We start from the raw sequence: 70,617 nt of genomic DNA on the forward strand, positions 1-70,617 counted from the left end.
TTCTGTAAGCAGATGGAGTCTTATTAACTTAAACAAATCAACTGCAGTCAGATACAAACAGGCTTCCCCCAGCCTTGTTCTGGCATTGTCTCCTGTGGACCACCTCCAAGGTGGAGCCCCATGCTACCCACGGCCATCTGTTGGCTGTGGCATGGATTCAGCAGTGTCAGGATTCTAATGCTGTGCATCTGGCTCTGGAACGCTTGGTGCTCTTTCCTACTGATCTTTCTCCTGCATTTTGCTGCATCCACATTGTAGATGATCCATCTTGACTGCAGCTAAGTGGCTGCTGCTTTCTCTTATGTTCCAGTTGTTTTACCCCTTTGATAGATACAGGTTCACATTTCCACAAAATATTGTCCATTGAGTAATGCACTCAAAAGGTGGAAGTAAGCTGGTGTGTCACACTGGTAAACTAGAGGCTGATGCTTGGGGTGTCCTGCTACAAGAGGAGGTATACAATCTCTGCTGGGCTGTCCGTCTGGTAGCTATAAGCATGTGCTGTGAAAGGGGCCAGCTGGGAGTGCTGCAGGGAGAGACATGCACTCCCAGCTGAAGTCTGGGTGGGGCTCCCAGTCTACCCTGCTGGCTGGACGCAGAACAGGCAAGTGGCCCTGCTGGGGACGGGGTCAGGATCGAGAAGGAGTCTTTATGCACTGTAGCCATTGCCTGCAGGCAGTGCCGCCATAGCTCCCTTTGGGAACAGGAGCAGCGTAGGGCAGGATCAGGTAACCGCCTCCAACTAGGACCGCCCCAGCCTGAGCCCCCCTACGCTTACCTCCACAATCCCCTGTCCTGACTCCACATTGCCACTCTCATTAGCCATACAGTAGTACATGGAAAAAAGACTAATATTCATGTGGGCATAAGCTTGTGTGGGCAAGAACTTTGAAACTTGTCACCTAAACACCGTAATTCTGACATGCAGGACCTCCCCTCAGAATAGGTACCATTGCTAGGGCAGCCCTGGCTAGCCAGCTGTTTAGCCCTTTAAATAGAGCTTTTAGGCCTGAATGTTAAGGTCATATTCTAGGGTGCAATCTAAAAAGTGAGGGATTGTTTCCCTACCTGCCTTTTAAACTTAAGTGCCTCAAGGCTTTGTTGCTCTTGTCAGGATGCTTCCCGCCAGCCTGCTTTGGACATCTGTGGATTAAGAGCTCGAATTCAGCATTTCTGATTCCAGCAACCTGCTTGTTACATGGTCCCTTCTCTAGTTATGCCTGGCAAGATGATCTCAACATGCTGCCAGTCCTGAACTTCTGCAGCATTGGCTGCCCTAACTGCAGAGGTAGAAAAAATACCCCAAAGGTTACTTGAGTAAAAGTGCAGCTGCTTGGAAGCAGGGGGACTGAAGTACAAGTTACTGGTGTCCCTCTGGAAAACTGCTTGAGAAAGTTTGCATAGTACATTAAATTGTACTCAAGTATCCAGAAATGAAAGCAACTGCACTTTTACTCAAGTAACGTTGTAGGTATTTTTTCCACCTCTGACCTTAAGAGTCCCAGCCCCCCGTAGAAAAATCAGAACACCAGTAAAATTTGTTTCTTTTAAAAAGAGAGAAACACATTACAGTTTATTAACTTAGCTGGGATAAATGTTCCCTTCCTTTTAAGCAAATCAGATCTGAGTTGGTGTTTTGTAAAAATAAAACAAAATATCCAGTGACAGCTTGTGACACCAGTTAGAAGGAAGCAAGTCAGAAGGGGTTACAAACAACAGTAAAAATATGCTAACACCTATCTTCACAAGCTGCAGTCTATGTTCAAGGTCCACCTGTGTCTTCCAGTCCCAGAGCCTATGACCCCATTGGGTCATTCAGGGTTTTTTTTCTTTTAAAAAATCACGGGGGATGTAGCTATACTTGCATTCCTCTTATGAAAGAGGTATGCAAATGAGGCAAATAAAATGCAAATGTGATAAATTTGCATATCTGGCACCTCACTTGCACATTGTAATTTCAAAAGAGCTTCTTTCGAAAGAAGAAAGCCCATGTAGACGCAGCGCTTTCAAAAGTAAAGCCATCTTTGAAAGAATTCTTCTTCCTTTTATTTAATGCAGGTGTGTCCAACCCACGGCCCTGGACAGCTAGTAATGCAGCCCATAAGATCGTAAACTTTTAACACTATTATGTGATTTATATACATTAACTATATTATATATTTTATATGTGGCCCAAGACAATTCCTCTTCACTCAATGCGGCCCAGGCAAGCCAAAAGGTTGGACACCCATGATTTAATGGGAAGAAGGTTTCTTCTGAAGATGGGGTTTGCCTTTGAAAGAGCAGCGTCTACACTGGCTTTCTTCTTTTGAAATTAGAATATGCAAACGAGGTGCCAAACATGCAAATTTATACCTCATTTGTATTTTTGATTTGCCTCATTTGCATACCTCGTTTGAAAGAGGAATGCAAGTGTAGATGCACCCTGGGAGAGCTCTCCCCTGGCAATAAAGTGGGATCCGTGCTGTAACTTGGGCAGTGTACACATACTCAAGTATGTGGTAAAAAGGCATCCTTTCAAAATTGGAGGTAAAAGTCCTATCAAGGAAACTAGTAAGAAACAAGCTCTGGCAAGTCAACGTTAAAATATAAACAAGCAGAACACACACATTTGAAGAACAACAAGTAAGACATAAAGACAGCATTTTTTAAAAAGTAAAACAGGAAGCAAAAATATCAGTGAGGCCACTGGACAATCAGGCCGTGTCTACACGTGCCCCAAACTTTGAAATGGCCACGCAAATGGCCATTTCGAAGTTTACTAATGAAGTGCTGAAATGCATATTCAGCGCTTCATTAGCATGCGGGCGGCAGTGGCGCTTCGAAATTGACATGGATTGCCGCCGCGCGGCGCATCCAGACGGGGCTACTTTTCGAAAGGACCCCGCCTACTTCGAAGTCCCCTTATTCCCATCAGCTCATGGGAATAAGGGGACTTCGAAGTAGGCAGGGTCCTTTCGAAAAGGAGCCCCGTCTGGACGAGACGCGCGGCGGCAAGGAGCGTCAATTTTGAAGTGCCGCTGCTGCCCGCATGCTAATGAAGCGCTCAATATGCATTTCAGCGCTTCATTAGTAAACTTCGAAATGGCCATTTGCGTGGCCATTTCGAAGTTTGGGGCACGTGTAGACACGGCCTCAAAGTGCCAAAGGAGCACTCAAGGAAGACAATGCTGCTGCACATCAGCTAAATTAATTCTTTTTATCTGTTTTCACTGCAGATGATGTGATGCAGATTCCCACACTTGAGCATTCTTTTTAGGTAACAAATATGAGGAAGTGTCCCCAGAGTGCTAGAACAATTTGTATAGTAGGGGTGCTGACAGCCATTGAACCAAACTATAAACCATGGATATAATGGAATCCACTTCAACCTAGGGGATGCAGGAGCACCCATAATTACAGCACCTATGAACTGTCCAGACTGAAGTGCTATTAAAGATGGCTTTGGAGCAAATTGATAAAATTTAAGAAACAGTAATACATGGTCAGGACCAGATGGGATTAACCCAACAGTTCTGAAGGTGCTCAAATATGAAACTGCAAAACTACTAATTGGCTGTGTCTACACGTGCCCCAAACTTCGAAATGGCCATGCAAATGGCCATTTCGAAGTTTACTAATGAAGCGCTGAAATGCATATTCAGCGCTTCATTAGCATGCGGGTGGCAGCCGCGCTTTGAAATTGACGCTCCTTGCCGCCGTGCGGTGTGTCCAGACGGGGCTCCTTTTCGAAAGGACGCCGCCTACTTCGAAGTCCCCTTATTCCCATGAGCTCATGGGAATAAGGGGACTTCGAAGTAGGCAGCATCCTTTCGAAAAGGAGCCCCGTCTGGGCGCGCCACGTGGCTGCAAGGAGCGTCAATTTTGAAGTGCCGCTGCTGCCCGCATGCTAATGAAGCGCTGAATATGCATTTCAGCGCTTCATTAGTAAACTTCGAAATGGCCATTTGCATGGCCATTTTGAAGTTTGGGGCACATGTAGACACAGCCATTATGGTATGTAACCCATTGGTTTAAATCAGACTCTGTACCAGGTGTCTGCAACATTGTAGCACTGATTTTTCTAAAAAGTCTCCAGGTGATCCTGGCACTTACGATCCATTAACTGCAGAACTAGGTAAAGAGGTTGAAATTATAGTAAAGACCAGAGATATCAGACACATAGGCTATGTCTACACTTGCCCCCTTCCTTGAAAGGGGCATGGTAATCAGCCTGAGTGGAGAATACTAATGAAGTGCTGCAATGAATATGCAGCACCTCATTAGGCTAATTCCTCCATGGCAACTGCAAACTTTGGAGAGTAAGGGCACTTCAAAGTTGCATGGGTACTTGGAAGTGCCCACAGCTACACGGCATGCTGGCACTTCGAAGTCTGCAACTTCAAAGTTGCCATGGGGAGAATTAATTAGCCTAATGAGGTGCTGCATAGACACAGCTATAGAGGAATATGGCTTTGTAAAAGAAAAACATGCCTCACCACTCTATTAGAATTCTTTGATGACATCAATGAGCATGTGGACAAGAGTGATCTAGTTGACACTGTAGATTGGAACTTTCATAAAACCTTTGACAAGATCACACCAAAATCTCTGAAGTGAAGTAAGCAGTCATGGGATAAGCTGGAAGGTCCTCTCAGTAACTGATTATAAGATAAGGAAATGGACCACTTGGTAATTGTCCTGGGCATTTGCTCTGAAGGGTCTGGGATTGTCACTGTTGGAATACAGAATATTTGGCTATCTGGACTAACAGGCTGACCCAACAGCCCTTCCTCTGTTCAAAAGCAAACCTGTTCAGTCCTTTTCAGGTACTGTCTGAGTCGTAGTCTTTAGAATAATGGATCAGCTGTATTTAAATATGTAATCCCAACTGATGAGAAGAGAATGACTCAAAGGAACAAAATAAATGTGAAAAGCTGACATACACAAAGCAATGCCACCCAAGAAGAAATCCTGTGTTTATTCAACATTTACAGCACTACTTTATTACCATCTTTTCTTACAAACTCATTTTTACAAAAGGAGTCTCAAAAGTGACTTCTATATTTTAGGACTAATTAATTGATAAATTGGATATTTAGTCAACGTAACATAGCCAACAGAAAGCAGGATCTCTCTGTTAGTGTTCCCTCTAATATTTTCCATCCATGTGTAGATTTTTTTTGCATTCACATGAAGAATAAATTTTTCTATGTGCACTGAGGCATGTGTGAGTGTGCACCACTCATGGGGAAATAACCTGGCCGTGGGTGCTCTGCTAATTAGCTGGGTAGCCTCTGAATCTCTCCTGCGTGACTGCACAAGCACACAGCTTACAGGGAACAATGGCCTCTCTAATTCATGAGGGGTGTGGATGCTCTCTTATTTCAGAACTATCAGCAGCTTTTGGTTCTTAAATCTTCAGTTCTTGAAATGCCAAAAATCACAAAGTAAGGTTTCTGAAAAATATGAATAAACATCTGCACCCACCAAGGTTCTGATCCCGTAATTAGTTCTGCATGGCTGGGCTCCCCCTAGTCTCGGCAACACTCCAGTGAAATCAGTGGGTCTATATTGGCTCAAGAATCTTTGGAGGGGAGTCATCACGTGAGTGGGGCCTAAGGTACAAAGCCTCATTTTCATTCTTACTTTGCTCTAGGGCTATGTCTAGATCACAGCGATTTGTCGAGAGAAGTGTTTGTTGGAAGATATCTTCTGACACAACTTCTGTTGACAGATTGTGGCCAAACTGTCAAGTGTCTCGCAAGAGCAAACTGCTTTGTTGACAGAGAGCGGACAGACTGCCTGGCTGCTCTCTCAACAGAACAGCCAAACAGAAGCACAGCAGACAGGGCTGCCCGGTGTGCTGGAAGACCAGAAAGTAGACAGAGAGCCCCCCAGGATGTCCAGATCCGCTTTCTGTTGATAGATCTCTATCTTGAGAGGCATTATGCCTCAGGGGGAGTGGGATAAGACTGTCAACAAAAGTGCCATTGTCTGTTGATTTCCTGTCGACAGAATGCCTTGGGAATCTGGAGGCTTCCTGGGTTTTGTTAATAAAACATCAGTGTTGTAGAAAAAAACTCACTATTGTAGACATAGGTATGAGAGAGAGGCAGCTTTGTACTAAGGCAGAGGAACCTGTATGAGAGCCCACTCCTTAGCAACTTCTTATCTTAGGGGGCATTTACAGGTTATCATATTTCTACTCTTTCCGAGGCTACTTCTGTTAAAGCAATCAATTTGTCTTAGCGGTCTGAGTGACTGCTTAATACAGATTTAATTATAACTCCTAGCACTTGCTGTTTTTTCACCTTCAAAGGGACTCTGTCAACATAAAGGTCACATGTTGTAAACCGATGAGAGATTAGCAAAAGTTGAAATGTTTAGAATACAGTCTACTTGTCACTACTTATGATCTTTATTGTTTGCATTTCACTTGGCTCTCACAATGCAAGACTTGTTTTGGTTCAGACTCAATTTCACACACACAGTATCCATTTGTAAGGGTTAGGTTTCCAACACTGCAAGAGCTTTATGGGTTGTCTACATGAACTTTTAACTGGATTTTTTTCTATAACGATGGGAACATTTCTATTAGTCTCAAGTTTTATAAAAGCTTGCTGCAAAACAGAAAAAAAAAACAAAACAAAACAGGCCCAATTTAAGTTGGCCCCTTAAACCCACCTTGCACCCCTGTTGGCTAGGTAGGTAATAGACTCAATTTACAAATGGGGACAATGAGGCAGAGATATGGAAGTAATTTGCCCAAGGTCAAAGAGGGACAGTATCAGAGACTAGGTTAAAACTCAGGACTTTGAGTCAGTTCTCTGCTCAGATCACACCCTCTAGTTTGCCTCAATTGCATTACTGTTCTTTTCCTTCTCTGTGTATTCTTCAAAGCGCAGGAGCCATTTGTTCCAATACTGAGAACACAGATCCAAGTCCATGAAATGTGCATGTGCAGGTGAGCCATCTTTATAAGCAACCACAATGAGTCCACAATTAACCTACAATAAAAAGAATGGCATCAGTAGCTCAATATCAATATGCTGTGTCACTGACTATTCCAAAGATTAAACTGAATTTTCACCATGCAGATCAACGTAAAGCTAAAATAAAAATCACTAGGTTTGCTTATTAAAAAAGTTATTTACAACTGCCAGATTCACCAGGCAGTGCTTGAGCACTAACTCAGTTTTTTTTTTTTGCAGGGGGAGAGGAGAAGGAGGGAATAAAAGGAAAATATATGTTTTACTGAAATGATTGCTTTTTTAAAAGTTATTTTATCTAGTTAATTGTACTTTTTTTTTTTTTTTAAAATGGGAATTCCATCAAATGGACTTTTTTCTTCATCTCTCTAACTCTTATTCCCTAGGTTTGAACAAAAGAGGGCTATCGTCAATTTGGTTTCCAGTAAAGTTAACTTCTAGTTTTCAAATCTTAAGTAATGACTTAGCTGTGCCAAAACAGAGCACTACAGCAGACCCCAGACTTATGTGGAGGTTGCGTTCTTGAGCAACACTGTGTAAATTAAATTTTGCGTAACTGGAGGGAGCCAAGAAACGGACCAGTGCCAGCTCCCCACCACTCAGAGGGGAGGGGAAACTTACCACTGCTGCTGCATTGGTCAGTTTCTCGGCTCCTGTGAGAGGCAGGCAGCTTAGAGTCAGGCTGTCACCCCTGACAGGAGTGGGGAAACTGCTACTGTCAGGGTTGGCAGCCTGACTCTGGCTCTTGGCTGCTGCCACTGATAGGAGCCAGGAAACTGACCAGCGCTGCTGCATTGGTTAGCTTCCCCGCTCCTTTGAGTGGAGGGGAGCTGGTGCCTGGCTCTGGGGTGCCCACCACCTGCAGGAGCCAGGAAACTGACCAGCGCTCCTGCTCCAGCAATCCATTAGTGGTGGGCAGCCTGGAGCCAGCTCCCCACCACTCAGAGTCAATTAACTCGAGATACACACAAACTGGAGTGCGAGTGCGAGTATCTCAGGGTTCTACTGTACTCCAAGTTTCTCCATTTTATCTCTTTTCAAAAGGATCCCACCTACTTCAAAGTCCCCTTATTCCCATCAGCTGATGAGAATAAAATGGAGAGGTAACTAGTGATATCCCACAGGGGTTTGTACAGGGACTGGTCCTCTTCAGCATCTGGAGAAAGGGGTAGTCTGTAAAGTGGAAAAATTTGCAGATGATACAAAATTGCTCAAGATGGGTTCAAGGTCCCATCAGCTGATGGGAATAAGGGGACTTCGAAGTAGGTGGGGTCCTTTCGAAAAGGAGCCCCGTGGGGACGAGCCGCGCGGCGGCAAGGCGCGTCAATTTCGAAGTGCCACAGCTGCCCGCGTGCTAATGAAGCGCTGAATATGCATTTCAGCGCTTCATTAGTAAACTTCGAAATGGCCGTTTGTGTGGCCATTTCGAAGTTTGGGGCTAGTGTAGACACGGCCAATGAAATGATCCTGCCATAGTACTATATATGTCATCAGCTTAATTATTCTGTTTCTTTTCTTTTTCCTATAAAGTGAACAACAGGGCCTTGGGTATGCTTTCATTTTCTTCCCACTCCAAATCAGGAATTGCCACCCACCCCTCTAGACTCTATAAAACACACATGCCTTCCTCAGCTGTTGAGTAGGGCACCACTTCCCTTCACCATCAGAGACTGGAGCAATGTTCCCATGCAGTGTAAGGAAGGCTTTTAGCTGCATCCATTCACTTGTCAGGGTGGTAACGCACTGTGCTAGGAGGCAATCAGGGTGCTGGTTGCTAGCTCATTTCCTTATGTGCCTGCTCTCGTCTTGAGCACTCATGCTCATGCAAAGCAACATGGAGCTGGATGGCTATTCTCCCCTGGTGTGCATTACCCAGAAACTGACTTGCTGAAGGACACTGTGCCTGCAGCTCCCTCGGAATTAAGCTGGAGATTTGGGAGTTTGGCATTTGCTGATATCAGCCCCTTAGAAAATGCTGCTGCTGAGTGGACAGAGAGTCAGTAGAGAACATGAGTGGGGAAAATGCATTTGAGGTGAACACTCCCACTTGTCTCAACAGGTAGTAGGCCTACTGACCTGGAAGTCATAATTAGAATCATAGTTTATGGCTCCGGTATATGCTGCAACCTGTAATGGGTTGTCAAATGTGTTCCGGATATATGGCTTTGATTTTTCTGAAGTCTTCCAGTCAATCACGCACAAGTGGCCTCTGTAAAACCAAAAGAGAGGGGAGTATTTTAATTACATTTAGTGCTATTTAAAAAAATAAAGTTAGTCTCTGAAGCATCAGTCTCTGGTTAAGTATAGACAAGCCCTGAGTTATGGACTCCTCCACAGGCCAGATTACTAGATTAGATCCAGGAACTATTAAGTACAAACACCAGTTTCTAGACAACACTGCTTTGGTTCACTTAGCCCTTTCTTGCTAATATACCACTCCAGAGGTGTGCAGAGACTGCTCACTAACAGAATAGCAGCACTGCATTAGTTGGGCAATCTTTCATGTTATCTGTTCCTCTCTCCACATCCCATCTTGAACCTGCCTGACGTACCCTGTTCCATCCAGTGTATTGATTTGGTGCCTCTTCAGCTCCATAGTCTTTCTGGTTTCCTCACCAGTCCACTCAGCCTCTCAATTGCTACTCCACCTTGTGAGCCATCTAACAATAGACTAGATCTAACACATGAACCAGCTATTTGGTCACCAAAGTCATATAAAACACAATGGGACATAATAGGAGAACCAGCATCTCACCGATACTCAGCCACACAATCAACAAAGCCTGAATAGTGAAGAGTCTCGTGATGAACTGCACTTTCAAGAGCTTTTACTCCGCTGATGTTTCTCAGGACATGCTGTACGCTTGCTAAGTAGCCAGATACAGCGGAATCTTTTTCCTGCTCCTTCAACGGGACCTCTTCAGCCAAAAAGACAGATTCCAAAGCTGCATGGAAGAGTTTTCCTTGAAGAAGGAGGTCTATGAAAGATTACAGAAAAAGTCTTTAAAATCCCTTTCTTAATAAGCCATGCTCATATATGGGATATATATTTTAAAAACTACTATATAGTTGTGACTTTAAAATGAGCCCCATTTTGGTACTGAACCAGCTTCAAGCATATAGGAAATGGAAGAAAACAAAAAAAATGTGTGGCCAAACAACTGAATTAATCTATAAAGGAATTAAGGTATTAATCTAAATTAACCTCTGTGTTCATGAATTGTTCAGGAGAAACTCATGGATGTGCTTAGATGGATTCTTTAGTCAAACATCCGCCATACAATTTCTATGAATCAGTCTTGGCCTGAAGAATTCATCAGAGCAGTTCTTTGTATTGGTATCAATGCTATGATGGTTAGTTATATGTGGATGCATCTGTTACCTGACTGAACACAACACTTAAGATTTGAGTTGAACCTGATAGCTGCTCAAAATGTGCTGTTTCAGTATAACATTCTTGCTAGTGTGTTTGTTCACAAAAATATTCAAGAACACAAATGGGCTGTGACTACAGCAAATTCAGCTTTTCAGTTGAGGAAACAATTATATAGTAAGTGCTAACATATTAACCAAGCTCCAAGTATAACACAAGCTATCCAGCATCTCCAGGATTAGGCGTTTCTGCAGGATGACAGTGCCTGAGTGCCACTGATCACGGGGCAATCAGTGGACACTCTTTATTAATAAGACACCTGAAGTGCACTAGGACTTCACAGAAAACTTTGTATGTGAATTCCACGACCGTTAAAGGACTTCAGTATATCAAGCAAGCCATGATGCAGCTCTCCAAATGCTAGCTGGTTTGGAGCACACAGCAAGACAAGAACCACTTAGCTAACCAGCCTCACAACTGTTGAGGCAGCCAGTGGTCTATAATCAGGTAACTGGCCAGCAAGCTTTGAAGTCTGCACTATGTCTGGGTACCTGAATGCAAATATCTCACTCTGAGGAGGACAGTTCTGGAGTTATCCAAAAGATTTTGGCTGTACCATACCCTTCGCATAATCAACGTTACACTATGGTGTGAGGTTCACCACTTTATTCCCAAACATGAAAGAATATATTCTGGCTGTAGCAGTACTAACAAAACTCCATAAATCAGGTGGGAAATATGAACCTGTCACAAAGTCTACCAAATGCTACCAAAATAAAGAGAGTTAGAACAAGAAACTCTGAGGTTCTAATCCCCCTTTACCACTAACTACTATTAGGTTATTGGTCCACCTTTGAGGTTCCTGTAGTCAAGAGGAGTATCCCAGAATAAGCAATCAGGGAAGGTCTCAAAATGTGATCCATTAATACCAGGTATTCTTGCAATGTGTTTTGAGATTCTGAAAAAGATGCTGCTATGTGAAGTATAAGGCTTTTAGGGCCAGATTCTGCTGCTTACAGTATGGCCCATTATTTTTAGAAGCACTTCAGACAGACTTACTTTTAGTATATTCTGCAAAACCATCTTTTCCAAGTTCCAGTATCATCCGCTGCTTCCACCTCTCCAGATAAAAAGCTTGTTCGAAAGGCATGGTCTGCTGGAGGACACTGGTCACACTGGGTACCTTGTGCCTTTGTGAACTGATTTTCAGCAGGTGCTTTGGGTCACTGTTCGGAGGGGAAGTTCTCTTACTTGAATTTATTAGAGACACCCAATTTTTTGGAATTTTTGCTTCAACATCTTTAACTTGAGGCTTAAATTTACTCACTGGTCCATATATCAGATTATCTTCTTCAAACAACGTTTCTGGCGTCTGAGGGCTGGCTTTGGAAGATGTGACAGAACGGACCAAGTCCATGTATCTTTCTTGGTCAACTTGTTCATAACCATTCTCTTTCTTCTTCTTGCTACAAAGGTGGGAGGAGAGACACAGGCACAAACATGGGACTTGATTTTTACAAAAATGTTCTGTCAACAGCATTTTTAGTCTCCCAGATTTTCTGGTTAAGAGCTCAAGGGGCTTCATTCCCAGAAGCAGCATTTACAGATGATGAAACAGATTCCCTCTTTCTTCTGTTAAGAACATTCATAACCTTCCATAATTTCCTATTGTAGAAAAAGAATTTTGATGATTTGAAGAGTTGTCAATGTAGTGTCATCAAGCTATCATCTCACTTTACAAATTAAAGCCACACAGTATTCATTAGTGCCTTTCTTATCAACTGAACTCTAATCAATTTGAGTTAAACATAGTACTAATGAGAAATAATCACAGATGGAAAGATAAAATGAGACAGACAAGAGGGGACAAGTGTTTTCAGATTTGAATTGATGCAGAGAGATAAAAGAAGGCTGCTTCAAGAGGAAGAAGCTGCAGTACAGGTCGCAGTAGCAAAACTGTAGGAAGGTACAAAGAAGATGGCATTAAATATGACGGTGAAAGAGACAAACTACATAGGTTAGCCAGAAGCCAGTACCTGGAGTTGAATTATAACGGACTAGCGAGGGCAGATGAGCTCTGGGGATGGTTTCTGTTCTCTGTATATGCGAGAAGGCAGACAGATATATTATTTATATCCTGGAAAGTGGAGAGATGAGACTTGGAGAAGCCTAAGAGAAGGGAGATAACCTAAAAGTATTTGCAATCTTCAGATACCCACTTAAGCCTTTTTTAGAATATGTATTTTAAAATGAAAATTTTGGCCCTTTTCCCAAACTGAGAATAAATGTTATTTTTAAGCTAAGATATTTCAGGATGTTTCTTTAATAAAAGTGGCAGACCAGGATAGTCTAATTTATAGCCTGGCTCTGAAAAGTATATCGTAATTGCAATGTCTGCCTCTTACCATGATCAGCTGCATTGAAATACAAGTGTTTCCCAGTGTTTTTAAAATTAAACATGGAAAAGAGTCCTTGCAGTATTAGGGCCTAATTTTCCTTCTGCTGACAACTATCCACTTAGCAACCAAAGTTACATCATTCCAAGTTTTGAAAATAAAACATGCAGGCAATACGTATTGCCGGCTAACATGACTACTTTGTTCTTGAGCCACTTCTTGGTATTTCTCTTTTCTTTCACTGCATTTCTCAAACACTCCACACGCTGCACAAAGAGTAGGAATACAAAAAAAAAAAAAAACATGCAAAGATCTTGATCATACAAGTTATTCTGGAGAGGGAGATCCCTGTACTCTCTTAGAACCGTGAGGAAGTCAATAGGGCTCACAGAACAACCTGTAAGATCTATGGCCAAAAGCACTTACAGCTGAGTAGACGGAGCAATCCCAGCGACCTTATGCAGTCCCTGTTATGGTGCATCCCTGTAACATTAATTCATCATCAAGGGAATTTCTAGTAATTTTAGGATTACAAGTGGACAGATAAAATAAAAGTGCTAGGGACAAAAAGAGCAAGAGGAAAAAAAAAAAAACCCAGTACAAGTGTTTTCATCCCAGAATTGTTTACATCTGTTTGCATAATGTAAGTTAATGCTTTTGGAAAATTAAGGTATATAGTGGAAATGAAAATTAAATCCCAGCTTCCTAGTCAATATAGTTTCTGTAAGTTTGTTTTAGAATAAAAATAAGGTACTTTAAAAAAAGAAACCGCTCAATAAGAATTCCAAAGTACACAGTTTCCTTATTACTGCATTTGTAGATCAGAGAAAACAATATACAAGCTTAAATGGATATGCCAAAATCTTGATTTAAAAATAAATTAGGATTGTGTTGTCCTGTGACAATTGCCATGTCCACTAATATCTGTTTGCTCTTTTCCAGTGCGCAGCAATGGAAAATTGACATGAATCTTGCTCTGAGCAACCTGACATTCAGACTCTTGTCAAGTTTCGTTTCCACCATGCAAACAAGACTAGAGCAGTCAGGTGTAGCAAGGAAGGGCAAACCAATCCATTTAAATCATTTTCTTTACTAAGACAAGGTGTGCAACTATGGCCAAAATTAAATCACAAGCAGTAACAATGTAAATTGACAATGTGGTTAAATTCTTGCCAGTCAATCTCACTGAAACTAATTGCACAAATTTGGAGTAAAACCTGAAGAATATCTATTTTTATATTACTTCTCACTTTTCCTTTGAGGAAGGTGGTTTTTCTGCACTTTCTCTTCTTTAAGTAACTGCTGTCTCCCTTCTTTTTAATAAGCAGTATATTCTTTCTTGTAAGGAAGTACTTTGCACTAAGTACACATCAATTTCAGTTCTTCTCAGACACAATCACAAAGCCAACCCACTTTGGATTTCCTATGAGCCTTATGTTTTCTGTTTGCTATAAATTACTGAACAGAAGTTTAAGAGAATTGATTAGAACAATTATTCTTGCCAATATACCCCCTTTTTTAGTCTGCTTTATGTTTTGACCACTCTTCATTTTAATGGAATTTTTTCCAGTCTCTGATTTAGGTCAGGTACCACCTGTCATAATTTGCTACTTGCTAAACAAAGAATGTTTGCAAATTATGAGAGAGGCATAAATTCTGAAGACTGTCCAAATGTATTACCTTGTGTATGAAATGATGTGAAGCTGTGAGGGTAACAAATTGATATGTAAAGGTCAGACTTTGTTACCAGAAGCAAGTTGTTTCAGAGGAGCATTGTTTCATTACAACAAGCTGGGTAGGGAAATAAGTTGTTCTCTTTCACTCATACTACCAACCTTAGGGACCAGGGGAAATTTGTAACCTACCTGCTAGCATGGAAGTGATCGCTGCTTTGTAGTGCCTGACACACAGAACAAAGTCTTACGACTACTAAAAGACGTTCTTTGAGTTGTTATGGAGTACTAGTCTCTATGCCTGGAATCACGACATTTGTGTGTAAATAATCCATAGAATCACAGAACACAAGAACTAGAACGGACCTCCAGAGGTCATCGACTCCAGTTTCCTACCCTCCTGGCAGGACCAAACACCATCTGTAGCTCATGGTTTCTCACAACCCGTGTGTGTGTGCGTGCGTGCGTGCATGCGCGCGTGCGTGCGCGCTCCCAAACCCTGGGTGGGGGTGGTGAAGAAATTCCCAGGGGCAGCGGGGGCATGAGGTGACCCAGTCCCATCATTCCCCTAACCCAACAAATGGCTGGCCTTTGCTTCTGGCTCTCAGCCCCTGCCATTTCACGTGGGTGACCCAGTGCAACTGCTATAAAAAAAAACAGGCAGCCGGCACAGTTCCAGTTGGAACTAGCTACCTCCTGCAAAGGTGCGTGTGGGTTGGGGAGGGAGGGGAGGAGGAGGATGGAGTTAGATGGGAGACTGGGGGTGCCTGGCTTGTTGGATGGGGTAAGAGCAGGGGGCTTGGGGTGCCTGGCTTTGGGGAAGGGGCGGGGCTCAAGTGGGTAACTCAACTCATGGGGCTTGGGCAGCCGGCCCCAGCAGCACAGGGCCCAGGTGGTTCAGGCTCCTATTGAAGGCCAGGGAGTGGGCGGGCATAGCCTGCCCACAACTAAAAGGCCCCTCTTAAAGGGAGAGGGAGCCCATTAAAAGACATGGCCCCAACAAAGTGCAGGAGACAACTAAGGAGAAAACACGGATGGGAGTGGGGGGTCAAAGGTTTAAAACTAAGGAACCAGAAGGGGACACCGAGCAGAGAACCCCGGACAGCACCCACTGCCCCTCGAAGGTGTCGAGAGAGCCAGTGGATGCCACCCAAAGGAACTCTGCCCGGATTCGTGAGCAGAGAGCGGAGCGGAAATAGGCCCCACAGTCGCAGGCCTCCCCCCCACAGCCAGCCTCCTCTCCTGGGTATTGTAAATGGCCACCTTGGCCGCAGCCAGGAGGAGGCTGACGAGGAGGTCCCACAACTTAGTGGGGCCACGGATGGGGTGTGTCAGGATAAAAAGGTGCGGGGAAAAGTGCAGCCAGAATTTCAACAGCAGATTCTGGAGGAGCCGGAAGAGGGGCTGCAACCTGGCGCACTCAATGTAAATATGCACCAGGGTCTCCCTCGTGCCGCAAAAGAAGTGGGTGTCGGGGAGGGGGGTGAACCGTGCCAGGTACACACTCATGCTCGCTGCCCTGTGGAGAATTCTCCAGCCAATGTCCCCGGAGGGCTGCAGAACCAAGGTAGAATAAAGGCTGGCCCACCGGGGCTCCCCACCCTCCGAAGGTGGTAGAAGGTCCCGCCACTTGTGGTCTGGGTGGGACGTGAGGGTGGGGAAATGGAGCGTGTGAAGCATGAGTGTGTACAGATGACGCCTGGACGCGGTTCAAAAGGGGACTGGCTGCAAGGCGTGCAGCCAGCTGGGATGATGCAGGGGAGGCGGGTGGGGAGGCTTGCAGAGCCGGGGGCCCACAGAGAGGTCCGGAGGGCCAGGAGTGAGAGGGGGGCGGGGTGCACCCTCTCGCACGACCAGGTGTAGGGGGACGTGAGCAGCGGGTGGCAAGGCAGCTTTCACCTCCTTGAGTATGCGCCGGGGAGAGCGTAGGATGGAGAGCCCCATGCGCTGGGTGAGTGCTGGGGCCTCCATCCAGTCTCCCCGGTCGTAGTCCAGGAGGTCTCCGACCCTGATGATTCCACCGAGGACCAGCCTCTGGAGTACCGCGGGGGACTCCGCTGCCTGCACACCGAGGTAAGGGTTGTGTACCAGGCGCTCCACGAGGAGGTCTTCCCCCACGGCGGCCCCTAAAGACCTGGAGACTGCGAGCAGATGCCAGGTGCGGAGGAGGTCCTGGTGGAAGGCCGGCAGCTCCAACGGGTCTTGCGGATGGACTCTCAACAGGTGGCTCAGGCTGGTGGGCAGGCAGCTGGCCCTGGCAGTACCCCTTGGGCAGCTAGCCCCAGCAGAGCAGGGCTCACGTGGCTGGCTGGCAGGCAAGTGACTGGCTGGCCCCAGGGGCATGGGGCTTGGTTGGCTCAGGCGGGTGGCTCTGGCAGCGCAGGGCTGGGATGGGTGGGTGGTATGGGCTGCACTGGTGGCTGCCATGGGGCTCGGGCAGCTGGACAGCTGGGGCTGCACCAGGCATCCACAAGGGCCCAAGAAGAACTACTTTGCATTTATCCTTATTAAAAAGGAAAATGAAATGTTGCCTATACGCTTGGCACACTGAGACAATGAAAAGATATTTAGCCCTACTCCTTCAAATTCATACATGCTAAAAAGACTGTCTATTGGCTGGCAAAAACAAGCCACTAATTTTACCTCAGCCGTCAATGCAATGAGCAGTACTTATAACAACGGTATCTAGCTCTTATTCACCCATAGCACTCAAAGCCTTTTTAAAGAATGGCAGTAACTTCATTCCCTTTTTACAGATAGGAACCTGAGGCACAAAACAAAGTGATCTGAGCACTCCAGTAGTCTTCTGAGTCCCAGGCCAGTGCTCTAACCACTAGGCAACGCATGTTGCCAGCTGTCACTGCGCTGGGGGGCGAGTTTCCAAACAGCGCTGCACGCTGCTTTTACCAGATCAAATTACAATTTCTCTCCGACATGAGGTGATCACGAGGCTGGCGATCCCAGGGACTAGAGCAGTAAACGGGCATTCTGGAGAGCTGGCTGCTGGACCCAGTTCGGCCGTGGCCACATCACCCCGTGCCTCGGTCTCCCCAGCTGTAAAACGGGTTGATGGCGCTGGCCTCCTTCGCAGAACGCTTCAAGCTCCGGGACTGAGGCGCAGCGGAGGCTGACAGCACCAGTGCCTCCACGCCGCTCCCTCAGGCGGCGGGGGCAGGAGGCTATTCTCCCGCCAAAAGGGGACATGGCCGCCAAAAGGGGACATGGCTCGGTTCAGCCCAACCCGGCCAAGCTCGTCTCTCTCGCCAGGATCGAGACCGTTGCCTCGCTTCGACCGTTAATACGTTACCCGTACTCACTTCGCAGCATCCACGCTACCTTCTCCCCCCGCGTTGTGCTTCCTCTCGGGATTTGTAGTTCTCCCTCCCCTCGCCTCAGCCTATAGCCGCATAGCGCCTGGAACTACAACATCCATAATGCATTGCGATCATCATTTCCCCCCCCGCCCGCGCGAAGTTTGGCGGTTGCGATTGACGTCAACGGGAGGGGGCAGTTGTGATAGGAAGGGCGTTGTGAACACGTGAGAGGCGCGCGCGGTTCCGTCCCCCTTCCCCAGCTGCCCTGTGAACTAAGGGCGGTGTCACCAGGCGTGCCTGCCCAGCAGCGGTCTTCCGCCCTCACTCAAAATGGCCTCCCAACGCCAAGCGAGCGCTCCCCCTTGTGGGAAAGGCTTTCTGGGCTCTATGGTGGGCCGCGCGCGGGCTTTTGGGAAAGTGGAGGAGGCGCTGAGGGGGCGGGGCCTGTCCCCAGTCCCGTGGGTCAGGTGGCCTGTGAGCCTATATGAGCCGCCGCGGGCGCGGAGGGCGCTGCTTGCTGTGGAGTGGTGGGCGCGATGGCTTCGGTTTCAGAGGAGAAGGTATGACGGGGTCTCAAGATGCTGTGTAGTGCCTGGGGGCTGGGACCCCCTGCTCTCCACCACCGTGCGGCTGTGCCCCTTTCCTGCTGGGGCTCGGACACCCTGTTTACCTCCCTGCCCCGCCCCCGCTTGGAGCATCTCATGGTCGTCTTTCCCCTGGGGGGCAGTTTCCTCCCCTTCCTGCTGGTGCTGGAACCCATCCCATGCTGTGTTCCCCTCCCGCCTTTGCCGTGTGCCTCCCTTCCTTCTCGTGCTGGGGGCCCCCAAGCTCCCCTGCTGAACCCGGTTCTTCCCCCCGCCCCACGTTCTCTCCTCTTGTAAGGTTCAGCTACTCCTGCATGGAGTGTGCTGGCCCCTGCTTTTCTCTGCTGCCTCTGAGGGCTCCACTATGACTGGCAGCTCTTCCCCCCCCCCCAACCCCCCGAGGGTCTTCTGTGAGACTTCTCCGAGCTGCCAGAGTTCTAGCAGGACCTCCTCTGGAGCTGGAAGCTTGTCTCAGCCCCCAGGTCCTTTGTGGCCACTGACAGGGCAGACCTCCTCACAGAGCCACTGCAACACAAGCCATGCTTATAGGTGCAGTTGGATCCTCTCTGTGTGCTGAGGGTCGGTCCTGGCAGCAACCACTTGGGTTGGAGACCTCCTGTGTCAGGGGAAGCTGAGTGGATCCTTGGGCACTTGGTCACCGCATGGTGCTTTCCACCCTTTGAACCCCTCCCTGCCTTGCGTATACTCCAGGAGGTGAAGGTGGCATTGCTATGCCCCTGCCTTCATGCAGTGAACCCTGCAAGACCATATGCTCCCCCTTCCCCCACCCTATGCCAACTGCAAACCCTTGTTCTCAGGCCTCTGTTGTGTGATCCTCCTGCTTCTTGTGATGCCAGCCAGTTGTGTGGTCTGCAGCTAGTCTGTTTCTCAACCATGACCAGAGACCTCCTGTACATGCTGGTGCTCCACCTCCTCACCCTTGAGTCCTGCCCTTGATACCAGGCATTAGCACTACCTGCTGCCTCAGAAGGGAGAAGAGCCCTGATGGGTCAGCCTGTATTCCACCCTGATCCTGCGGTCCATCAGGGATATCAGTTGTTGGGGTACTAGCTCTTCTACCCTGTGAGGCTGTGACTGCTTCCTCCCTCCCCCACAGTCAACATGAGTTTTTCTTGCCAAGGGGCTGCTGGCTGAGCCTCTGGGGTGTGTGTTGGGGGGGGGCCTGGGGGGCTGATTTCCACCTGTTGGTGGAGCTTGCTGCCTGTCCCAGAGCCCCTTGCTGCTAGCAGGGATCTGCCCAAGTGGCATGTGTCTGCTTGTCTCCTTGTGTTGTGCTCTTTGACCCTGCTCCTGTCTTTCCTCCCTGCTTGACTGCCTTTCTCCTGGGCTGCTGACTGGCCTTGCTTTAAATTCCGTTGGAGTGGGTGTGTTCTGGCTGTTCCAGTCTCTGCACCTTTGTGCCTGGTGCTGTAACTAACCCTGGGGATGCTGGGTACAACTACTGACTCTGGAGGCACTTGAGCACCCTGAGATAATACAGAACAACTGTCCTGGAGCCACAGAGTGAGTTCAGTTTCTTTGAAAGCTGAAAACCAATGCCTTAAACAAAACACTGCTAATGATTAGAATTTGATTTTTGGTACATCAGGGAGGAAAGGGCAACTTTAACTTAATGCACACAGTTTCAGTGAAGTACCAAGGGAGTGCTTAAAAGTGCAAAAATAGTATTTCATGTAAGCCAAGTACCTGACACGTGGACAGGATGTGACCTCTTTATCTATCTATTTATGTGGCAGACTTGGGCCTATTTAGCCTTCATGGTCACAAAGACCTTTCTAAGAGCAATCGGAGCATAACCGATGTGCTGTTGTCTTCCTGAGCCTGCAGGCAGCTGAAGTAATGATGGGGAGGGTGAATTTCTCCAGTTCCTGCTAAACTCTTTAGGTTTGAACTCTAAAGTTCAGTGACACGTCAGCGCTACAGCAGACCCCTGACTTACATGGACGTTGGGTTCCTGTGCCACCCGGTGTAAGTCAAATTTCACGTTACTCGGGGAGCCAGGAAACTGACCAGCACAGCAGCGCTGGACAGTTTCCAGTCTCCTGTGAGCAGTGCAGAGCTGGGAGCCTGACTGCTGCGCTGGTCTGTTTCCCGGCTCCCCTGAGTGGTGGGCAACCTCGAGCCAGGTGCCAGTTCCCTACCACTCAGTCATGTTAACTTGAGGTTCGTGTGGTTTGAGTGCACATGTTTTGGGGGTCTGCTGTACTTTTTAATAAATTCTGAGGCTTGGGGAAAACGTTGCAGCAGGGAATAAAAATAGAGGGAAGATGCAGAGAAAGGAGAATGGGGAAGGAAGAGAAACAAAGCAGACAGAGCAATGGTCTCTGAAGGGAGCAAAATGGCCCAATAAACTCTGCAGAATGTTTCATGACTGTACTGAATGAATAAATACAGAGCACACATAGGTCATGTCTAGCATTCTGCTTCTGAGGCCACAGCTACACTTTGGGGAAGATCTATGCTGTCGTGGTCTATTTTTCCAGAGTTTGCTTTGGTGTGCCTGGTAGGGAAATGCTGAATCGAACTTCCATGGTGCCTGCATTGCTGCCGGTACCCCTGCCCCTTGTGAGGTGTAAGGGAATTCAACAGAAGCAAATGCTCCCATCGACCTCTCTTATGGAGATGGCATGGAAGTCCAAATTAAAATGTCAACTGCAGCTGTGTAATTAGTGTAGCTGGAATTATGTGCTTTAATTTGACTTTCCGCAGTCGTGCAGACCTGCCCTGAGGTACAGTAGAAGAGTACAGGAACTACAGCTTATTGTTCAAGAGTAACGAATGATGTCTGAGCTGCAAGTTGAAGTCCCTTCTGAGGAAGCTGCTGCTGTCCCCTTATCTAAGGTCATGTCCGCTAGGACCTTAGGAAGGGGCACTAACTCAACTACCAGAGCAGTATTTTAGCTGCTGGTACCCAAACAAGGCTTTCCTATTCCTGTTAGCATTGCCTCACTCTTTTCTGGAGTCAGTTTCAGAGAGCTCAGCTGACCTTCCTCCATGATCCGGTCTCCATGGGTCATGCTCTTACCTGTGAGAAAGCTGGGACTTCTGGACAAAACTCAGGCTTCATATCTTTAATCAGAGTTCAAGTTGTCAGTTTTTCTGCAATGGTTGTACCTTGCTACCCTGGAGCAGTGAGCCCTAATGGATTTGGTGTGTAAAAGCTCTTGGGGGAAAGACCAGTTCTTAGCTCACCAGCAAGACTCCAGGTTGTGGCTGACCCTAACCTAGTGTTGTCTGCTGGGACATATGGGCTTCTAACTGTTGTGCTGGTTCAAATTAATTTTAAAACCAAAACTTACTGAGTTGTATTTATTTGGCATGCCCCTCCATAACTTAGTTGACATTTTGTTTAGCCAGCGCTAGTCAGCCGCCTTTCCATGATACTGGACTATGCTAAACCATGTGACTATCCACTTATAGTAGTAATCTGCCCAGCAGTCGATAAGCCTCTTGGCTGTCCTTACAAAATGCAAACTTGTCTGTCTGCTTTTAATGAGCATAGCTTATGAAAACTGCCATGTTAGTTCAGTGTGCACTGGAAGTATAGCAATGGAACACTCTTGCCCACAGACCACTACCACTAGGGGGGAATTTGGGGAAGACCATTATGAATCTCTGAGACAGTATTTCCTGTTGGTGTCATACAAGTTTTCCTCTTGAAGAGTGGCTTTAAGGGGCTTCATCAGTTTAAATGCTGGGGTAAAAATGAGGAAAATTAGAACCTGCTTGTATTTTGGTAATACACTTTACAGCAACCATAAAGCCTCACTTGGTGTCCCTTGTGTATTTCAGTTCTGAAATGACACATTCTGCCTGGATTGCAGAGAAAACAGAGGTTAACATTTCAGAAACTCTTGCAGCACACTGAGGTTATTGGCTTATTGGTGCTTTCTTCAGCTGTTTGCTCAATGGAATTTGTCTTAGTGACTAAAGCCCACTGTGTCCATATAGACAAGGCCCTTTTCATCTGTGTCATGGAGACAGATTTCTTTTTATGGTCTGTGGGCCAGATATATGCTTAATGACAGTCCCTTCCTGCTTTCAATCTGGAAGGATGGAGTTTCCCTGAAGTCTTTGAGTATTATATGAAGATCAAGGTAGAGCATAGTTTCACTGATTTGCTCAATTTCCTGCTCCCTCTATTTCTTTCCATCTGAGTTTCATTTCTGGACCACCCCACCCCCAAACCCTCAAATTTAAATGGTTAAGGTTGACAGTGAAGTGTCTGCTTGGGCATTAACATCCCTATGCAGTTAATGGGGAACAGCATTTCAATCACTGTTGCAAGCTGTTTGTCAACTCAGGGAGGCAAGGCTGTGCTTATTATGAATGAGTCACAATTGGAAGGTTATGCAAGGGTTCCGTAAGTAATTAAACAAAAGCTTAGGTTCTGCTTGTTTTTCAGTGGTGTTGGGCAATAGATATTAAGCAGGGGGAGTGTCTGACCTCTTAAATAAGGTAAGCTTCTTGGTGGGAATTGGGACCACATACTCTTAAAATGCAAGGGAAGTGGTGGGCTCTCCATCCCTAGATGTTTAAGTCAGTTTGACAAAGCCTGGCCTGGGTTGACTTAGCTGGGATTGGCCCTGCTTTGAGCATGGCCTCTAGAGGTCTCTTCCAACCCTGATTCTAAGTGTGTGTGAGTCGATTAGGTTGCAGGTAGGCAGGTGTCGTGTGCTGGAGCAGCTTGGGGAAAGCAAAGGAAAAGAGTAGAGATGACCATTTAGAGGAGTTAAGTAAGCTGGTAAGAACACTCAAATGGCAAGCTGCTTACAGTTGTTAAAACCAGAAGATGTCTAGGGATGGCCAAGAGGGACACAACTGGAGTAGGTGGCCTGTCAGCAATTCACAAACCTGGCGGGGAAGTCAAAGCTGCCTCTTCCTTGACACTCCTGGTTTCAAGAAGACAGGATGGTGTGATCACTGGTCCAGAGGCACTCAGGCCAGACTTGCACTAAAAGCTTAGATCAACACAGCTAAGTTGCAAAATGGTATGACAAATCCACACCCCAAGTGACAGTTAAGGTAGCCTAAACTTGGGCGTAGACAGATGTTAGTGACAGATGAATTCTTCCAGCAGCTTAGCTGCCTACTCTCAGGAAGTTGGATTAACTGCAGTGAAGGGTGGACCCCTCCGACTGGTGTAGAGTGATATTGGAGTGCTACAGGAGCACAGCTGCAATGGTTTGTGTGTGTATGCGTAATGTGGCTTAAGGTGCTTTCTGGAAAGCCCCCATCAACCTGTGCAGAATCTGAGCTTTCTTTGAGTTGAGCACTTATGGTTGTAAATACTTCCCAGATAAACCTGTGCTGTGCATCCATTAGTTAGCTGCCGCAGGCCATAAACTGGTCCGTCCTGCCAGTTTTTGCTGCTACCCAGCTGTGGAAACTAATGGTTCGTTCAGTCTTGGTCAGCTGCTTGAAAAAGTTTGCTGCGACAGGCTAGATAGGTAGTGGACTTCTTCGCTGCGGAAGAAGATCCCAAGCAGATGCTGGGTGAGGAGTAAAACTGGACACTCCCTGCATCAGCTAGAAGAGGGTGAGTGGTAGGTAGTGGGCAGCATTATCAACCTTCCTAGCAGCCAGGAAGATCTGTATGGCAATGGGAGAAAAGTGTGCCTCTTTTATCCAGGGGCTGGGATAGCTTCAAACATATGGTTCCTGCTGACTAGAGACTGAAAGAATTGAAAGACTAGTCCCCAGGCAGGGTCGTCTTGGGCAAGGATGAGCAACCCTTCTTGGGCTGGGGGGCACTGAGCCATAGATATGTAGAGATCACACTAGCGAGACCTCTTCCCACCCCCTCCCCCAAAAAACAAATCTCATTGACATGGTCCCCTACTGAAAAAAAGAAAAAAGACCTTCCTCTTGCACACCAGCCCCAGAGCTTAGCGTGGCCAGGACTCGTGGGCCACCAGGCTCTGGGGGGTGGGGGGTTGTCTAAAAATGAGGGGTTCAGGGTGGGAGGGAGCTGCCAGGAAATGGGCCGGGGGTGAGGGGAATTTGGGCAGTATCAGACTGCCAGGCAGCAGCTTGGTGCACCTCTCTGGGGGCACACAGGGCTCCTTGTCTGCTCTGCTTCTCTGATTGGCTGCAATTCCAGCTAATCAGAGCAGTGGGTGGGAAGAGCCTCTCCAGGCAGCACTTTTCAGTGATGCTTTTCCCTCGGTGGGGGAGGGGAAGCAGTAGCAGTGGCAGAGCCTGTGGGCGGGGTCTGGCTCCAGCTTGCCAGACTCTAGCTCCGGGGGCTTGAGGCTCCACAGCTCCCACCACACAGCAGGCCAGATGCTGGGGAGGGAAGTCCTGAGCCTTGGGGGCCAGACCAGGCAAGCTGTGGGCCCCCTCTAGATTGTGGGCTGAAAGTTCCGACCTGTCATCTAGGTGCAATATGTTGGTAGGAATTCTAAGACTTTCCCGTGTCTGGGAAAAGTCAACTGTCCCCCAAACTGTGGGCTCCTTTCCCAACTCTACATTGGTTTTTGAGGTGAATAGGTTTAGTCCCCTTGGGTATCAAGTGGTTAACGATTTCCAAGAGCCACATGAGGATGGATCTGTGTGGTGTGGGTGCACAGTTTGAAAAGTGTGCTGTGAGTGGGTGAAGCAGAATACAGGGTATGAGGCGTGGGGTGGGGGGGAGAAGAGTAAAGAGAACAGGAAATGGAATGGAAAGGACAATATGAGCTGTTAGAGGAAGGAAAAGTGGTGTGGAGCCAGGAAAGGAAAAGACTTAACAGTATTGTCACTATTCAGCCAGCTCACTCACTTGATAAACTTTACCAGCACTTCTTGATCAGTACTGTCTTAACGGAGCTCAAACAGCTCTATAGCAGCTCAACTATTAGAACAAGAGTATATGTAGCAAGTACTGTCCTATGAAATTGACTATATCCTGCTATCCCACCTGTCCTAATAATTGGCACTGAAAAATGTTGTCTGATTGGAAAGCAACGCATGTTGCACAACTAAACAGTCACTGTAAGGCTTAAATAACAGGGTAGTACTTCAGGAGCAGTGTGGTGGTGAAGGTATGATGCTCAGCTATTGGTAGCCTTAATCCTTGGGCAAGTAGATTTTGAGTGCACCTCAGTAGTGTAGCAGCATCTGAAGAAGTGTTAACTCACGAAAGCTCATGCTCTAAACTTCTCTGTTAGTCTATAAGGTGCCACAGGACCCTTGGTTGCTGCTACAGATCCAGACTAACACGGCTACCCCTCTGATACTCAGTAGTGTAGGTGCTCTTAGATGAGAAGTTAGGGTTTCTAGGACAAGAAAAGTGGTCCCAGTGCCTTGGGTTGATATTGATTGGTAGAGGACATGAGTTGAGACCGTCAGTGGGAGAATGAGCGGATGCTCTGATACTACAGTGATGACTCCTGCTAGAACTAACAAACCAAGAATAGTGCTGCTCCTGGTGACTAAAGAGGTGGCTTCATTTCCTGGTGGCTGCTGCTGCTGCTAGGGCTTTTCAGGGAGAAAGTACTGCTGGTCGATGCAGCTACTGGGTCGTGTGTTGCTGAGAGGACTGACAGGCAGCCAAGTCCTACTCAGCAACTTTCTCTGGCTTGATACTGGCAGTGTCTTAATATGGACCAAACCCTAGGACCTGAGTCTGACTAGTGAGGCTTGAGTTGGCTCTGTCTAAAGAGGTTGGTTGCATTATGAGGTTTTCACAAAACAGCACCCCTGAAAAACACATGGTACAAATGATGACAATGCAGCATCCCTGCAAACAGCTGAAGGGCTCAGGGGTTGTTGCACCTGTCACAAATCCCAGCACAGCTGGAGTAGATAGATACATTACATCTGTGGTGTTTCTCTTTGAACCACCTGAATGTTTATTGTAGTTGGATTCTTTTTTGCCTAATGGTTCTGTCCTGCATGTGTATCTTCCATGCACCGTAAGGCAGGCATTAAAATGCTGCGAGTCTTCCGAAATAGCTATGCTGATGGCATGGTGGAGAGTCTCAAACCTTCACCTGATCAGCTATGAAATGAGGCTGGCTCCTGTTTCTTTGCTGTTACATCACTTCTACCCATTGAAGGGCTGTGGTTTGTACTTAATCTCACTGGCTGCGAGCACTGGTACAGATTGGCCTCCAGCAGCCTGCCACCATGTCCACCGACGTGAAATGCTGGTGACCACTTAATAATACTGCTTCCACCGATGCTAGCACTAGTGGAGTTACAACCCTGAACTTCCCCAGTAAAAATCTGCGATGGGGAAATGCAGATATTAAGGTATTGTTAGCAACATTAACATGCATTACCTATATGTAATGTATGGTCCTGTTTTTCTGGCAAACTGCTTATAAAACATATGACAACTTCAGCACTGACATAGCTAGCTGATGCTGCTTTGGAATTAACTTTTGCATGTCCTGATTGTATTCTGGTTGTACAACAGCTTACAATATTACTTAATCATCTGTCTTTGTACTGTAGTGCTAATGTAGTAAATAGTAAAACAAAAAAATCAGAAATTGGGTTCGTAATACTTGCTGCATAATCCTTCTTTTTAATTTTTATCATAGCTGCCCTTAATGGTGACGATTACAGGTGGTCATGTCCTTCTACAGGCTGAACCTCTCTGGTCTGGCAATGTCCATAATTAATTTAGTTAGGTGTACAATCACTTATCATGGGTGTGGCCAAGTTTCCCACAGTCCCATTAAGTTTTACAGCCAGCAGTCCTGGCTTTGTGTTCTTGTGCTATTATTTAGCTGTAACTTACCCCTAATGTCTAAAAAGCCCAGTAAGCAGTGGAAGAGTTGGTAATGCTGCAAGACAAGTGACCTCCTGTAGTCTGGCAAACTTTCTCGTTTGGCGCTGTTCAGGTCCTGAGGACGTCAGACTAGAGTTGTTCAAGCAGTTTTCCTCATTAGATGCAAACGAATGAATAAAAAATAAAAACATGGGGAACAGAAATTAAATGGCACTATTTTTCATATACAAAGAACACAACTGTATATTGTGTCAATACAACTAACTGCGAGCTTGCTCGGAACACTTCTTCCATCCTTCTTTAAATCTGTAGGCAGGAACCAGCTAGCAGTTGGTTTGTTTCATTGAAATTAGGTGCTCTTGCTTTGCATGGAGAGAGGGTGTCTTTAAAGGTAACTGGATAAAAGCAAAGCCTTTAATAGCAATTGTCTCTTCATCCAGTATCCCAGCTAATAACTGATTTCCTAATCAGGCTTTCTTGCACTTGCTCACTGTTGTTGAGAAATGTATGGACAGTGTATTCACTGCTGGTGTCCATCTACTGCATTTAAGGTCTGAAAAGTAAACTTCCTGATGTGTTTGTGAAATATCAACATGCCAAGCCATTATTTTGAAAGATGAGATTATCTTTGTTGCAATAATTTTAACATCATCTTGTTTGGTATCCTTAATATTAAATATACGCAGTGTTAAAGTGTGTAGAGCATCATCTGGGGACTTGCATGATAGCTGTACTTCCTGGGTTGCTGGAACTTGCCTGTTGACCACCCTCTGTGTAGATGGTTATGTAAGTAGATTGCAGATAAGTCAGTTCTAGCTATGCAATTGTTGTAGCTAAAATTAAATATCTGCAATTGAGTTGCCTTCCTAGTGTAGACCAAGCCTTAGTCACTGACTCCTCCATTAACACTAACTTCAAGTTGAAGACTCTCTATTCTGCATTATTAGCTGGGACTTCAAGGGCAAAGGTTAATTGGACTCCAGCTCATATCACATTTGTTTAAATCCTTTTTACTTGGGAAAGAAAAACCTGTTCTGGCAACAGGTATGGTAGCTTTTCTTCAGCCATAAACTGCGTAAAGGGATATGACTTGCAAATTACACAACTGGTTGCTTTACATGAGGGAACTCTGCAGGATTTGATTATGGTATGGAGTAGGAGTATGTGACCTCATGCTGATTTGGAAAAGTGCGTGGGAGTCTTCACACTCCAGTCTGCTGGGGGTTGGGAGGGAAGGAGGGACCCACAAATTTCTGCCCTAGACTTACTTTAAGCAGCCAGTAGCACTCTTAGCAGTCTGGTTCAGAGATCAAGACGTCTGGGTCAATTGCTCAAGACTGCATGCACTTGGCGTGTGTCCCTGCTTAGTGGAATGAGCTGCACGCAGATAACATCTGCTAGACTTCTTTCTCTAAAGCGTACTTCATAGTTTAAGTCCATGGTGTTCAACCAGTTCTGAAGCAGTAAACGCTGTAGTGCCAAGGTGTCCAATACATTCACCATGGTGTGGCGATTATGGCTCTGGAGCTGCATGTGGCTCTTGGCACTTTTAAATGTGGCTCCTCCTAGAGCCACACAGGAGTGCTGCCTTCCCACGCCTGTGCCCCAGCCCTGGTGGGAGAAGTGTGTGGCAGCCCCTCATTCTCCAGCCTCATCTCCCCCCCGCACCCCATGGCAGCACTGGTGACTCACCAGCATTAATTTAGAAGAAGGGGTTGAGGTAGCCTGGCTGTGGGGGAGGGCATTTTTTGGGCAGGGGCTGTGGCAAATATAGAAAGACAATAGCCACAAGTGTGGTGATCTTTCAGTTTCCATTGGACACCACTGCTATAGTGGCTGCTGTTATAGCAAGCTAGCCACCTTGTTTGAAAAGTTACGTTTTCAGAGTAACAAAACTGAGATTGGGCAACAAAATGGCGAGTGAAATTTAATGTCGATAAATGTAAAGTAACATGCATTTGGAAAATAACTCCAACTATGCATACAGTGTGATGGGGTTAAGTTAGCTAAAACAATCAGAAAAGATCTTGGAGTCCTCCTGGATAGTCCTCCGAAAACATCCACGCAGTGTGCAGCAGCAGTCAAAAGAGCAAACAGGAGGTTAGGAATCATTAAAAAAGGGATAGTCTCAGTCCTATTTTCTACCTCATTGTCCTTCTGTAAAACTGTGGTATGCCTGCATCTTGAATACGGCGTACAGATGTGGTTGCCTCATCTCAGAGATATATTGGCATTAGAGAGGGTTCAGAAACGGGCAACTAAAATGATTAGGGGCTTGGAATTGATCCCTACAAGAGAGATTAAAGAGATCAGGACTCTTCATCTTAGGAAAGAGGAGACTTAAGGGGATGGGGGGGGTGGCTGTGATACAGGTCTATGAAATTTGGATGGTGTGGAGAAAGTGAACAAGGGAAAAAGTGCCCAGGGGGGCAGGGGCAGACAGCGTTCCCAGGCTCAGGGCTGGTGTAGCGCTGGATGGAGCATCACACCCCCCAGCCATGCATTTCGCTTGCCTGGTGATCTTTCTTTTCTATATGCCTTTGAGAAGCAATCCCAGTCCAGGCACGTCCATTGTCCTGGCACAACCAAACCCTTATCTTGCTTATGTTATGATGTGATGGGAAGCAATGCACCGAATTCTGCCGTCCTAACTCTTACTGTTTAGGAGGAGTTCTTGAACGAACAGGCAGACATACTCTCATATGCAGTAGATGGGCTATTAGCAAGATTTTGAATCAGGCTTTTGTGAAGATACTACAGTGACAGATCCCTTGAATTTATTACCCTTTCCCCCAGCCTCTCCTCTAGCCCTTCATGTTGCTTCTCTCTTTTGCTGTAGTGGAACAGTTGAGTTATACGTCGCAAATGTTCTTGCAACTCCCAACTAATATGAAGGCCAGTTGTCCCCCATCCCCCTGCATTGCAGCTTTTTTCTACAACATAGTCTAAAATGGAAACTCATGGGCAGAGGAGTGGCTGGGTTGTGCAACGTTTTCCTTGAAAAAGAGCTGAAAGGAAGTTGCTCCCTTTGGCTTATTGCTCTCTTCAGACTCAGCAGTTTGTATTTTGCTGTCAATGCTGTTTAGACAGCAAAGATAAGATGTCAAAATGGTGGTGGGCTCTGAAACTCCCATAGTATGCAGGACTACTCCTGTAACATCTTTACTAGTAACTGACAAAGGGTTAACCCTGCCCTGGTTTATTGTCCTTGGCAAATTCAGAACAGCTTGTCCTTCTCTCCTCCCTGAATATTTCTGTTAAGAGTAACAGCCCTGCTGTGTTCAGACTCAGTTACGTTTCCTAGGCCTAAAAGGAACTATTAGGGCAGATGTGGATCACATTTAGTCATTGTTAGAGGCTTCAGCTGCTCCTGTTTGAACCAGCTTTAACATGAACAGTTTATCTCTTGCTGTGTGGATTTGTGTTCTGAATCAATAATTCCGATCAACAGTGGTCCCTTGCAAACTATTGCAGTTACAGTTTCCTCCAGGTCCCCATATCCTGGTGTCCAGCATAGCTTCTAGAGGCAGTCAGTTTTGAAAGACTTGAAAAGACCACTTGTGTGCTGTGGAAGAGTAGGTTGACTTGCTTCTGGTGACAATACAACACTTCCAGCTCCTGCTGCTCTGAGTGATTCAAGGCAGACTTTATCCAGACAGCATCTAGACCAGGGGTGAGCAAACTTTTTTCATCGGGCCCCACTTTTTGTCCCTGCAGGTAGCAGCCCCTCCCCTCCCACCTGTTGAGTGCAATCCACACTGACGGACACACTTCAGTTATGTTCCTATGGAAAAATAGAGTGGGGTAAGAAAATAAGTCTGTAGAACGTAAGACTTTATTAATCGGTATGTCCATGTGAATACACGGACACAAACAGTTGATGGTATTTCAACATTTGTGATGAGGTGGATGAGCCAGAGGCCCAGCAGCCAAGTGTGCTGCTGCCCCCCCTTGTGACATGTCATGCCCCTGAGGGGGCCTGCCCCCACTTTGCACACCCATGTGTTAAGAGCAATTAGCAGTAGTGTGCCCTGCTAGAGGAGGACAAATTGTTCTCAGTTTAATACATCTTATGCAGACAGTACTGGTAAGTGGCTTGGAGCCAGGCACACGAACGAGATAGAAAAATAAGAATGGAGCCCTCGAAACGCCCATCCTGCAGCTCCCTCGTGAACAGCAGGCAGCAGATGCCTTCAGTGAAACCGATTCAGTGCCTGGCTTTAAAGTGTCTTGTCACTGCTACAGAAGTAACTGTCCACCATCCATGCAAATTGGCTTTACGGGGGAGGGAGCCCTTGGGTGTTCTCCTGTGTAATGGCTGATTATACTCGGTTTTTCTGTTCATCTTTATCCTTCCGTTCCTGGTAGGGTAAGGCGACTTCAGTACCCCTTCCTTCCATTTCTACACAAGCAACCAACTTGGCTGTAGTTCAAGGGACGTTTCAGCAGGAATGCTAGACCCTCCTCCCCCTGCTCCCTCCAGCCTGTGGGGGCTCGGAGCTGTAGCTGCTTGACGAGGTAGGAGGTAGCAGATAATGACCCAGGATCTCCCCCACTTGCAGTGTCTGAATTCTGGGTATCGGTAGATCTGACCGGATGCTGTCAGCTCCCCTTTTTTAATCAGTCTTTCTGGCTGAAAAGGGAGCGTGTGCCTCCCTAGGAAGAGCAGACCACGTGATGGTTAATTATGATGGTTGTAGATAACAAACGCAGGCTTCTTTACGTGGGCCTGCCAAACTTCATGGAGCTTATTGGCATACGCATGTTTGACAGCCTTGGGGTTGATGGAAGAGATTAACATGGGTATTCAGTGGCCAGGTTTGATGTTCACTAATGGAATTTTCACCATCAGTGTCTCACTAGTGCATTGTGGGTAAAAGTGAAGTGCATCTGCTACTGTGTTGGAGTGTTCTTCTGCCAGTCAGTATCCTTTGTTTGTGAAAGGCTAGCCTTGTGCCTCAGCAGCTGGGTTAAATCACCAGTTCTACTGCGCTCTAAGCCCCAGCCCCATGAAAATGAAGGAAGGGCAGAGCAAATGGCAGGTGGTGGAGTGAGTGGGGTGGAGCAGGCAGGGAGGGGTGTTTGGGTCTGTGTGATCAGACATCTGGCTACACTAGTGGAGACCAGCATTTGGTTAGGCGGAGGCCCAGAGATGTTACTCAACTACATATGATTACAGCTGGCTAATAAGGCATCTGTCTGACTTGCCTGCAGGAGCTTTTGGCTGACTGTGTCTGGACATCTGTAACCTGTGAACCTAGCAGAAAGCTACCGCAATATGCACTATTCCTGTTTGTCCTGGCATAGAGAATACTCATGTGATCTGCTTGCTGAGCCTAAGTTAACAAAACATTAGGCTAAGCAGCAGGAAATTTTGCTTCTGAGTGTGTCTTAGTTGAGAGAGCAGCACACACCTCTTGACTGAGAAACCCTAACATGTGGGGAAAATATTGAATTGTTACAGTCCCTGCAAACTAACCTGCCTGTTTTTCTGCCCCTCCTGGGGGTGGACGGTGAGGAACTGTTAAACTTCAGTGTATTTGAGTGGGAAAGCTTGGACTTTGTTATTCAAAGAATGTCTGTCTGCGATTGACCGTAGGAATCTAGCATATACAACCCACTCTCTACCAGCTGCTTAGCAAATTGGCACATGCTATAACTCAAAGGGTGCATGGTGCTAAAAAGTTACATGGAAATGTGTCCTGGGAAAGGAGGGAAAAAACTAGCTTGATCTGCCCTTTGCTGCTGTAGGAGGTATTAACTACAAAAAAAGCCTCAAATGGTGAAACAGCTGGAAGATAAAATGTATCTTTCTGCTTATGCTCTGATTCAAAATGTCTTGGAGCACCATTTATCCATTAATTAAAAGGTTTGGGAGGAGCATAAATCTAATAGCTCGTTCCTCCAAGTGGTCAAATCAATTAGCTTGATGAAAATCCCATCCTTACCTGTACCTCTACTTCTAATGGTACCTGGGTGGTGGTGGTTGTTATAAACCTGCCAAACCTCTGGTTTGCTGGTGTATTTTAGGGCAGACCAGGAAGGTCTGAATGTGTAGCAGTGAGGCGAGGCATTTAAAATGTGTGAAGGTTTGAAAAGTTTTTCCTAAGTTGTGATTGAAGCAAAGAGAAGCCCAGACAACCTCTTCCTTTGTCAGTTACCTTCAGCACCCAAAGCACATTTCATCAGCTGTATAAACACACCTCTGTAAGGTAAAACTTTGAGTATGTACTTGCCATAAATAATCGGACTAGCTGCATATGAGATCTCAGTGCTGGGTGTTCGGGTGCTGGAATACTTCCAGCATCTCTTGGCTGGCCATTGTGTACCTTATTTCTGGCCCTAATGATCACACGAATATTGTGTAAGAACTTTGTTTTAAGACCTCAAACTCTCCTTTCTGTGGTGCGACACTAATCACTGCAGAACTAAGGGAAAGCTTTTTTGTTTCGGCAACATCCAGTCCTGCTCAATAGCTGTGGGAGGTTCATGATGTGCTTCTCCCATACCTGTGCTGTAGGTGTCAAATACCTTGCAGGAAAGATTTGTATGATTGGCTCTCTGCAGGTCCGCACAGCTGGACCTAGGAAGGTCAGTCTCTATTTGAGAGGAGAGTGTGAACTCTGATTTGAATGCTTGTGTCTGCTGAGTCGCACATTAACTGGAGTCATGCTTTGCATTCATGCAGGTAAGTGCTAATTAGGAGTTGAGTGGTGGGAAGGGGTAGTGAACTAGTTGTTCTGATCCTGCTGCAGGCACATCCCTGGAAATTTTACAGTCTTCCCCCACCTTACGAGGGTAACTCGTTCCTGAAAAACTCCTCTTAGGGCAAATTCTTGTAAGTTGAAAATGGAATTACCATTAATTTCAATGGGAAACTGCGTGTGTTCCTGAGCCCCAAAATTTACACCCACTTACCTGGCAGAGGGCACAGCTGTGCAGAGCTGGTCGCGGTGGCCTCCTAGCTGCCTGGGGAGCGAGCGGCAGGGGTGGGGCCAGAATGGACTGTGTGCTCAGCCGCCAAGTCTCCCAGGAGCACCTGGGAGTGGCCGCTGGCTGCTGCAGCGCTGAGGTGAACACCAGACCAGCCCCAGGTAAAGGCTGGGCTGGGGGCTCTGGGAAGAGCTGTGCCCGAGGCACAGCTGTGCAGGGCAGGTGGAGGCGGCCCCCTAGCCGCCCGAGGAGCGAGCGGCAGGGGCAGGGGCCAGGATGGGCTGACTTCCTTCAGCTACAGGGTGTCTGCGTCCTGCTGAGGCACTTGTAAACTTGAGTAAATGCCTTGTGAGGCGAAGTACTGGTCCTTAGTCAAGCTGCTTGTGAACTTGAATTCTCGTAACCCGAATGGGCGTGTCTCGGGGTATGACTGGATACCTTAAACCCCAGGAAAGGGCAGGGGAGTTGAGGCAGGATGTTGGGATGTGCAGATTAGGTTAGTTACTAGACTTAAATATGTTTTTAAACAACTATATTGAGTTCGGGTGTGTGTGGAATAGCTCAATGGATCAGATGTGTGAGGGTGCGGAGCTGACGGGGGCACATCTGTGGTATGAAGTGTCAAGAAACTGACATCTGTGCTCCAGACTTATTGTAGCTTATGGTAAATGGCACAAGTGTTATGTAAGGGACTCACAGATGAGCTCAAGACTTGATAAGTGAAATGTTGAAGAAAATTTTTGATCAAAAGGAACATGGGTTGTCAAGGAGGTTGTAAGATGGAGATGTGCTGGTGTGGAACAGAGTTAAAGTTGTCTGACTTCTCTACCCACAAACATCTGCATTTTAAATGGAACCTTCACTTTGGATCTTCCAAAGCCAAACTTAATATTAACTACCTTATTTGCTCTAAAAATGAACTCCAAAAGTATCACTGGGTTTGTGCCTAGTTTGCGCTTTTATAACCCGAAAAGATTCCAGAGGTTCAGTTCTTAGCTTGACTTTGCTAATTTTCTGATCTTTGGCTCTACAGGCTGACTTTTTCCGCTTTTTAGGTTGTGCAGTGGTATAAGGTGCTTCTGATTACTTCAGCTAATTATTTTTTGTAAATGCATTTAAAAACTTTGGAGTGGTTGAACATTGCAAGAAATGATCTAAACTTCCAGCACTCCTAACCATAAGTTCAAAGTACAGGTGTTTATAAGCCCTTGCAATACTTGTGTGTGCCTCTGTCCCAAGACCTTTAACAAAATCAGGGAAGAACTGACTTTGTCCCTGATAAACAAGCAGGGAAACCCTGAAAAGTGAGCTTATTTAATGTATAAAAGGCGCAAACTTTTTTACCTCTGGAAACTTTGGTTGCCTTTTATGGTCTTTTTTGAAAAACTACAGATTCTGTTTAACCTTCAAGTTCAAAAGTTTCTTTTTGTGTGTGGAATGAGTGAAGACTTGTGGTTCTTGTACATATTCAGGTAAACTGTACAGTCTGATACAGCAATGACACATCTGTCTCCAGATTTGAATCTTTTTCAAGGTATTAAGAATTTCTGGTTCTGCAGTGTCCTTACCCACCTTTATAGTAACTTCCTAATAAGCTATGCTCAATCTTGCCTTCAATTTCTTTCAGCTGAGAGCTGTGTCTGTGGATTTGAATATGGATCCTTCCCTACAAATTGACATCCCAGATGCTCTGAGTGAAAAGGACAAAGTAAAGTTCACTGTACATACTAAGGTAAGTTCATGGTAGAAGGGGAAGGTGGTCATTTGCACATACAGGCTTAAAATTCACTAGAAGGAGGGTAAATAGGAAATTTATTCAGTTTTCAAATGGGCCTACACCACTAGGTCCTAGACTTCCAAACATAAAAGAGAGAGTGACCGTACTAGATCAGACCAGTATCCTGCCTTTCAACAGTGACCTATACCAGGTGCTTCAAAGGAAATGAACAGGACAAGACAACTGTTGAGAACAGGGCATAGATAACCACTCCCAGTTGTTGGCAGTTAAATTTATGGACACTGAGCACATGGAACTGCATTCTGGGTCACCTTGGTTAGTAGCCTTTGTTTTGTTGGGCATCTTCTCCTTGAGCTTGTCTAGTTTGTGGCTTTTTTAGTCCAATTGTACTCTTGGTCTTTACCACATACGCTGGCAACGAGTTTCATAAATTGTGCTTTGTGTGACGGCTCTTATGTTACATGAAGGGGTAATAACACTTCCTTATTTACTTTCTCCACACAATTACTGCATTGATGGCCCTCCATCATATCTCCTGAGTAGTCATCTCTTTTTTTTCCAAGCTGAAAAATCCCAGTTGTCTTAATCTCTTCACACAGAAGCTTTTTTATACCCTTAGATCATTTTTGTTGACTTTCTCTGGCCCTTTTTCAAGTGTAAAATAGCTTCTGAGATCAGGTGACCAGAACTGCGTAAATATATAGTTATTTATATAGTGGCATTATATTTTTATGGTCATTATAAATTCCTTTGTAATAGTTCTTAACCTGTTGGCTCTTTTGACTGTCACTGCACACTGAGCAGATGTCTGGAGAGTTATCCATGAAGACTACGGGATCTTTTTAGAATAACTGCTAATTTAGACCCTTTTGTACATATGCAGCTGGGACTCTTTCAGTGTACGATTTGCGTTTATCAACAGTGGCTAAATACAATGGCAGATGAAAAGTCATAGTTTTGCAAGATCCCTGTCTGCGATCTGCTTTGGACTTAAGATAATTGAGTAGTTTTGTGTGTTTGCAAACTTTGCCATTCTATTGTTTATACCTTTTTTTTCGCCCACAGTTCACTAATGAACATTGAACAGCACTGGCCCCCGTACAGATCTGTGGAGGAGCCTGCTGTTTACCCCTCTCCATACCGAAATCTGGCCGCTTATTCCGACCATCTGATGGTATTTGATTCTCACTGGCTACATCTACACTAGCCCAAAAGTTCAAAATGGCCATGCAAACGCCGGTGGCTGTGGCACTTCGAAATTGCTGTGGCTCGTCCAGACAGGGCTCCTAACAGCAGATAGGAATAAGGGGATTTCGAAGTTGCCAGGGTCCTTTTGAAAAGGAGCCCTGTCTGGATGAGCCACAGCAATTTCGAAGTGCCACAGCCACCAGCATTTGCATGGCAATTTTGAAGTTTTGGGCTAGTGTAGACACAGTCACTAGCAGCCATAGGCTATACCACGATAATACTAATCCTGGAACTTTTCCTTGCAACAAGCCCCATTGCCAACTTTGTCAACGTATCTATTCTGGAGATGCCGTTACTGGACCTAACCACGTTTATTACAGAATCATTGGCACATTCTCCTGTTCTTCAATTAATGTCATATGCCATCATGTGCCAATAATGCCCATGTACTTTGTATATAGGACAGACTGCAAACACTCTTTTCCCAAAGAATGAATGGACATAGATCAGGCATCAAAAATCTCCAAATACAGAAACCTGTTAGCCAGCTCTTTAACAAAATCGCCCACTCCATTAAAGACTTGAGTTTGTGTTCCGTAGAAAGACTTTAACAATCTGCAGAGAGAATGTTCAGAACTAAAAGTTCATGTTGAAATTCGATGCAGTAACCTGTGGTCTGAACGGGAACAGCAATTACCTGACCCATTACAAGGACTCTTTTTTACATACTTTGATCTAACACTTACTTCCTCACCCCTTGCTCTTGCTCTTCTATCTGATATCAAGGTTGACAAATCAGAAAAATTGTTGACAATTTTTGGACTTCTGTGTTTTTTATATTGAGTCTGTTCTGGTAGGGCTGTAGATTGGAAGAAGTGGGTCTGTCCCACGAAAGCTCATTACTTAGTAAATTATTTTGTTTAAAGTGCTACATGACTGCTTGTTTTGATAGAATATAGACTAACATGGATCTCTCTCTGTTACCATAACTTCAGCCAGTTTACGTAGTACAGGTTGAACCTCTCTTGTCCGGCACTGTGGGGATCTGACAAGTGCTGGGCAAGAGAATTTGTTGGATGACAGGATGTCAGTGTTTTCTAGCATGTTACCAATACTTCCACTGATCACTGGGCTCTGAAGATATTTAGGGTAAATTACAGCTAAATAACACAAAACACTAAGCACTAGGACTGGTGGCAGTAAATAAACTTTATAGGACTACAGGAAACTTGCCCATGCATATAAGTGGTTATCCAGCCAACTAAAAACATGGCAGGTTATGGAGTTTGCTGGACAAGAGCTCTGGATTAGAGAGGTTCAACCTCTACTAAAATTAGGCTTCTTGGCCTCTGCTGGGATCTCCCCTGGAGCTTTTTTATTTAAAAAAAAAAAAAAAACAAAAAAAAAAAACCTATGAAATAAGTTTCTGTACCAGATGACTGGAAAATAGCTAACAGTTTATGTAGCATATTTACTAGTTCTATAATTTCATATTTGAGTTTCTTCCAAACTGTCGGGTGACTCCAGTTTGGTCCTGGTAACTTGTTTAATGTATTGCTTTGCTACACCTGGGCCACTCATTTTACATGAGGAACCAGCTAAGACTGAGATCATCACAAAAGATGGTATTGGAACAATCTCCCTTTTATCCTTTTCAGAGAAAAAAGGATTCAAAGAATTAATTTTACCTTCTTCACATAGGTCTTGCATTTCTTGAGTTCAGCTATCATACCTCCATCATCCAGTGCCCCATAGCTTGTGTGGCAGGCTTTCTGCTTCTGCTGTACTTAAATTTTTTTTTAATTCTTTTACTAATTGCTCTTCAAATTCTATTTTGTTCTGCCTATTTATACTTTCCCACCTTAGGAAGAGAACTGTCCAAATGTGAAATGCAGGTTTGTCCAGTTTTCAGACCAGTACTGCCACCCATAGCTTTGCTAAGCAGTAGTGGAGAGAAGCTGACCTGCCTGTGCTTGTTTGTCTGTCTGTAAAATGGCGATATCTGTCTTCTCTGAAAAGCTTTACAAAAATCTACTGCTGAAAGCGCTGCGCCAGAGTAATGTAGTAATACTAATTCCGGTTGGCGTTGGTGGTACTTGAATACCTTGTTCCTACAAAAATGCCCTTTCACTGCTAAGAGATGTGCAATGAAGGCTTACCTTACCCATGGGCTAGCTGGCACTAGAAAAGGCATTGGGCATGGCTTCCTAGGCCAAATGCCTTGCTATGGAAAGTAATGAACAAAACTGCTTCTAAAGGCAGTAGCTTATAAAACAGTACAACTTTCTCTTCTCTTCCAGACTACCCTGCCAACTTTTCAAAGCCCAGAGTTTTCAGTTACAAGGCAGCATGAAGACTTTGTGTGGCTACACGATACGCTAACTGAAACTGAAGAGTATGCAGGACTCATTGTAGGTGTTGGGGTGTTTTGCTTAGGACTAAACTTTATAGTGGGGACATCTCTTTGAATGTTATAAGTTTTTCTTATAATGGGGATCATGTGGTGGTGCTAGTAAGGATGCTGAAGTAAACATGACTAGGATTTCCTGCCTTGGATCTTAACTGTGCAATTTAAATATGGTAGTCACATAGTTTTGCTGCTGTTTTCCATGAACTGTCTGAAAACATTGGTCCCTCCACTCTGGAAAGCTTGTGGTATAGGAATCCTGTAGGTACTGCAGAGTGGACTTGCCTTCATGTTGGTATTATTTCTTACCCCCACAGAAACCCTTCTGAAGAGGTATCCATTGACTCCCCTGCTCCTGGGACTTGAGAGAATTTAACACCTCTGGGGTGGGTGGTAGGGTAGTAGCCAATGTTCCTGCTAATCTTTTCTGCCGACATGCAGACTCTTTACGCTCCTGTGCAGAACAACTTTTTCTATGCTCACAGCAGCATATTCAAATGTGGATGACCAGTAGGAACAAAAACCTGGCTGTGGGTGCTCTGCTAATTAGCTGGGCAGCATCTGAATCTGTCCTGAGCAGCTGCACAAATGCACAGCTTACAGGAACTGCTGGTCACAATTGGTGGAGAGCTCAGTTATTATGGCTTCTCTAGGAACCATGCTGATCATGGGATAAACAAATCAAGAGGCAGCAGGGAAATGCAGGCCCATGACTCCACATAATGTGACATGATTTGTGGGTGTTCTGGAGAAGCCTTATTGCTTCCACAAACTGCACTACACAAAACTATGGACCAAAAAGCAATAGTACAGAGTTTTACAAGGTAGCTATGGAAACTCCAGCAGCCTTCACTATAGGCATTTGGAACAAAGTTGATTTATGTTGATTTAGATACCTCCAGCACCTTCAAAACCTGACTTCGATGCTCCCAGAGAGAAGATGCAGAAACTTGGGGAAGGTGAGGCTTCTATGACAAAAGAGGAGTTTGCAAAGATGAAGCAAGAACTAGAAGCGTAAGTACATAGTTAGGTGTGTGCAGTAGAGTCTGCCTATTTGTGAGGGTTCCACGTTTAGAACCCTCGTGAATGTTGGGTTTTTTTTTCTATGAATATGGAGGGTGCCCAGGGCCCTGGGGGGAAGTGACTTAGTAACTGAATTCACAAACATAAATTTGCAAATCGTGGGACTCTACTGTACATCACAGTCAGGTGTGCATGTTGACGGAGGATTTACTTGCGCCAGTCCTGTTAAAACAAGGTTCTGACTTGAAGGGGAACTGCACCATATTTGGTTTTAACCATGTCTGTGCATTCCTAAAAGTCTTGCACTTGGTTAGCTAGGCCAGTAAAATGCCTAACAGTCTTAGTACTGTTCCAGCCCTGAAGAGCTCTGCATATCTCAAAAGAGAGTCTTACCCACAAAAGTGTCCCTATGACATTTTTTGGCCATTACTGTGACTTCTAAAATATACTGGAAATGGCCAGGTCAAAGCAGGAATGCTTGTTCAGAAGCACTGAGCTGAAGCATTAAATAGAACTTATTTCTCTCAGAGAAACACTTCGTACTGCCTATTTCATTGCACAGGCTACATCTTCTTTCCCCTATCTTCCAGTGAATACCTTGCTGTCTTTAAGAAGACCGTGTCATCACACGAAGTTTTCCTTCAGAGACTCTCTTCTCATCCTGTGCTCAACAAAGATCGCAACTTCCACGTTTTCCTAGAGTATGACCAGGATGTAAGGAATCTTCCTCCTTCCTCTGCACTTCCAGGAGAGGATGTTAAGAACACAGCCCATTTCCATGAACTTTTTTTAGAATTTGCTGTAGTTGTAAGAAAATGGTGATGTAAACAAATACTAGCGGAAACTTGCCAAGGCAAGAACTTTAAAGTATACCGTATATACTTGTTCATAAACCAAATATGTTGGTAAAAAAGCGAATCAGCAAGTGATGGGTCAGCTTATCAATGGGTCGGCAAAACAATATCCGCTCCCAGCCAGTCATGGTAAGTGCTGATGTACTGGACATCTTTACCTGGAGCGTTGGCAGACACAGAGCTCCTTGGCTCCTTGTGGCTGCCTGGCCCATAGGAGTTGCAGAAAGGGGCATGGGCTGAGGGACATGCTAGTTGCTGCTCCTGTTGGCCAGGAATAGCAAATTGCAGACACTGGGAGCTGAAGGGCTCCGTGCCTGCAGACACTCCAGTGAACAAACATCCTGATGCACCAGCAGCTTACCTGACAGGGTGGGAAATGAAGTTTGCCAATCCCTGAAATATAGGGTTGGTTTATGAAAGAGTCATAGCATTTTGTCACATTTGGCTACCCATCTTGGGGGGGAGGGGGTCAGCTTATGAACAAACGGGCTAATGAACCAGTACATATCTCATCTAGAACTTATGGCCACTTTGTATGGTGCAGTGACAATGCAGTGTAATAAACCTGAAGCTTGTCTTTGAACAACTTCTTAAACCCCTGAAACTGCCTTTTATCCTGTGTCCTTTTTTTTTTTTTTTTAGCTAAGCGTTCGGAGGAAAAATACAAAAGAAATGTTTGGTGGCTTTTTAAAAAGTGTGGTGAAGAGTGCTGATGAAGTCCTCTTCTCTGGAGTTAAGGTAAGACTTGTTCTCCACTTCCAACAGCCACAATATACTCTACCTCTTCCGCATTCTGTTATGTCAAATTGCTTTATTGCTAATACAAGTTTCTCCTAGCTCTCACTAAAATTGTTACTCAGAACTTCTCTACCTTGTATTACTATGACATCAGAGGATCAGTTAAGCCAATCCATTGTAGAGTTAGTGAGGGTATTTGATTTTCTGAATATGCAGGCAGGTATTACCTAGACTAGCAATCTAGGGATGGAAATGGGAGTCCCAGATTTGCCAAGGTTATAAATATTGTAGGTAAACATCTACAATCCGCGTGTTTTCTTTTTTCCCCCCCTGTGGGGGACATCTGAAGTTTCAGTATGCTGTGAGGAGACCCCTCGTAAAAGCCTGCTAAAGAGACTGCCGTGTCTATTTAATAAAACTCTTGGCTAAAAATCTGATGGTTTGCTAAAATAAACCTCTGCATGTCTAATAGTACTAGAATGCCAGCGCTTTGCTTTCAAAACCAAAATATCACACTGAAGGGCCATTGGGCATCTCTTTGGCAAAAATTAACAGGATGAAGGCAGCCTCTCAAGGTGCTAGGGTCTATGCATGGGTATAAATACCTTTCCTCTCCAATTGGAAACCATTTGTGCTCTAGGAGGTACTAGGACTTTGAAAGAGATTTTGTTTTCCCCAGCTTTAAAAATGCCAGCCAGTAGTACACTAACTCAGTACAGCCTCTGGTTACAGCCCAACATCAAAACTGCAGGGAAAAAAAGGTAGAGACATTCCTAGGGCCCTCTCCAATTTGCCAGTAAACTACTACCGTTTTGCCAGCCTCCTCACCAGTATGGTCTCTGATTAGCAACAAATTTGATGATGTTGGCACTCATTTTTCTCCTTCCGGCTGTGTGCAAAGGCAACCTGGCAGCACTCAGTTGCTTGGAGAAGTCCAGTATTACATATAGCCTGTTGTGAAATCGTAATGGCCCACCTCAGATGGAGTAGGGGCATGATGGGATGACTTTGGCTCCTCTCGGAGTGCAGGTGATCGTTCCTATGGTCACCTGCGCCTCTCCAAAACCAAAAAAGCAGTAAAGTAGCACTTTAAAGACTAACAAAATAATTAGGTGAGCTTTCGTGGGACAGACCCACTTCAGGGAGTAGAGCGGGGGTGGGAGTGAGTCAAGAATTAGATTAAGCCAAGTATGCAGAAGAGCCCCTATAATGATCCAGAAAATTCGCATCCCAGCTCAAACCACGTGTTAATGTGGCCAATTTGAATATAAAAGCTCAGCAGCCTCTTTTTGACCTCCCCCCTTGCACTCTGCACCCCTCTACTCTGATTTGCTCACCTTCATAATCTTTTTTTCTTTTTGTTTTCCTGATTTGTCAATGTGGATTACTATTTTTGGTTCTCTGTGCCTTAAGTACTGAGTCTGTTCTGGTCTGGCTATGGTCTGAAGAAGTGGGTCTGTCCCATGAAAGCTCACCTAACAAAATAATTTTAGTCTTAAAGTGCTAATGGACTGCTTTTTTGTTTTGATAGTGTATAGATTAGGACGGCTCCCTCTCTGTCACTGCTCCTCTCCAAGTGTGGGCTCTAAGAACTTGCATCTCCGACATACATATATAGCCCCCAAGACTATAAATAGTGGCTTAAATGTCACCAACTGAATCACCTTTATGTCAAAGCATGTAGCAGGTTCTCTTAGCTATCCTGGGTCCTGACTGAGCTGTTGGACCTGTAGGAAGAATAGCCAGCTGAAGAAGTCTTAAGACAGTGGTTGTCATGTTCTTGGCAAAATGCTCCCCTCTTGGTCACTAGACTATCCTCTGAAGGAATCGGATCTGCTCTCTGATTAAGACTGTCTGAAACCTGTTCTCCTGGGCTTTATGCTTCTGAATAAAGTTCTCCACGGAAGCAGGTCCGCTTCAAGAGTAGAGCTTTCATTTGCAAAACACTGTATAGGGTTGACGTGATACCAGTAGGACAGCTTTGCCCTGCCATTCCACTTGAATGTTAATAGTTACCATTGAGCGAAACCTTGGAGGTACATCAAAAGGGAAGTTAAAATTCAGTGTGACCAGATCTCTTGAGGGCATCCTTATCGCTTCATTTTAAAGAGGAGACTTCTTAATTAGCTTTTGGTTTGCTTCACTGCATATGCTATGAAGGGGAATCTAGAAACTTGTAGCCATACCTAATGAGGAGATACACTACATAGAAACAAGGTTTAAGGTCACCTCACTTGTAAATGAAGGCAATCTAACAGATCTCATTATCCTTTTCAGGAGGTAGATGACTTCTTTGAGCAAGAGAAGACTTTCCTCATCAACTACTACAACAGGATCAAGGATTCCTGTGCAAAAGCAGATAAGATGACAAGATCTCATAAAAGTGAACTCTTTTTACAAAGCTTTTTTATGTAAACTGTTACTGTCACCCAAAATAAAACTGACCCTGTTGTTGTTCTAGCAGATGTCGCAGATGACTACATCCACACGTCTGCTTGCTTGAACAGCCTGGCTTTAGAAGAGCCCACAGTCATTAAAAAGTAAGCAAACCTGCTGACTGTTCAGGGAGTCCTGGAGACTCGTATGGAGTACTCGGTATCCTGTTGGACTACAAACTGACTCCTGGCTTTGTCCGAGGTGGTCTCTCTAGTAATTGGTATTGCTAGCATTGGTGTTCAGAATTGACCGTGGTGCTCCACGTGGCATGCTAAGCTCTCTTTAGCAGCATACCCAGTGCCATGAGATGGTTTTTTCCAGCTAGGATTCTATGTAATCCAGCAGTTCTGCACTGTTTGCACATCATGCAACATCAAGTTTTAGCCTTCCTTTAGAAGCCCCATCTAACATGAAGCTTGCATTTGTACCATGGGTGTGACAGGCTTGTTTGTAAACATTACTGGTCATGTGTGGACACAGACTTCATGTTGGCAGTGAGCCATGGGTGCGCTTTGCAGGCGGTAGTCTGACACATGGCCGTCTTCTGGTAACCAGGCCAATCTTAAGTGAAGACTGGGACTTGGCCAATCTGTTTCCAGCTAGTCAGTCTTTCTCCTAGCTCTTGTAACGTTGCCTTTGGGGTATGTAGAGAAGAACTTGCAACACGTGAGACTTCCTATATTCTGATCGGGTGGCATGTGATGTCAGTGTCTTCTCAAAATGCACTCCTCAGGTGTTCGTCAGTTTGGGCAAACGCTTTTTTAATTATGTCTACGCACTTTTCTTAATGGAGATCAGTGATTAGTGCCAGATCCATTACTGGAACGGAATTGTTGTGGAAACAATTCTTATGTATAGAAGATTTGAATTACTAGCATGTGTAAGTGGGGTACAATGCAAAATGTCTACCTCAGTGATACCTGTAAGCATTGTTAAACCCTTCATGGCTCTAGAGCAGTGATTTTCAACCAGTGTGTGCGCCATGAGAACTGTCCAAATGCGCTGTGAAATTTCATCAGTTTCCCTTCGCTGTGGCTCTTTAAAGCTGCCTTAGCCCCAGCTGGCACAGGGTTCATCACTTCCCACCCACCGTGAGGAGAAATGCCAACTACTCAGGGTCTTCTCTGCAGCTGGAGGCAGCTGAAATGCTGCTTCCCCACTTGAACAAGCTGGCAAGGAGCCCACCCCCACTCCTGCTGTGGCAAGGTAGGGGAGGACAGGAGCTTGTTGGAGCTGGGATGTGGTTTAAATCCCATGTCCTGGCTCCAATGGACTGGCGGGGAGGGGAGCTGCTTTCTGTGGTTACTCATTTACTAACATCCCTAGCCTGGCATTGAGCGGGTTTTGAAAAAGTGTCTGTGCTCACTGTCTAAGATGGTGTATTCTGCAATGGATTTGAAACATTAATGCATTTGATCCTTGTTTAGCTTGTTATATGCACCCTAAATTGTAAACTTCTCTGAGACTAACTGTAGTAAAAGTAAGCAAATGTTTTATGAGCAAATAGATCCAGCTGAAAAAAGTGGGTGCTGTTGAAATGTTGGTCTCGTTGAAGTGAATTGTGTTACTGAAAAGGTTGGGAACCTCTGCGCTAGAGCATAAAGGAAGTCTTGTTGGAACAGAGCTTAGAAGCTGGGTAGATGCCAGAAGTGGGCTAAAGCTAAAAGCTCCTTGTCTTCTAGTCCTCTTTTTTCAGTTTCAATCCTTGCACACTTCCTTCTCTGTACTTGAATTTTCTCATTCAAATCAGGATTTGTCTGAACCTGTCCCTACACCAGTATAGACACTCATGTAGATTTCTGCTTTCATGCTAACTACTCTTGGGGTCATTAAGAGCTACATCACAGGTTTCCATGAAATGTAAATAAAATCAGTGATTTCTTTTTTTGCTTTTTTTTCCCCTCCAGGTACTTGTTGAAAGTTGCTGAGCTCTTTGAAAAACTCAGGGTAAGAGCTTCTTCGAAGAGCTGTAAATCTAGGTATCCCTCTCTTGTCATCTCATTGCTATCTACCCCTTTTTTCTGTAGAAGGTAGAGAGTCGCGTCTCATCTGACGAGGACTTAAAGCTGTCGGAGCTGTTAAGGTACTACATGCTCAACATTGAAGCAGCGAAGGTGAGCCACTTGTGCCAAACTCTGCCTGTGGTCTGAACTGAGTTACTAATTTTGCTGATAAGCCGATGAGCTTGTGTACAAATAAATGGGGAAGGGGAGGAAACCTCTCAGCAGGAAATACAGCTTGGAAAATGCCAGGTGTATTTCTGAGCTTCCGTCCAGAGGGATGGTGTAGGGAAGTGCTATGTGAGGAGACCCTTGACAAGCCACTCCTCTTTCCCCCAAAACCAGGGATTGGCTAGCTGACAGCTAAAATAGCTCCACAGGTGCAGTCAGCTGGGAGAGACTCACAGGTTAGCCAAGGCTCCCTTTTTATTCCTAATGTAAGGCGTTCTTATTATCCAGCTAGCCTGGCTTCAGGCGAGTACTTCCAAGGCGTGTCTGTCTGTCTGTCTGTCTCTTTCTACTGACCAAGACAATGACCGAAATGCTCAGGCTGATTAGAGAGGCTGTAGAAATAGAAAACCCTGTAGTAATGGGGGATTTCAACTACCCCATGTTGATGGAGGATGTTTCCTCTGGAAGGGGATGCAGAGGTCGTTTCTAGAGCCTATTAATGACTGCTTCTTGGAGCAGCTGGTCCTAGAATCCCAAAGGGGAGAAGCACTACATGATTCACTTCTGAGTCAAGCATAAAACCTTTGCCAGGAGGTGAATAGCAATAAAACAATGGTATTTGAAGATAAGGAAAATCATTGTCAATGGTATTAAACTAGAAAATGTAGAGAAGGTCACAGATCTGGGGAGCAACATAATGTATGATCTAGACTGTAAGAAGGAAATAGGGACTAGAAAAGCAAAAGCAAGCTTGAAGGCAATGAAAAAGATCTGGAAAAACAAAGCAATTAGCTTAGGAAGGAAGCTGAGCGTCTTGAAAACGTGTGTATTCAGCAGCATGTTATACGGATGTGAGACATGGGTGATAATGAAAGATTCGAAAAGAGTATTGGCGTTTGAAAGGAGTTCTTATAGAAAGATTCTGAGACTAGGATGGATGCTGAAGATCACCAATGAGGAATTGTACGGAAAGATACGGCCAAAAGGGAACCTGCTGCAGAAGGCTATAAAATGAAAGCTACAACTATATGGGCATATTTGCAGAATGAACAACAAGTGCAAAATCAAGACCCTGGTATTGGGCATAATGGATGGCTTGAATAGGAGAGGCAGACCCCACAGAGAATGGATTGATGGTTGGTGTGGAGCTAGTCTACAGAAACTAAGCCGCTCTGCATTGGACGGGGAAAGATGGTGTCTGATGCCTCTCACTGTTTCCTTCCAATGGGTGCTGAGCCCACGGTTATTGACGATGATGAAGAGGTGAATATAGCTGAGCTGCTTGATAATGGCAACCGTAAAATAATTAAGCATCCTAGTGGGTAGGGGTGCTGTCAAAGAAACCCACCCTTATCACATTTATCTTCATTCAGAAGGGGGAGTTACACAAACAAGGAGAGACATTAAAAGGAACAATCACAAGAGGGAAACACCTGCAAACTGCAGGGCAACTCTATGTAAAAACCACCATAATACTCAAATTAATGCATAGTCCAAATTTTAAAAAAGAGGACCCCAAAAAGCCACCCTGACTAAACAGTGAGCCTGTTTATAGGTAACCTTTAAAAATTGAAGGGCCACTTCTTTTTTTCTTAGTAGGAGCATAAGCTCTGCCAAGTAGTGTAAAAATGATTTTTTTGCAGGCTAAAAAGTAACTTACAAATTGCTCTTCAAAAGACAGATTCTGCAGCAGACTTTTTTAAAAAAAGTACATTTGTTTCAGGCTGCTGGCTAGCCAGTAAGGGGGATATTGGACAGCTGAGAGCCTCGGGAAACACTTGGTGTACAAGACTGTTGTGGAGAAGCAGAGAGATTTTTGTTGCATTGGTCTTCACTGAAGAGATGACAGATTGGCACCCCTGAATCATTCTTGTTTAAGATGACCGATCTGAGGAATTGTCCCATACACAGATGCCAATAATGGAGGTTTGGAAAGAAACTGAACAGTAACAAATTCCCAGCTCCTCATGGCATCTCCAAGAATTCTGAAAACTCAAACCAGTTGAACCTTTCTTGTCTGGTGCCCTCAGGACCTGACTGGTGCCTAATGAGAATTTGCTGAATCATGGGAGGTCCATATTGTCCAGCACATTACCAACACTGCTACTGGTTTACTGGGCTCTTATAAGACATTTAGGGGGTAAATTACAGCTAAATCACAGCACAGAACCCAGAGCCAGGACTGGGGGCTGCAAAACTTTGTGGGACCACAGAACGCTTGGCCACACCCATGGTAAGTGGTCATCTGGCTACCTAAAAATTATGGCAGCTCATGGATGTTGCCAAATGAGCTCCAAATTAGAGGTTCAACCTGTTCAAATGCTGGCTACTGCTACAGAGGCCTCCATATATCCTCTCTAGTTTGCAGAGCATTGCTGGTGCCTTACAACCACTTCTTTTTTTTCAACCTGAACAGTGCTCTGGCATGTAAGTGGCTTCCAGTGAAGCGTAGATACTTTACTAGTGTGTTTCTAGGTGCTTACGGAGTGGAACTGGTGGCGGCAGAAAGTCCTGCCAAATCCTTCTGGAACAGTGGTTCCCAACCTTTTTGGCGTCGCACTCCCTTTCGATTTCTGAGAAACCCTCACGCCCCCCCCCCCCCACCTCTTTTAACAAAATTCAATTTGTAATTTTATTTAAAGTTTGTTTATTTTAAACATTTTTGTAGCAAATAAAAAATAAGCATAAATAGCTTTTCTTGGCCCCTTGAAGGTGTCTGGTGCACCCTGGGTGGCCAGTTACCAGAGCCCCATCACAGCTGCCCACCTGAGACCTGCACTTCAGAGCCACTTGTCCAAGCCCTGCGTCACCTGGGTCACCTGCCTGAGCTCCACCCTGCTGGAACCAGCTGCCTGAGCCGCCTGTGCTGCCCGGGTCAGCTGCCTGCCTGCCATCCTGAGCTGCCCAAGCCCCATGCTGCTGGGGCTAGCCACCTGCCTGCCAGCCCAAGCCACACGAGCCCTGCACTGCTAGGCCCACCTGCCAGTCTGAATTGCCCAAGTCCCGTGCTGCCAGGGCAAGCCACCAGCCTGAGCTGCCTGAACCCTGTGATGCCGGGGCCAACTGCCCAAGTACTGTGAGTCCCACAAGCTGGATGGCCACCTGAGCACCTCCCATCCCACAAAGCCAGGCATCCCCAGCCCCCATCTAACCCCGTTCTCCTCTCCCCATAACCCCCACTCACTTGTCTTTGCAGAAGGCAGCTAGCTCCATGTGGGTCTTCACCAGCGTGCTTTTATAGCAGCTGCAGCAGGTCACTCATGTAAAATGGCAGGGGCTAAGAGAGCTGGGCTTTGCTTCTTCTGGTTTCCCTCAGGTGAGGGGAATGATTGGGGGTGGGGGGCCTGGGTCACCTCACAGCCCCCAGTTTGGGAAACCATGTCCTGGAAGAAGAATGCTTGTAGGGAAGAAAAGACAACCATAAGGTTCTGATAAGGATGGGATAAAAGTCTCCCAAATGAAGGTGAAAAGACACTGGCCTAACAGGGTATTTTAAAATTGTGTGGCTTTGTGTGAAGTCTGTCTTTTGTAGCATCCACAAATGGCTGCTCTTGCACTGCAAAGCTACTTTCAGCCTCTTCTTATGCTTTTATTTTCCTCTAAGGGGTCTGATCAAGTGTTCTGCTGGCTGAGACATACGGTCCATGCGAGGCCTATTGCTTGCCGTGTTTCAGAATCAAAGCACAGAATCCAGAGCCAGTTTCTTTAGATGCTGTAGATGCAATAAATAACCTTTTTTTTTTTTTTTTCTCCAAAGGATCTTCTCTACAGACGTACTCGAGCTCTTGTGGACTATGAAAATTCCAACAAAGCTCTGGACAAAGCGCGATTGAAAAGCAAAGACGTCAGACTAGCAGAAGCACATCAGCAAGCCTGCTGTCAAAAGTTTGAAAAGCTTTCAGAGTCTGCAAAAGAGGGTAAGGCAGCATCACACTGCACTAAAGCTACGTTGGTTCTCTGTATCCTTGCAAGGCTGCTTCCACAGTAACTCCATGGGATGCTCTCCCAAATAGCTCACCTTCAAGTCACATTCCTCTTAACTCCTGTAGGCCAACAGCTCCTTTGAGGTAAGGCGGAGTCAACTGAACTGCTTTACAGCACATGGCCAAGTCTGTGCATCCCTAAGTATCCCATCCTGGTAAATCTGTGACCCCTAATTTAAATATTCAGTCATCTGGCTTTCTTCAAAGTAAGCAGATCAGTAATAGGACACAGTAAAAAGGGGGCCTGTTCCTTATGCTGCTTTAATTGTCCTGCCCTTTCCTTCTGGGTTGAAGCATTGTTCTTGCTCTCTCCCTCAAAGGTATCTTAGCAACTAAATTCCTTCAGTTACTTGAAGTCAAGATGGTCAAATGGGTATGGATCAATGGTCCATTTAGAGCGCTATTTGAGCCATGCAGGTCTAGTGTAAGAGGTATTGGATGGGAAAACAAAGCTCTTCAAATCAGAGCCCAAGCATATGAGAAGGAAGGGGCCTTCTACAACTGTTATCCCAGCAATCCCTATTCATAAAGCTGCTTTCGCAGCTGGAGGGATGCCCTAGGGCAGAGTTCATGGGTCAGCTGTCTCTTCACTTGACCGTATGTGCACTTCTGCCCCACGGCAGGAGTGACTTGATCAGCAGCACCAGTGTTCCCGGCATTTAAGTGTACATGGCTGCAGCTTCTCTTGTGAGCAGTTAGACTTGCTGTGACTGAGGGTGTGTTGTTTAACCTCTTGGTGTTGCTGTTCATTACATATAAAACTTAAGAGATCCTTAAAATTGGGTATTATGCAAAGTACTTGTAGCAGGCATAAAGTTCACAGAACTGCAGCATGAATAACTAAAGGTCTGGCTGCCCCAGCAACCTGCATTATGTCGCTGCTGTTTTGGTGTATGAATGGCTGCTTCAGTCTAGACTAGTTTTTCTTACAGCAAAAACCAGGTGATGCCCATTTCTGGTGGACTATCTAGAGCAGTGGTGTCCAAAAGCAAGACACCCAATTTGCCACACGCCCTGCCCCCATGACTCACCAGAGCCACCAAGCCACCATGGGGCCTGAGAAGCCACCACATGAGCCCCTGAGCTACTGCACCAGCCTGCTGAGCTGTATTCACCACAATATACTTCCCTATTTGCCACACGTGGTGAATGGGGAGTGTATTTGACACCATGGATCAAGAGCATCGAATCAGTGTGTCCACTCCTCTTCCGTTCACCCAGGGAGCTTCTGTGTATGCTGGGCGTTCTGCAAAGGGGTTGGGTTCCTAGTCCAAACAGTGTAACCTAGGACAAAGCAGGGAAGGGTAGAGGGAAGGGGTGCAAATACTCATAAGATGAGGTAAGCAAAGTGCTGTAGTGTGGGGTTTTTTTGGGGCGGGGTGGGGGGGGGCATTGCTTCATGGTAGCTCTCTGGTGCTTCTAGAATGTCTTGCAGCCCAGCAATAGGTCATCCCTCTTGTCTCAACTTAGAGTATGGGCAATACCATGTGAGTGCCAACTGTTCAAAGCATCTTCCAAGAGTAGGGAAGCCACACTGCCATTCTCCCGCTGCTGATTCCTTATGTGTAGAATCTATCCCCATGTCCAGCAGGATTTCAAGGGAGTTGGCTCCTTTTTCTTCCTATGCTGAAGAGTTCAAAGTCTGGACTCCAGGGCTGTTGTACATGTGCCACCCTGTTGCTTTTATACTGTCCTTCAGGGCCGAAGCAGGAGGCCTTTAAGGGCTATTCCTTGCAGTCCTTAATGGACTCTTCAGAATTTTAACTCCTCAGAGACATTAACACAGGGGAGGAGTGATGCCGGGGCATCAGACATACTCTAAGCTCTAAATGTTGCTTAAAACTCTAAGCATGTAAACTTTTGCCAGTTAAAACCCTAAGCTCTGCAGACTGTCTGCACGTGGGGGAAGTAAAGGACAGGTCCCTTGAGGTTCCCCACATCCTCAAGATGCAATGTTCTTTGATTCCCTCCCTCTTGTAGAACTGATCAGCTTCAAACAGAAGAGAATCGCAGCCTTCCGTAAAAACCTAATTGAAATGGCTGAACTAGAGATCAAGCATGCGAAGGTAAGCCGTCTCGCCCTCCTGCAAATCGCACAACTGCGCCCCATCTTCAGGGACTGCACAAACTCTCAGCTTTTTCTCCTGGTGAAATTGACATTTACTGTGGCCGCACAGCGAAAGGTTGTTCTCGCCTACGTAAGGCTAGGAAATCACATGCAAAATCACCTTTTTAAAAGGTGAAGTGTGCAAAGCAAAGTAATAAAACTAGGAAAAGCAATTGGGCTTGTTCCCTGTGTGTGGGATAGTAAAGCCATTCATTATGATCACACACTAACTTCTAAGAGGCCTATGCTTTACTCTGCCTGCAGGATGCTCAGGGATTGAGTATACAGTGTGGATAAGGAGGCTGCTTGTAGGACTCCAGCATCATTTGCTGTAGTAGTTGAAAGTTTGCCACAAAAAAGGGGGTAGGGGGCTAGAGGAAGAAGATAGAACCCAGTTCTTCTGTGTCTCCTTGTATATAGTGCTGGGCAAGCCACTTATATTCAAAGATGGCAGCTGTGCTCCTCATCCTTGGGGAGCCCAACTTAAGACTAACTCCTAATTCACGAATCCTGAGTGCTGAGCCCTCAATAGTCAATGGAAGCTGCACATGCTCAGCACCTCTGAATAATCTGATTGCGGGCTGGGTTGGGAAGTAATCCATTCAGGCCTTCACAATTAGTGGGGCACTTCAAAATCCTGGGTTTGAATTGCCCTGTGCCTCTGTTACCCAGCTGTAAAAGGGGGTTGGCACATCCCATTTCACAAGCTCCATGGGGGGAGGGAAAAGTGGGTCTTGCAAATGCTTCTTTATAGTGAGTGCAAGCTGAGATGGGTCCCATGAGTGGAGGGGATAGTGTGTGACCTAGTAAGGACTTATATGTACCCACTTTAATAGGCAGCATTAAGGTTGCACAAATCTTAATTTTGGCACTTCGTAATTTGAATGCTTGCCTCTGCGGCCTTAGCATCCTACTATTGATCTGTGTAATGACTGTACTAAATGTAGCTTCCAGGCCTCAAGTGCTGAAGAGGGCCTTTCCATTGTTGAGAACATCAAAATACAAAAGCTAAGCTCACTTTTTCCCTCCAGAGTTTGAGAACTGATTTGGGTCTCTTTGATCCCACGCGTCTCACTCAGCATTAACTTTCTTCCCTTCCAGAACAGCATCTCTCTCCTGCAAAGCTGTGTTGACTTGTTCAAGAACAACTAAGGCACCTTAATCTGAAAGAAGGTGAAAAACCGTGTCAGTTGCACTCAGCATTTGTGGGAAACTTTTCTATTTTGCTTGACTTCATTAGGTTAAAAATAAAGATGCTGTCTCAAATGCTTTGTTTGACTAATACTTAGCCATGTTGCCATCTGTGTATTGGCTTCCATGGTCTGAATGAAAGCTGAATTGCATATGAATTACTTGGATGTAGCTAATTTCCTGTGAGTTAATAGCTCACGGTGGACAAAAAGTACAAGTACTAGATTGCAGAATGTGATCCATTTTCTAATGGCAAAGGGTAATTCTCTCCAAGGGTGAAAGGTTAATGAAATGAAGGTGGCATTGCAGTGTCTCTGTGTAGCCCAAACTATTAAAGGAGCTCATGTGGGAGGGACTTGTGTACAGTGTTCTTAAGCAGTTTTATAAAGTAAAACAACATTCCACTTCATAGACCGATTTCTACCACTGTACAGTGTTTTGGGTTTCTAGAACTACATTCAGTATTTGTACACTCGGCAATACAGCAAAATAAAATGTCTCATACTATTGTGTTTCTATAAACGAATTACTTTGTATAACAGACAGTCTCTGGAGGATTTAACCCCACCCCCTAAGTAGTTCAAAGGAAGAACCTTTGCATGATCTGGAAACTACACACCTGAATATCTAATCTGAAAGAGCGGGGCAGTTAGAAGGCAAAAATGAGACTCAAGTTAATACAGCTGCTCACAGTCTGGTTATTTTCTCACGATGCTTTAAAAGTTGCACAATACAATCCAGTAGCAAACCTCTAAAGGGTGTTGGTTGGTTTTTTTTTTTTTTTTTTTTTTCCTTTTGAATGGAAGTGACCAGGGGACTTGACCTCCTGCTGTGAATATCTGCTGTCTTACTCAACTGCATAGCGAGACATTTTCTTTCTCTAACCGAACTAGTAGCTGAGCTCCAGTTGGCCATCCTGAAGAAAAGCAACCCATTTGGTATGCTCCGAGTGGCAGGTGAATTCGGTATTGTCGATAGAAGGGTAGGCAACTAAACTTTCCCAGGGCAAACTTTTTTGGTAAACAGCTGGATTTCCATATTCTGGCATGTGCCTTTTGCTTGCCTAGCACTTTTCATCGGCTTGCAAAGCCCTCCACAAAAGGGAGCACTGTACCCTGCTTTCCCCTGGCGCTGGTGGGTTGCGGGGGCCTAACGATGTTATGCTTGAAAACCCCAGTGTGCCTCGTGCTGCTGAAATAGGAGACTGACAAAAGGTACCTTGAAACACTGCTGTACCCAGCTGAACTGTGGGGCCAGTGGAAAACCATTGCCAGAAGAAGCTGTTGGCTCATGGTTTGCCAGGGCTGCTTTCTATTCTCGCTCAAGTCTCTGAAACAATACCTCTTTCCTCAAGCAGCCTGTCTGCAAGCCACGCTTCTTGGACTTCAGGGGCCAGCGAGCTGAAGGGATGGGGCACACTGTTGTGAATCCAACAAGAAGTCCTGTGGCCCCTTAGAGACTAACATATTTTAGAGCATAAGCTTTCGTGGGCAAAGACCTGCTTCATCAGAGGCTGCAGCCCTCAGAGAATAGTGACTGAGAGCTAGCTGTCTTGTCTGTATCCTATCAAAACAAAGGAGCAGTCCAGTAGCGCTTTGAAGGCTAACAAAAGGGAAGTGTCAGCTGCAGAACAGGCTCTAGGCTTGAACACCCAAGTGATGTGAACCCAGCGTGTGCAGAGCAATAGCAGCTGGCAGAGGATGGTGCTGCCTTTGTCTGCTTATGAGGAGGAAGCTGATGGGCTTTCAAGCCCATGAAGGGCATTAGCTCAACTCTCCAGCTACATCCTGGATTCTGGTTAAGCCTGGTGGCTACTGAGCTGACCCAAGAGAACAGCTGTTTGCACTGTAGTCAAAGTTGTAACTGAGCGTCCCCTGTAAACTTGACTTCTGTCTACTCCTTTTTAAAAAAAAAAAAAAAGAAAGAAAAATCATATTACCCTGATCTTAGTACAATAAACCTTCATATCCAGCACTCTATCACCTGGAACTCTCTAAAACTGACATTTTAACCATAAGTAAATTTAGTTGTTGTCTGTCAGTACCAAATAGTGAAAGGAAATACAAGTAAATACCTTAAGTTTACAGTGTAAAATACTACTGTTATTGGTAAATAAAGTACTCTGCATACAGTTTTGTTTCCTTGTTTTTCTCCAGTGTTATGCATGGCTAGGTATGCCAGTATTATCCAAAATACTGGAATACCTGTCAACCTCCTGCTCCGCGGGCTTCTGGATATGAAAGTTTACTGTAGGTTAATTCTGTAACCCTAGGAGACTGTCACCTTGACAGTTACTGGTTCACATTAGGAGGTTATCTGGGCCACCAGAAATATGAGGGGGTGTGTGAATGTAGTTCCGTAATGCTCGTGCTTGTGTCACTTTCCAACATATAGCTGACACCCCTAACAGAGATCTAGTACCTTGTACCACATTGGACTAGGGCCTTATAAAAGCAGCATTGCCAGCTCTTCCACTAGTTGGTGTATTTCTTAAATCCTCTGCTTTTGGAATCAGGTGCATGGGGAAGAAAACTCATCTCCCCTGCCCCCCAGCCCCTTGAAGTTTCTGGTCCTCCAGGCTGTGGAGAAAAGTTTGAAGGTGGGACCCAAGTGCATTGAAAAGGCTAAAACCAGAAAGCAAACAGAACATAGTGTGTTGCTTTTAAGAATCCTATGCGTTTTTAAAGGCCATTTCATACCTTCCAAATGCTGGTATTTGGCACAATAGTGTAGCACAACTTACTAATCTTTAGGAACTACATCAGTGGCCATCCTCGCTGCTGCACTTGCCTGATCTTTTATCAGGGTGCTATGTTTCTAGCTCATGGGGCAGAGTTAAAATTGTTAATGGAGTGTAAGTGTCCACTGTCAGACATGTGAGCATAACTGTATTTCATGGCATCTGAGTTTTCTTTTTTTAAAGTGAGCCTTGGAAAGGTTAAAAGTGCTCCCGACTCATTTATGCACATGCAACTTCAATGAAGTTTTAAGGGAGACTCAGTCATTGCAAGGCTGTAATTTAAAGGGCTGATCTTCATTTAAGTTGCACTGATTAGACCTCAACTGGAGTACTGTGTCCAGTTGTGGGCGCCAGATTTTAGGAAAGAGGTGGAGAAATTGGAGAAGGTCCAGAGAAGAGCAACTAAAATGATTAAAGGTCTAGAAAATGACCCATGAGAGAAGATTAAAAGAATTGGGTTTGTTTAGTTCGGAAAAGAGAAGGCTGAGAGGGAGCAGCATGTTACTTTTCAGGTACCTAAAAGCTTGTTACAAGGAAGAGCGAGACATTATTCTCCTTAGCCTCTGAAAATAGGACAAGAAGCAAGGGGCTTAAATTGCAGCAAAGAAGGCTTATATAGGAAATTTTTCCTAATATCTGAACTGTTAAGGTAGTTAAGCACTGGAATGTATTGTCTAAGGAGGTTGAATCTCTGTCACTGGAGATTTTTAAGAACAGGTTCGATAAATATCTAACAGGGATGATCTAGACAGTGCTTGGTCCTACCCTGAGGGCAGGGGCCTGGACTTGATGACCTCTTGATGGTCCCTGCTAGTTCTGATGTAGACGTTTCAGATCAAACTGCACACGTGTGTTTACGGGAAATAATACTGGTAAAAGCCCTATTGGGGGTGCAGGTCTCTCAGTATGAAAAGTACTTTATGCTGGTATAGTAACACCCCTGCCTCCACAGAAATGGCTAGCTCTACATACAACAAGTGGAGATCACTAGCCTCCCTAGGCAGGGGATCACAGTCAGATCTTGACACCCGCAAGCACCCTAGACACAATGAATTTCCAAGTGGGCTATGGGAATGCAATGGGCTGTGGGTTTTTCCCTTTTGGTCCTGTAGGTGGCAGGTTTGGACAGCCTGTGGATGGTGACTGGCACTCTGTGGCATGGATTTACAGCAGGACTGGTGGTATCAGCAGGTTACTGGACAAACCCGCTGTTCAAAGCGCAGCTGGGTTGGGGTTGCCAGTTCTGCATTCATGCAGTTGGGTAGAGAAATGCAATGGCACCAAATAACCGCAGATTTCGGCTCTGGCACACACCACCTCTCTCCCTCTGCAACTGGTGGGCAGTTGCAGTTAGATGGCGTAAGACCAGTGCCTTTTTTTGCTGGGACTTAGTATCAGCAGCCCAGGACTGGCTGGGGGAGAGGTGGGGAAGGGAGCTGGCTGAGTGCCGCACCTCTGTTTTCACCCAAATGGCTCTGCGTAAGACATTGTCTCAGACTTCCTTGTATGATCAGCTAACGTTAGCTTGGATTTTGGTTTCCTTCACGCTGGGTCTTGCATCAGCCCTTGGCAGAACGAGTGGATCAAAACGGAGGCAACAGTGTCGAATGGGAGGTGGTGACTCATGTTAACGAGGTTTTTCCACGGTTCGTGGGGTCACAGGGAAAGCTGCTGCGGAGCGAGCCTTCAAGCCTGACCCGCTCGGGAGCATGTCCATTCCGCCTCTGCTCCTCCACCAGCTTGTCTTTACGTACAGGCGGAGAGCTAACCTTTTGCATTGGTGCTGGTGGCTGACGGCCTTAGATCAAATGCCCTCGAGTGAGACTTTCGCTGGGCCTGGTCTCTCGACAGCCACATTTCTCTCCTCCTTTGAGCGCTGGTTAGGAAAAGGGGCAGTTCGGAATCCCGGGGCAGTGCTTTAACCAGCTTCCTCTCACTCAGCTATTCTAGCACTGGCACGGAGGCCTCCTTTCCTCAGAGGCGGGCTGGCAGATGGGGGTGGGGGTGGGGGACACAGCTGACCTCTTTTCTCCCAGTACAGAGGTCGGCACTTGCTTGGCTGTGTAAGTCACACAGTCTCAGCATGGTGCTTTGTTTCCCCAGACAGTCTGTAAAGTCTGGCTGGCTCTTGTTTGGAAATCCAGAGCAATCTGCTGAATAAATGCTCTTGTGAGTTTAAACTTAGCCTGAAGCCTGGGTCTGAATTATTGTTCCCTTGCAGGGATCCTGCTGCTTGTGGGATTAACACAACTGCGCTTGCCTTTCAAAGTGTGACCACGTTTGTTTCGGGCCAGATCAAGGCTGTTTCAAACCCCATCTGCTGTCTTAAAAACTTTTAGCTTTTGCATCATGCCTTTCCCCCCTGCCAACCTCCAGAGTCTGGCAACCCTGTGTATATATTCCCTGTTCAGCTCCCAGCTTGTACCTTGCAGGCTACCTGGGAGCTGCTGGAAGATAGTCTTATAGACTGCTACCCATGGAGAGCACTTGGGTACCTGCTTTAATCCCTCTCTGAGCAAGGAAGCCCTTTAAGGCTATAGCTGCCCTATAGTTGCTGTGTCGGGATACAAGTGTAGGGGGTAACAACTCCATGGCCAAACATGGCACTCGTAACAGCAGCGCTATATCCAGTGTGGTATTCCAGTTCTGGTTCCCCTTGGTAGTGGAAACTTCAGAATAGCTGCTTATGTCGCACTTCAAGTTCAAAACCGGTAGCTTGAAATAACTTACACAGTTTGCGCCGCCTGAGTTATTTCTCATGACAGCTGTGGTGTAGCCATTGCCTCACAGAGCTGCATGCCTGATTCTGGGCTGTGGGAACACAATGCACAGGGAGACAAGGCTTGGAGGAGTAGCTGTGTCAGGCTGTATCTGCAAAACAACAAGGAGTCCTGAGGCCCCTTAAGGGCTAACACACACACACACACACACACACACACACACACACACACACACACACACACACACACACACACACACACACACACACACACACACACACACACACACACACCCTGCTACAGCTGGAAGGGACCTTGGGAGGTCATCTAGTCCAGTCCCCTGCCCTCTTGGCAGGACCAAGCACCATCCCTGACACCTATTTGCTAAGACCCACTTCGTCCGATGCAGGTCACGTGCATGTAACGAAGTGGGTCTTCGCCCATGAAAGCTTATGCTTATACATTTGTTAGTCTATAAGGTGCCACAGGACCTCTCGTTGCTTTTGCAGATCCAGACTAATGCAGCTACCCCTCTGATAAATAAACCTGCTAGCCTTTGAGGGGCGCCAGGCTTCCTTGTTGTGAATTCAGGGGGATATTGAAGAAGCCCATTCAAGAGATGGGTTATTTCTACCCTTTTTGCTTCTGCTGGGTGTGCGTGTATCCCACCTGAGGGTTGCTAATCTGGAACAGCCTATGGCCAAGAGGTCCAATCAGTGCTTTAGTTGTAACCTGATCGATTCACAAGTGAGGGCCAGATTTTCACTGGTGTGAATGAATGCTGCCTCACTGATACCAGCAGAGTTACGCTGATGTACCCTAGGGGCTGTATTTTAATCGTAGTGTTTGACTTGCAGCATCGGCTGGAAAACAGTAAAGGTCTGAATCTGCATAAACTCTACTGGCCAAACTCATGTCATTTTCAGGGTGACCAGCTGCTGCTGAGCAAAGATGACACCCTTGGGAAAGAGGCCTCTCCTCTTGTTGGTAGGCCAGTTCCTTTTAAAGGCTGGATCCTCAGCGACTGTATGTCTGACCAGCTTCCCTGTGGACAGCACAACTCTGCACAGGTGCTGAATGATGAGCTCAGTTCCCTAGCCCCACATTGGCAGCTGGGATAAGAGAGCAGGAGGTGGCTAAACCAGGCGAGTGACGAAGCGGTGTCCCGTGCAAAATTTTCACACTGCTGCTGGCATTATTGACACAGTTGGGTGATTCTGTAAGTGCCAGATTGTTGCTATGGAGGACAGGAAATCCTTCGTCTGCACTCAGTCGCAAAACACTGGAAACTGTGCTACTGCACATCACAACCGCCTTTGGCCCGAGAGGCATATTGGCCTGGCACAGTTTCTTAAAGTCCATTCTTTCCCCTGCCCTTTTGTACATATATTTGCACTGTCTTTTAATACCCATGTTGCCTGCTGCAGAGCAGAGGACAATGAACACCAAACATCTGTCTGGAACTCATGCAAGGGCTGGGTTGCGGCATGGAATGCCATATGGTATATTAGCAAATGCCACATTAATACTGTGCAGCTGTAACAGCTTTCCAGCTAGTTAACTGCTCTCTGCACCCACAATCCTGCTATTCAGGGAAGAAGACAGCAGCATTCTCCTTGGTCCTTCACCTGCACAAAACTTTTGATGGTCTCCTTGAGCCTTGGCAGCAGATGCCACACCCAGTTCAGGTTGCTTAAAGGAAAGCCTTTATTGGCAACTGCAGTGGAGGATAGAAAGTCCTCCGTAAACATTCCTGCAGGGTGCGCCAGGCTGCCCCAGGGACCGGCTGCCCCATTTGTGATCGCTTCACGCTCAAGCATGACAGGTGAATTGAGATATCTAGTGATCTGGGTTGTATAAAGCCTCCGCTCAGCTCAGTACAACGCAGATATAAGTTCTGTAACTTTCTGTAAGCTTTGTTTTAGTAGCTGGTGCTAGGTATATATTAAGTTAGTAAGAAATTGTTTATAGAGATCATAATTCTGTAAGGAATCCTGGCTGTTCCTCTGTAAAAGAAATTGCTTTCTCTGAAATTAGCTTGCCTTTGTGTGCGTGAAGGAAGTGTGAATGTGGGTGTGTGCGCAATGGAATCCGTCCCTGAAGACGGCCTGGCTGGATGACCAGCTGCCTGCAGTAGCTGGATGGCCAGAAAATCACAGGAGCTGAGCCCTGCAAAAGAGCCCACCTGAGAAAGAGACCCTATGGAGAGAAAATCGGAGTCCCATCTGCTGCTAGCTGATGACTCATGATCATACAGTGTTCTGGGGCAGTGGGACAGGACAAGAGCTATGGACTGAAACACATAACAAGATGTGTGCAAAGCTATAGGGCGTTCTTGGCATCATCTCTCTGCAGGACTTAGTCTTGGCTGGCTGGGAAGGCAGGAGGGCCCCAGGTCCCTCCCCGTCTCTCCAGGCTGGATAGTACTGAGTGCTCCTGAGCGCTACATGGACAAGACTGCGGGCTGACAAGGGGGCCATCCAAACAGCTGCCCCAGATTATGGCTGCAGCCAGACCCACTGGGCCTGCAATGCCTCAGCTTCCTCTGCTGTCCCTGTGTAACTCTTTGCCTGCGTGAGTTTGTCTGTGTACATGTGAGCGCAGGAGGGTGGGTGGGTGGGTGCTTGAAAGCCAGTTCTCCTTTTTCCTTTGATGTAATAGTGACAGCTAATAAAATGCATACGAGTATAACCCTGGGATGGTCCTTAGTGTAAATTCAGGTAACAAGCCCCTGGTTCTGGCCCCCTGCTGTTAGAATGGGGTGTTGTTGGTATCCGGTCAGCACCTACGAGCTCCAGCCATGGCAGGCCTCCGCTGTGCCCGGTGCTGTATGGACAGAAGAAAAAGTGACTCCCAGCCCCAATGACCTTCCACTGGGGTTACCTTGCATTGCCCAGGCAAGCCTCTTCAACGCACTCTCTTAATGGAGCGTGGGCCCATCCACACAAGACAGGGTCTGGCCCAACATAATGGGGGCACAATTGTAATTCTAACTTCAGACGCAATCCTGGTGCTTTCTGCCAGCCCTTTGTGCCTCGTCCCACTTCCCCGTCCCCAGTCTCTGGGCATCCCGCGGCTGTTTGTGCCTCGAGGTAGGAGCTGCCCCTCCTCGAGTGTCTGGAAAATGCTTCACGCTGTGAGAACTGGAAGCCCCAAGTTGGAGGGAATTATAAACAAAGGAGAGGTCCCTAGTTTTGTATTGTGTTTGTAGCCCCGCTGCTTCTCTGTCTTGAGCTAATCAGTTCAGCCAAATACCTTACAAGCTATGTCTGCATGCGAGCATTTCCTCTAAGCCTTCCCAGCATGGTTAGCACTGGTTCACCAACCACGTCAAGGGGTTGGGGATGACGACAGCCAAGCCCAGCCAGTGTTCTAACCCCCATGTGTCACCAGTACCACTCCGAGCAGGCCTGTGTGAGGTCACCCGTTGGTCCGTGTGGTCTACATGTTGCCCTCTGTGCTCCATCTACTGCGAAGTCTGCCGCAGCTTCCAGTCCCAAACCCTGGCTCTTTAGCTTGAGCATGTAGCCCTCGAGGTCTCCAGTGGAGCCTTGGTGTTGGTTATGATGGTGGCTCTGACAATGACACGGCAAGTTGCATGTGGTAAGATCCGTGGTTATTCCTATCTCTTGCAGCTGTTGTATAGTCTGGATCCAAGCCCTGGGAAGAATTCGTCTTCTGCCCCCCGATTATCCCCTGCTGGTGGGCGCAGACGTTTTTTCAGGGGAACATGGCTATTATGGTCACAGGCAGAGAAATGATCTTTAAAGGGACTCATGAACGAATGCCAGTAAAGGGTTGAACCCGGAGGGAGTGGGTTCTCTGCCGGCAAGCAGCCAGGTGAGCCAATGGGAAGGCTGTGGGATCTTTGGAACTGAAGCAATTACCTGCTGAGCAGGTCTCTTGTGTGTCTGCAGCAGAGTTAATGAATTCAGTAAATATTCAGGCCACAACGTGACCTGGGCATACAGATATGTAAATAGAAAGGAAGTGTTTAGTTAGACACAAGCAGGTCATTTTTTATTTTGGGTTTGGCCTGGAACTTTTTAGGCTGGCTAATACCCTCCGCCCCCACCACCTTCTCCCCTTATACTGTAACTTCTAAACCGAACCCTCGGGAAGTAATTCTCTGTGCTTTTATCTCCCTTTTAAAAACGTTGCTCTGTAACATGTTGCTACCAAGTATGCTTTATCTCTTTCTTTGTGTACTGTATCTTTTGTTTTGTTGTAGCTGTAGGTAGTCCGTCGTGTCCGACAATGACATCTTGAGCTTGCACAGGCTCATCGGTTGTGGGCTCGCATGTGGCTGAGGAGTCCAAGCTTTGAACGGCATGGGCGTTCACAGTGGGGGCAAGGGAATTGTCCTGGCTCTGTTGGTGCAGCTGCTGCTGCTATCAGTTTTTTAAGGCACTGCTTTGATTCCTGTGTCCTAGAGAAGGCTTTGTGTATACCCAGGCCAAGACCATAAAGACAGCTATTAGATTGCAGCTTATTTACTTCCCCTTTGTTGTCAAGTTCTCTCCTAGGGGAGGGTTAAGAGCTTGGGGTTACCCCACACAGAGACATCCCAAGTGTGTCTTCTTTGGTTTTAAAGGTCGAGGGGGGAGGTTCCTCACTTGAGTGGTGGCAGCTACATCCCAGAGTTGGAATCCGCGACCATGGGAAGCTTTTTAAGCAGAGCCTGTAAAGGAAAGGGATTTTAAGGCCTCTTGTGGGCCGCCACCTCCTGTGGGAATCAGCCTTGACAGGGACGAAACCTGCAGAGGGTTTGACTATCCAGCAGACACTCTGAGTTGCCCTCTGTGGAACCAATGCAGACTGAGAGCACAGTGATGCATTCAGGGCAGCCTGCATTGCTCAGCTGTTGGCCATTGCTCTTGGTACCGGCTGGAGCATTTTTGGCTATGGTGAGTAGCAATAATGAAGCGTGGAGGTTATGAGTACAAGGACCTCCTTGGCCATGTTTGTGTCAGATTGGCTGGGAGGGGCAATCTTCCAGCCAACCACAAATGGGAGTTGGTGTTTTTGCCAGCAGGGCTATTTGGGTGGCCAGTAATGCTGGGGAGTCAGTCCCAAAGCAGCCCAAGGCTGTAGGCCGGTGCAGGGACTGGACTGTGTGTTAGGCCCAAAGGGGAACGGACGCTGTGCTGGTAGAAAGGGAGGGCTTGTGCATAGGTGGACATTAGTGGGGTAGGTAGCCTGTCGCGCCAAGGAGGAGCGGCCTGCAGAGAGGGGACAGGAGGCAACCGCTGTGGCAGGAACGTGTGTGGGGCCCAACAAGCCCACCAGAGGCGTGACTGGACCCTAGTCAGGGGCACCGACAGGCTCTGGTGACCATCTGTCCCATTTTGGCTGGGGCAGCCCCGTATCATGGACCCCATCCTGGAGTCCTGAATTATTTTGCTGAAGGGACTAATTGCCCCATATTCCATCCTCCCCCCACAGCTGGGGGAGTTGGGAGCCAGACTGGCGGAGCTGCTGCCCAGCTTTCCACACCTGGGGGAGCCGGGAGCTTTGCTTGGTGGGGTGGCAGCTCCATTCCCGGCCCCCCAAGTCATGGGGCATGTCATGATCATGAGGGTTAGCCAGCAGCCTGGGAGTAAAAGGATTAACCTCCTGAGCCAGGTGGGGTTGGCCTATAGGAATGTAGGTAAGAACTGAATTTTTTGGCTCCTCCCTTTTTCTAGCCTCTGTTCCTTCTTCTTTCCAGCCATGAGGGAGACAGACACAGAATATCTCCCTCCAAGAACAGGCCCTCCAATCTTCTGTAAGTCGGGTAAAGTTTAGATAAGTCCGTTAGGCTTTATTGTTTTATGGTTTGAGAAGTGGGATCTGCTGTCTGGGCACTTTTTAGAAATGTTCTTTTACTCTCCTTGTAACTAAGTTCTCGGCCCATGGTAGAGACTCCCCATGTGTTTTACTTTGTGACTCTTCCATCTAGTCATGAGGCTTGCAACACGGATATTGTTGTAATAATACAAGTTCTCTCTTTTTCTTTTTATTAACCTGGTGTTGGTTAATGTTTGTGTCCTGGTTTTTTACTTTTGGGGCTGAGATTTCCCAAGTCGTCTCTCCCTGGTTCCCTTATTATTACTTGGGTGGTGGCAGCGAATTTTATCCCCAAAATCTAAGGTTTTTAGGATTTTGGGGGGAAGTTTATACCAAAACCTGGTAGATGAGGTTTTGGAGGTATTTTTGCTGGCCCCCACTTCTGCATTTGTCTTGCTAGAGTGGGGAAGGAGCCATGACAGGGCAGCTGAGAACCGCAGCTGCCCCCCGCAGTGGGAGAGCACCCCCTTCCCCCAGCAGGGTGGCAACTCCCACAGGGCAGCCACTGTCTGACTCTGACATAGGGTGACCATCCGTCCTGTTTTGTCCGGGATGGCATCATTCCCTCTGTCCCACATTTGGCCAGGGAAGATACGGTCACGCTACTACAGGGTTACTTGCTCTCCAGGGCTACGTCTACACGTGAACGCTACATCGAAATAGCTTATTTCGATGTAGTGACATCGAAATAGGCTATTTCGATGAGTAACGTCTACACGTCCTCCAGGGCTGGCAACGTCGACGTTCAACTTCGACGTTGGGCAGCACCACATCGAAATAGGCGCTGCGAGGGAACGTCTACACGCCACAGTAGCACACATCGAAATAAGGGTGCCAGGCACAGCTGCAGACAGGGTCACAGGGCGGACTCAACAGCAAGCCGCTCCCTTAAAGGGCCCCTCCCAGACACAGTTGCACTAAACAACACAAGATCCACAGAGCTGACAACTGGTTGCAGACCCTGTGCATGCAGCATGGATCCCCAGCTGCCGCAGCAGCAGCCAGAAGCCCTGGGCTAAGGGCTGCTGCACACGATGACCATAGAGCCCCGCAGGGGCTGGAGAGAGAGCGTCTCTCAACCCCTCAGCTGATGGCCACCATGGCGGACCCCGCAATTTCAATGTTGTGGGACGTGCAACGACTACACGGTCCCTACTTCGACGTTGAACGTCGAAGTAGGGCGCTATTCCTATCCCCTCATGGGGTTAGCGGCTTCGACGTCTCGCTGCTTAACGTTGATGTTAACATCGAAATAGCGCCCAACACGTGTAGCCGTGACGGGCGCTATTTCGAAGTTAGTGCTGCTACTTCGAAGTAGCGTGCACGTGTAGACATGGCTCAGGAAAGGGATAGACTTGCAAAGGCGTCTCAGGGCATCTCTACTAGGCTGCCCCCTACAGGCCACATTACAAGTTGCTCTGTTTCACCAGCTGGACCTGGGGGATGCACGTGACAGCTGCTCCCTTGGCCAACGCTTGTTCTAAAACTTTGAACCGGGGGCTACCAGAGCTCTAGCTAGAGGTTGCAACAACCTCCTCTCCTGTAACCCATAGCCCTCGCTCCCAGCGGGTTACACTTGCACCCTCTCCTTGCAGGCATCTCTGGTGAATAGTCCTGTCCCTTCTGGGGCAGGGGTGGATGTTAGAAGGCAGCTGCAAGGAGCTGCAGCTGAAATGGCTGAGCAGCTGAAGTACCACAACACGCCCCTCTGAGTCAATGACCAAAGGTGTGGTGCGCTCTGGTAACCCCCCAGGGTGGTGAGCCTGCTGTGCGGTTAAAGGGAAGGTGAGAAGACTCCAGTTGTTTTATGACCAGGACATTCTGACTTGACTTTGCCTTTAACTGCGGGAATGGTCGGGGTCTGGGTGAAAGTAAAGTGATTGGCAGTGCAGGCAGGTTTGTGCTTGCAGCCAGTGGGAATTCTTCTCACTAACAGATCTGGCGAGGCTGCTGTCCCTGGCCTTCTCTGTCAATATTTGTATCCTGTCTACGACTGGCAGGCTCGTATTCAAACACTGGGGGGGTAACAGATGTCACTGTGATTCTTTTTCCACACTGCCCATTCCCATCTGCTGTGTGCACAAGGTTTCCAAATACCTTGACTCTCCTCCACTGGGCCATGGGACTGGATAGCAGAGGGACCAGCTGTCGCATTCCCACATTGTGTATTCCGCTACAGGGTGAATTCTGGCGCAACGTTTCTCAGACTCAGTTCTGTGAACAACTCGCAGGTGGGCCATGAGCCTCGGGAAAAATAATGCAAAGTTTTACAATAAGTAACCATTTATACCATGGCAACGGTAATGGAAAATACTGAAACATTTTATTTCTACAGCTCGTGAGAATGTGGCAACACATTAACAGATTAACATTGCGCTAGCCCAGTGGTGGCCAACGTGTTAGGGATGAAGAGCCACATATTATATATTTATTTTTAGTCCTGTGGCACCTTATAGACTAACAGATATTTTGGAGCATAAGCTTTCATGGGCAAAGACCCGCTTCGTCTGATCTGTTAGTCTGTAAGGTGCCACAGGACTTTTGTTGTTTTTGAAGATACAGACTAACTCGGCTCCTGCTCTGATATTTATTTTTGTCTAGCCATCTATCTCCATAGCTAGATAAAAATAAATTCATAATACGTGGCTCAATGCCCAGCCCCTTCCCCAGCCCCCCGCTCTAACTCAATGCCGGTGACTTACCAGAGCTGCTGCCACTGCCCCATAGCCGCTGCTGCCGCTGTCACCACACGCTTCTCCCACCCAGCGATGGGGTGCGTGTGCAGAGCAGAGGAGGGCGCTCCCAGCACACGGCTCTGAGGAGGAGTCAGGTTTAATGACTCAAAGAGCTGCATGAGTATTGGCCACCCCTGTGCTAGCCTCCCTTTTCCCCTAGGCTTCTTCTCCTATCTCTACGGAGGAATAGCAACTCGCAATGACATGCAGTGCATATAGATATCTATCTATCTATCTATATATATATATACTGTCATTAAAACCAGATGCAATGTTACTTTATTGCTGTGACACCTGATTAACTTACTTCAGTTTGGTTTTGCTGCATATGTTGCTGTTTGGTTTTCTGGCAACAAATTTTTATTTGGGAGAAAATTTTCACAGGTGTTCTGCATAAAAATATTATTGTTTGGTGTTCCATGGTCTCAAAAAGTTGAAGAAACACTGCTGCATAGCACAAGGCTTCTGTATGATATAATATAATATTCTAGGTATAAAAAACAACCTCTGCCCCATGTAGAATGCACGGTAAATGCTCAGGTGCCAAGGACAGTACTTTTTCTTAGCTGGGCATACATGGCTAGTATCGTCTTTTAATCTTTGCCTCAGCATCATGTGGCAATGAGTTCCACAGCCTGCACATGCATTAATTAAGAGTATTTTCCTAGTAACTGTTCTAAATATATTGCCCAAAGTGGGCAGGAAGTACACAGAGGTAGGTGGCTGCCCATCTCTGCCATGCCAACCAGCAGAGCTCCTTTTACAGCAGCTGCAGCTCTGGTTCCAGGACAGGGAAGGAATATGGAAAAGTCAATGCCGATATTCTACTGCCCTTCAGATTCCACTGATATTTCACTCCATGACACACAATAATTATATTACCTACCTCTTCTACGACCCTCTGAACTGGTACATCTTACAAAGAAGAGCAGGATAGTTACCTTCATTTTACAGATGGGGAAACTGAGGCAGAGAAAAGACATCCCCAGGGCCACACAGCAAAGGTAGGAGCAGAGCCTTCATCTCCTGAGGCCCAGCCCAGCGCTCTAGCCCCTAAAGTACCCACTCTTGTTTTTATGGGAACTTTACTAGTGTTTTCCAGCAGTATTTTCACAGAGCTGAGCCCCTGAATGTCCTCTGAACGCTGCTGTCAAAGGATTAAGATGGCCCTTCAGGGAATCCCAGCCAATTTGTAGGCACACGAGTGGTCTGTAGAGCAGAAGTCAGAGAAGAGCTTTCTAAATATGCTGCTTTTCCAATGCGTCTGCCAGTCCTTAGCTTTAATAACAGGCTTCATCCAGTGAAGGGATTTTGGAGAAGAAACTCAAATCACAAGCACAGTTCAGGCTGGGCCAAATGAACTCAAACGAGAGCAGCCACTATCTGATGTTGTAACACTTTCCATCTGTCTTACCAGAGAGATGTTGGTCTTTGGTTTGAGCCCCAGAATGCTCACACGGTGCTGGGAACGCTGAGCTATTCAAGCGAAAGCCCTTGCGGAAGGCTTGCCGGGGGCTCGTAGGAAGAAAATACATAAAGCAACTGTCTCCTCTGACATGGCTGAAGGCAGCTGTTACGTTTATCGAGAAGTGTCTCTCTGTCCCATGAACTGTGTTATGTACTGTGGATGGGGCAGCGTCACTCCTGGGTCCCAGACTGCCCCTCAGTCACAGTCCTGTGGTATGGGGCCTTCTTGCCCTTGCCAGGGTTCCATCCTTGTCCCTTGGGCCAAAGGGAAGTGGGTAGAAGCCCCCTGGTCTGACTAGGCTGAGTGAACAGTCCCTCCCAGCCTCCAGCTGAGCTCTGGGATGACCAGAGAGCCCAAACGCTCCCTGCAGGAGCTCCTCAGCTCCTCTGCCACCTCTGATTCTGTGGCTGTGTCTACACTTGCATTCCTCTTTTGAAAGAGGTATGCAAATGAGGCAAATCAAAAATGCAAATAAGACACAAATTTGCATATCTGTCACCTCATTTGCAAATTTTTATTTCGAAGTAGCTTCTTTCAAAAGAAGAAAACCAGTGTAGACACTGCTCTTTCGAAAGTAAACCCATCTTTGAAAGCATGCTTCTTCCCTTTTTTTTTGTGGGAAGAAGGATTCTTTCGAAGATGGGGTTTACTTTCGAAAGAGCTGTGTCTGCACTGGTTTTCGTCTTTCAAAAGAAGCTATTTCCAAATAAGAGTATGCAAATAAGGTATCCAATATGCAAATGTGTACTTCATTTGCATTTTTGATTTACCATATTTGCATATCTATTTCGAAGGAGGAATGCAAGTGTAGACACAGCCTGTTTGTATACTCCTTGGTCGCTCTCTGCTCGTATGCCCTCGTCTTCTCACTTCTCTTTAACCTTCTCCTCCACCCTCTCCTGCTTCCCCACTTGGTCGCGGGGAGGGCTTTTTAAAAAGGCCTCTAGTGGGATCAGCTGGCTCTTAACTGATTTATAGCAGCCTCTCCCTGGCTGCTCCCACTCTGTCTGTGAAGATATCTGATTACCCAGGGCTGTTCCTGCTTTTTAGCCCTGATCCTGTCACAGTACATTCCATGGTTTTGAGCTTCCTTACGTAAACCTGCCAGGCAGGTAATTTTTCCGCAAACATCCCTCTCCCTTTTAGAAATGACTTGCCAGCCCTTGATGAGGAGACAGGTTGACAGTCCTGGAAGTGGAGTCCAGTATCGTGCTCCAGAATCAGTGCAGCAGGAGCCATTGCAGGGCCAATTTCCCTTCTGTTCTCTGGGAGAACGACTAGAGCTAAGATGTAAGTCACTCG

At 46.3% G+C, this 70,617-nt stretch overlaps 2 protein-coding genes across 3 annotated transcripts; one reads left to right on the forward strand and one right to left on the reverse strand.

The window, feature by feature from the left end:
- Nucleotides 1–4,941: 4,941 nt before the first annotated feature.
- MGME1 (mitochondrial genome maintenance exonuclease 1) lies at nucleotides 4,942–17,787 on the reverse strand. Of its 2 annotated transcripts, none has more exons than XM_074988448.1 (5): nucleotides 17,731–17,787; nucleotides 11,404–12,009; nucleotides 9,727–9,949; nucleotides 9,048–9,180; nucleotides 4,942–6,989 (listed from the first exon to the last, which is right to left on the reverse strand). In XM_074988448.1, the coding sequence occupies exons 2-5, from the start codon at nucleotides 11,942–11,944 to the stop codon at nucleotides 6,828–6,830; spliced, it is 1,059 nt and encodes a 352-aa protein (XP_074844549.1). In that variant the 5' UTR covers nucleotides 11,945–12,009; nucleotides 17,731–17,787; the 3' UTR covers nucleotides 4,942–6,827. The 2 variants fall into 2 exon arrangements, with proteins under 2 accessions (XP_074844549.1, XP_074844550.1); XM_074988449.1 differs by lacking the exon at nucleotides 17,731–17,787 and adding an exon at nucleotides 12,381–12,458.
- A 379-nt stretch (nucleotides 17,788–18,166) lies between these two features.
- Nucleotides 18,167–55,753, forward strand: SNX5 (sorting nexin 5). Its single transcript, XM_074989313.1, has 13 exons — nucleotides 18,167–18,287; nucleotides 35,615–35,719; nucleotides 39,214–39,324; nucleotides 40,213–40,334; nucleotides 40,934–41,057; nucleotides 41,840–41,935; nucleotides 44,213–44,318; nucleotides 44,400–44,475; nucleotides 46,279–46,318; nucleotides 46,399–46,485; nucleotides 50,300–50,459; nucleotides 52,506–52,591; nucleotides 53,734–55,753. Exons 1-13 carry the CDS (start codon nucleotides 18,264–18,266, stop codon nucleotides 53,782–53,784), a joined length of 1,188 nt encoding a protein of 395 aa, XP_074845414.1. The 5' UTR covers nucleotides 18,167–18,263; the 3' UTR covers nucleotides 53,785–55,753.
- The last annotated feature ends 14,864 nt before the right edge of the window (nucleotides 55,754–70,617 follow it).

The sequence above is a fragment of the Carettochelys insculpta genome, chromosome 3 (assembly GCF_033958435.1).
Source record: "Carettochelys insculpta isolate YL-2023 chromosome 3, ASM3395843v1, whole genome shotgun sequence".
Lineage (NCBI taxonomy): Eukaryota > Metazoa > Chordata > Testudines > Carettochelyidae > Carettochelys > Carettochelys insculpta.

Bases quoted from the DNA above. Each gene is read 5' to 3' on its own strand.
- MGME1 (XM_074988448.1), bottom strand. From the start codon at position 11,944: ATGCTGCTTCTGGGAATGAAGCCCCTTGAGCTCTTAACCAGAAAATCT. The intron at 9,950-11,403 runs GTAAGTCTGTCT...AATCTTTCATAG, and splicing joins TTTTGCAGAATATACTAAAA to ACCTCCTTCTTCAAGGAAAA. The intron at 6,990-9,047 runs GTCAGTAGGCCT...TTTTTATTGTAG, and splicing joins ATTCTAATTATGACTTCCAG to GTTAATTGTGGACTCATTGT.
- SNX5 (XM_074989313.1), top strand. From the start codon at position 18,264: ATGGCTTCGGTTTCAGAGGAGAAG. The intron at 41,058-41,839 runs GTAAGGAATCTT...TTTTTTTTTTAG, and splicing joins TCCTAGAGTATGACCAGGAT to CTAAGCGTTCGGAGGAAAAA. The intron at 52,592-53,733 runs GTAAGCCGTCTC...CTTCCCTTCCAG, and splicing joins TAGAGATCAAGCATGCGAAG to AACAGCATCTCTCTCCTGCA.